Source organism: Canis lupus, chromosome 23 (assembly GCF_003254725.2).
Source record: "Canis lupus dingo isolate Sandy chromosome 23, ASM325472v2, whole genome shotgun sequence".
NCBI lineage: Eukaryota > Metazoa > Chordata > Mammalia > Carnivora > Canidae > Canis > Canis lupus.
This window is the reverse complement of record NC_064265.1, coordinates 4,838,245-4,910,333: the sequence shown is the minus strand read 5'-3', so window position 1 is coordinate 4,910,333 and position 72,089 is coordinate 4,838,245. Positions and strand designations below refer to the sequence as shown.

Genomic DNA, 72,089 nt, shown 5'->3' with positions numbered 1-72,089 from the left:
AATCATATACTTCTCATCTTGACTCTCCAGAGCCTGTGTGTATATTTCAAGAGTTTTTATCTGCACATTAGCAAAAGTAACTTTATTTATAGTATTTTGTAATTATAATCACTACCTCACTTGATATTCTTCTACCCGAATCATTTGATACATGTACAAGTGATCTAATTTCTCAGAATTGAATTGCTGGATTATATGGTATGTGCTTTTTTAAGATTTATTTATTTATTTGAGAGAGAGAGAAAGAGAGAGAGAGAGAGAGAGGGTGTCTGCAGTTAGGCAGGAGAATAGGCAGAGGCAGAGGGAAAGGAAGAGAATCCCAAGCCGACTCCACACTGAGTGTGGAGCCCAACGTGGGGTTTGATCCCACAACCCTACTATCATGACCTGAGCCAAAATCAAGAATCAGACACTCAACTGATTGAGCCACTCAGGCACCCCTGGTATGTTCATTTTTAATTTCAATGGATAATCCCAATAAAATTCCCATAGAGTTACACTAATTTATATACCCAAAAACAGTGTATGGGGATCCCTGCTTCCCTATATCTTACCAACACGTCATCAAACTAAAAAAAAAAAAAAAAAAAAAGAAAAGAAAAAAGATCTTTCTTAACTTGATGGGTAAAAAGGATGTATTCTTAGTTTTTACTTTCATTTCTCATCCTACAACACAAACTGATCAACTTTTTATACATATAAGAGCCATTTCTATCTTCACTTTTGTAACGTGGCATATTTGTTCAAATGCTAGTCTCATTTTCAGTTGGATAGTTGTCCTCTTACTGATTTGTTGAGATGTGAGTTGAACTGCCAATGTTTTCTAATTTGACATTTATCTTCTAACCTTATTTAGAATGTTTTCTTTTTGCAATTTAAGCATTCATTTCTGTATTGATTTCTGATTTCTGAGTCATAGTTAAAAAGGAATTTATACTAAAATTATTTTAAAAATTGCCTGTATTCATATCTCATATGGCTTTATTTTTGTGTTTAAATTTGGGGTTTTTTATTGAAGAATAAAATAAATACATAAATTCATGTAAACCATAAGTATAAATCTGACTGAATTTGCACTAACAGGATATGCCTGTGTAATCAGTACCCATATCCAGAAACAGGACATTAACAAGACACCAGAAGTAGCCCCCACTCTGCCCAGACCTCTCTCAATCACAAACACTCACTCCCCAAGTTCAAACACTGCCTTGGCTTCTGAGACAACACTCACAATTCCTTACAGAACCCATTCCACATTCTCAGAGTGCCTTGAAAATCATTCAATGTTGAATAATTATTTATTGAACAGAACCACTTACAATAATCAAAACAATTACCAATATTGCCAATAGAATTGACTTTGTACAAGCAAAGAAGAGTGTATGGTGGGCATTTATAGATGTATCAGGCATTTATATAAAATGCCTAGAACATTGTAAAGAAAGAAACTAAATCAACTTAAAGATTAAAATAAAATTCTGAATAGAACTGCTTTTTCCATCCTGGCCAGATAATGTTTATTATCAAGAGTGTGCCATTTCTGGACCCTTTCCTTTAATGAATAGCAAGAGAAGATTCTCTCTACCATCACTAATGCCAAAAATGAGCCTAAACCAATAACTGTTTTTTTTTCACATCTCTCTCACATGTACATCAAACTTCAGAATTTAGAGAGGCTTACTGATAATACTTGTAAGAGAAGAATGATTCATATGCCCAAAGAAAGGCAAGAAAACTAATATTGATGAAAAGGGAAGTGAGTCATTGTTGTATAAAGTAAAAGGAACCAAACAATTAGGGATTGCAGATAGATGAAAAGAGTACGAAAGGAGACTAGGATAAGGCCAGAGAAGTTGGCTGGGGCAATTCCAGAGGAGTTGGTATGATTTTTGTCATAAAAAGTAAATGCAAAATAAATTCTGGGAGACAAAAAGGGAAGAATTATAATGGCTTTCACTATCATCGTGATATTAAGAGATTATTTCTCTGAATAGATTGGAAATGTTAAATTTTATAGCCTGGAGATTTAGAAAAATGAGGAAGGTGTAGCTCAAAACCAGAGAAACAGGCAAATGCAACAATCGAACAAATTTCAACAGTAGAAGAAAAATCTACCTTCTTCACCACATTGACAGTTCCATCCCAATTTTGCCTGTAACCTTTCAGTTCCTAAATTTGATTCTTTTCATTTCTCATCTTACTTGGCTTCTCTATAACTTTTGATGCAATTTATCACTGTCTCTTCCTTGAAATTCATCCATGCTTTGGCTTCAGTGAAACCACTTTCCCCTGTTTCTCCTTTCAATTCTCTTATCACTTCTGCTTAATCCCTAAGTTTGGTTCCCCTCAATGGCAGAGCCTGAGCAAGAACTTGTGTCTAGGGCTTACTTAGGAGGGATCCAGGGCAGTCAGTGAAGACAGAGGAGGTAAAGGAAGAAGGAAAAGGCAATAAAGAATATATTATTTCATCCACTGCTGTGGGCATCTGGGTTCAATTCCATTGGGAGCATCTGATTTCTAAGTTCTCACCTGACACTATTTTAACTTGTGCTCTTCCCAAAAGCAGAATCAGAGACAGGATTTGTGGGCAGGTACTTCATTTTACAGTAAATCCAGGATGTAGGGCTGAAGGACCCAAGAGGGAGACAGAGGGAAAGAGAAAACCACCACATAAAGGTGTACTATTGAGGTCACCAGTAAGGATAACTAGGGCTAGCTTCTCTCCTCTAAGATACGTACAGACCACCTCCCAGAATTATCCACCTGAGGACTGGCCAGAAGTGTTTAACCATCAATTCCCATCCCACACCTACTTTTTGAAGGCTGCCCCTGGGGTCATTAACTCTACATTTCCAGACTATGCATGTATGCTTGACCAACTGTTCAAGCATATCTGGTCAACAGTATATCTGAAGTATTAGAGAAACCTGGGACCCAAAGTAGAAAATACATAGCATATGCTGAGGGTCAAATGCTGTCTGTCTACATGTGGTGCATCAAAGACAGCCAGGCACTATCTGCTAGAGGATATCCAAAATTGGAGATGAGGATATGAATTAAGGTCCTCTAGGTGTCTGATGTATCCTTTATATATACTCTCCTTCCTTCACTCATCCATCTGTCAAAGAGATTGGGTCAAGTATTCTATTCTCTCCATGGTCCTGATCCATCTCCACCCCAGAATTATTATTTTGTTGAGCACCTTTATGTTTCCATAATGGGGACACATTATTGATAATACCATAATTTAATTGTTTTCCTGGAATATATTCCAATATCTGTTGATCTTCTGCAAACTGAAGGAGTTGGACTAATTCTTCTTGAGATTAGAAAAGAAAATATTTCTTTCAATTTTATTGTGAAGAGTTGAAAGCCATAAAAAGACACCTATAAGCCCACAGTCTTCTTGCTTTGAAGGATGGATGCTAACGTGGTTGAGACGGCATGTTAGCAGTTAGAAAAATGGAATCTGAAACAATGCATTTGTTTTCATTCTTGAGTGTTGGTCACTGGGGTAATCATTGGCTAAAGTTTTACTGCTTGCTTACTAATCTTCCAGGCTCTTAAACTCTGCTTCCTTTTCCCATCCCCACACAAGTTCTTTCCTTCAGTGGAATAGGTCATTTTGGCATTTTTTCCTGATTTTTTTTATTATGGGTTTTCTCTCACTGTCCCCTGTTTTCCAAAAGAGATGGTAGCATGAAAATTGGTACATGGATTCTGATCTAACTGATGTCTCTTACACATATGTGTGATTCTTTAATTAGGCTCCCAGATGACCTATCAAGTTATAATTAACACAAGGCTTTTGAAAATTTGTCAGTACAACATATTCAGGAAAGTCTAGAAAAAATCAAAAGTTAGGACTATAGAACTCAAGTAATATTTTAAGGAGGGCTTAAAATGCAGAAACCAAAATGCAAAAGATAAGAAAGACCTAATGGGGGGCACCTGTGTGTCTCAGTCTGTTAAGTATCCAACTATTGATTTGGGCTCAGGTCCTGATCTCAGGGTCTTGAGATAGAGGTCCCTCATTGGGCTCCACACTGAGTGTGGAACCTGCTTGGGATTCTCTCTCTCCTTCTGCCCCCTCCCCCATCAACTCAGGCACACTCTCTCTTTTAAAAAATGATAAGAAAGGAAAGGAATTTGAAGCTTAAAGTATCAGCAGTAATTTGTGGAGATTTGAAGTGAGCCACCATAAATAATAATCTAAGACAATATCACCCTGCTATTGGTATTGGTATATTGCTATCTATAAGTGTTATGTCTTCTCTGTACATATAAGGTGTCTTCCTCCATGGAGGTTTTTTCTTTGGCTCTTACTCTCTCAGAATTGACATATACTAGAACAGCTTCCATTCATACTGATTGTTACCTAGGTTTATCAATAAGGACTTATTTCATCTCTTCTTTTTTCTTGTTCTTGTTGATAAAGAACTTTTTCCTTTACCTCTTCCCCAGACTTTTCCATGTGTCCTTTGAAGATGACCCTGTACATAAATTTGGATTAGTCTAAGCAGATACCACCTGGGGAAAGTAGTTATGACCCAGATGAAAGCTAAACAGACCACAACTGACAGACCATCTCCAAGAGTAAGAGTAATGTTCAAAACTATGGCAGAAAAAAAAAAACTATGGCAGAAGAAAAGAGCTGAACATCAAAGCTAGAGAAAATATATATTGCCAATAGCTCCAAGGACTTAATCGTTAGGATAGGCTCCTTAGAAAGCAGAGCCTCATATAAGAACTTGGATTAACAAGGTTTACTGAGGGAGTGTCCCTCAGCACAACCCTTTAAGAAAGCAAGAAAGCAAAGAATTGGAAGGGGAAAGGGCCAAACAAGCTTGTGATCTCACGTAAACTCTTATCCATAAGGGACTCTGGGGCATAAATCAGAAGACAGAATCATCTCACCTTGAAGCAAGTGTGCTTCATTTATGTTCCCCCATATCACTCAGTCATTGCCTACTGGCTGCCCCTATGTTTGGGGGGGGGGGCAGCACAAACCTCCAAAAGTAAGCCAGCTCCCCATAAGCCAAGAACAAGTCACCATAGAAGGAAGGCAGCTGTTAAGTCATTAGCAGTCAATACTCACACAGCTGGAGGACGGACACACCAGCTGTCTTTGGGATCTGGTACTTTCCCAGATGTAGTTCCACATGAGCAGTTGAAATTTCACTCAGAGAACCTCAAAAGTTCCTGACTATACCCTCCTCATTGCAACCCTTAGGTAAATGAAATGACATATAGGACGGTGTTACGCTCTGTACTAGAACTTAGAGTTCTTCCCCTGTGCCTCTATCCACCCTCAGTAGGATATTTACAGGGATTCTTCAAGTTACCCCAAACAATATGCTATCTGTAGCAGAACCCTCCACGCAGTTTCATGTGAGCTACTCGTACTGGAGCCCAGATAGGCATTATCCTTGAAAAATGCAGGTGGTATCTGAAACAGGGTAGGAAAAGTCTTACTACAAAAGAACAGAGAGTGATTCTGAGACAGAATTGCCTAGAATTGGTAATATCTTAGCAGCAAAAGGAGGCTGAAGGGTGAGTGTGGGGCAGAACCCCAATCACAAAGGGATAAAAGACCAGAAGCCAATGAAAGAGAAGGACAACTGTCTAAAACATTCATTAGGAAAGAGTACATTTTAGGTCTTGTACATCTTCAGGGAAGCAGAGGCCCTGCCAAATTTACAGGCTGGTGCAAAGGCAGCCTACTGAAGACAAGGTTTGCAGCACCAGCCTGAGCTTACCTGGCCTCCCTGTCTGCTGGTACTGTACATAGAATGGGAGAGCACAGTCATCACTTCTGCACTGGCCTGCCCAAAGGAGGGTTCATCACCATGGTACTCACAGCCTTCTTGGGGAAAGATGTGAGAAGGAGAAATGAGGTGGCAGTAATAACTCACTTTGATACCTCAAGCAACTGGCTTCCCCACCAAATTTTCCATTTCAAATTATTCTAATTAATTTTAATGACCATTTTGGACTCTCTGGTTACCACTAAGGGAGCCAAGAATAATTTCATGGCAATAGGACCTGATACTTGGTGAACAACTTTAATACCTCTAATGAGAAAGGGATTGATATCCAGCAAAGCAATAATGTACATATTAGCTTTTGGACTAAACAAGTTGCTAGCTTCAGGAAAAAAAACAAAACAAAACACTGATCTCCTATAATACAGCAAATGGGTTCTATGAGAGCTGGAAAGTTATGTTTAACAGCCCTAGCACTCTCTTGTCAACATCTCCCAAACAGCCTGCTACACCCACTGATGGTGGATGTTCCCTGATGATAGCATGTTTGTGGGCTGAGGGCAAGTCTCAATTATTTAAGTAATTATTTACTTGATCTCTCAATACAAAATATTATCCTTCCTGCTAACTTGTGCTTATAACTCAGAACAGAAAGCTATAATGTATGGGGTGGGGGAGCAGAAAGGTCCTTCTCTGACAAACATGCATCTTTTTTTTTCAATAATCACATCTGTGAAAAAAAATCACATCTGTGGATATTGTCTACATCTGAGTGGAACAAGATGGCTCAAGGACCCCATGACTCGAAAGCAATGCACAGGTCACTCATTGAAGGTCACCTTGCAGAAACTGTTCTCACACCACATGGATTAAGAGCTTGCTTTAAAAAAAAAAAGACAATATCTCATTAAAAATTTTTTAAATATCTCAAAAAAGTATATATAGCATGAAGTTAATTTTTTTTTCTGTTTTGGACAGTACTGTGAGTTTTAATAAACAGTAGAGCCATATAATCAGGGTACAGAATAGTTACATCATGGGGATCCCTGGGTGGCTCAGCAGTTTAGCGCCTGCCTTCAGCCAGGGCATAATCCTGGAGTCCCAGGATTGAGTCTCACATCGGGCTCCCTGCATGGAGCCTGCTTCTCCCTCTGCCTGTGTCTCTGCCTCTTTTTCTGTGTCTCTCATGAATAAATAAGTAAAATCTTTAAAAAAAAAAAAAAAAGAACAGCTACATCATAGCAAACAATTCCCTAATGATGCCCATTTGAAATCATGCCTTCCTTCTACCTCAGTCTCTGGAAACCATGGATATTTTTCTCCTCTAGGTCTATCACTTTGCCCTTTCCAGATGCCATATTAATGAAATTCTACAGTGTGTAAAATTTTCCATGTGGCTTCTTTCAGTTATTATTATCCATCTGATATTCAGTTGTATTGTGATGTATATCGATTCTTCTCTTCCTTTTATTGCTGAATACTATTCCATTGTATGGATATACCACAGTTGGTTTAGCCATTCACTCATTGAAGGAAATTTGGGTCATTTCTTGTTTGGGCTGCTACAAAACATACTATTATAAACATTCGTGTATATAACATGAATTTATGTGTATATTTCTGCACAAAACACAAGTTTTTATTTCCCTAAATGCTTAAAAGTGATATTATTGGATTATAAAGTGAGAATATGCTTTATTTTATAAGAACTATAAGAGTTTTTCATTGTGGCTTTCTCATTTTGCCTTCCCACCAGAAATGTAAGAGAGTTACAGTAGCTCAATATCCTCAACAACACTTGGTTTTTTAGGTGGTGGATTTTTTTTTGTTGTTGTTACTTGTTTCTTTCCTTTTTGTCTTTTAAAGAGATGTACAGTGGTATCTCATTGTGGTTTTAATTTTCTTTTTTTAAATTTTATTTATTTATTCATGAGAGACACAGAGACAGAGAGAGAGGCAGAGACACAGGCAGAGGGAGAAGCAGGCTCCACTCAGGTAGCCTGACATGGGACTGGATCCCAGGTCTCCAGGATCATGCCCTGGGCTAAAGGCAGTGCTAAAGCCTGAGCCACCCAGGCTGCCCGGTTTTAATTTTTAATTCTTAATTACTAATGACAGAGAATATCTTTTCATGTATTTATTTGCCATCTTCCTTTTTGTGTTGTTGTTCTTTAGATATGTTAAATGTTTTCCCGTTATTTTCATTAGTTCTATATTTTCTTATAATGGAATTTTGATAGTGTAATTAGTCCCATTTCATACAACTAAATTATAAGTATTCTCTCCGTACCAGTAATTTGTCATTTCATTCCCTTGGCAATGTCTTTCAAAAAGCAAGCATTTTAAATTTTGATGAAATCCAATTTATATTTTTTATCAATTAAAAAAGATAAATTGATAAATTTATTTATCTATTTATCAATTTATTTTTTATAGATTGGTTTTCTTTGATATGAGATCTAAGAACTTTTTGCCTAACTAAAAATCAATTTTTTCTAAAAGTTCTACATATTTAGGATTTGTATTAGTCTATGATCAATTTTGAGCTAATGTTTGTATAAGATGCCAGCTATAAGTCAAGATTAATTTTTTTGTATAGGGGCAGTTAATTACTCCAGCATCATTTGTTGAAAAAATTATCCTTTCTCCATTAAATTACACTTTCACCTTGGTCAAAAAACAATGGACCATATTTGTGTCAGTTGGTTTCTGGACTTAATATCCTGTTCCATTGATCTATGTGCCTAACTTTTGCCAATAACATACTGACTTGCTTATGGTATTATTAAAGTTAGGCCTTACTATCAGGTAATATAAGTGTTCAACTTTGTTCTTTTATAAACTGTTTTTTACTATTCTAGCTCCTTTTACAATCCAGAAAATGTGTTTGAATCGGTTTGTCAATAACTGAAAAAAATCCTGCTGGGATTTTTATTGGGATTGTTTTAAACCTATAGATCAATTTGGGGGAGAATTGACATTTTAATTCACTTAGAAAAGGATTACCAAGATACATGAGGAAAGTTTTGGGAGTGATGTGTATATTTGCTATCTTGATTGTGGTGATGGTGTCATGGATGTATACATGTTAAATCCTACTAAGTCATTCAGTTTAAATATAGGTAACTTATGTGTGTTAACTATACCTCAATAAGACTGTTTTTACAAGCACCATGATTGTTTTAATCAATAAAGTTCATAAGGAGTTAGCTGAGGATCTGGGGAGTGAATCTGGCATGCGGCTCTCTCCCTCTACTGCTATCAGGAGTTCTGACACAGTGATCTAAAGGCAAGGTGAGTGGTTAAAAGCTTGAGCTTGACAGTCAGACAGACACAAATTTCAAATCCAGCTCCACCATTTGTTAGGTTTGTGACTTAAGGGACTCTGTAAATATGAGCTAAGTCATCTGTTCACTGGGCATAATAACAATACCCAAACCACAAACCACTAGCTTAATGGGAGGAGTAACTGACAGGATGCATGTGAAGACTTGCACTATATGCAAACCAGCTATTACATACAGAAATATCACACACACACACACACACACACACACACACACACACACATAAAATCCATTATATTGGACAATGAAAGTAAAAGCAGCTTTGCACTAACTGGTTTTCTTCTTTGATATTTAGATTGAAGATAAAAGCTCTACACACATTGTTGCCACAATCTCATTCTGAGACAAATCTCACAATTATCTCAAAAGGAGATGAAATTCTACCATGAGACTTCACACTTACCCCTAATAGAACTTTTTCTAAACATTGTGGTAAAATACACATAAAATCATCTTAACCATTTTTAAATGTATGGTTCAGTAGTGCTAAGTACATTCACATTATTGTGCAACCAATCTCCAGAACTCTTTATCTTGCAAAACTGAAACTCCAAATCTGTATCTGAAATTTTATGTACAATAAAGAAATGATCCCCATTCTGCCTCCTTCTAGCCTCTGGAAACCACCATTCTACATTCTGTCTCTGAATTTGACTACTGTAGGTACCTCATATAAGCAGAATCACATAGTATTTGTCTTTTAGTGACTCTTTTTCATCTAGCGTAACATCCTCAAGGTTCATCCATTTGTATATGCTGAATTTGTATATGTCTGAATTTCCTTCCTTTATAAGGCTGAACAATATACCATGACAAATATGATATGCACATATTCCATTCTTTCTGGAAATAGATCAGAATCTAACATGTTTAAATGAATTCATATAGTATTTTACATGCATTTGCTTATTTTGGCATACAAAGCTGATGAGAAGGCCAAAATGTAAAGAAATAGCTTTCCTATTTTTATATCTTCTCTTCTTGTGAAGACTTAAATAAACTTCTGTGATATATGAGATGCTAAAGAAATACTTGTTTTTAAAATCTTTCTTTTTTTCATTTTCTTCCTCTCATTTTCCTTTTCCTCCGTGCTCAGTCCCTCTATCCTCTACTCGTTTTCTTTCTCTTGTTTATCATCTTTTGACTTTGACTGAATCACAAAAATAATTTTTAAAGATTTTATTTATTCATGAGAGACAGAGAGAGAGAGAGAGGGAGAGGCAGAGACACAGGCAGCGAGAGAAGCAGGCTCCATGCAGGGACCTCTATTGGGACTCTATCTTGGGACCCCAGGGTCATGCCCTGGGCCAAAGGCAGATGGTTAACCGCTGAACCACCCAGGCATCCCACAAAAACAATTTTTGAGAGGGAACTGATTTGGGGAGAAAGTTCCTTGGAGCCAGATTCATTGATGCCAGAGCCTTTTGACCTCTCCTTATTGGATCTCAGAGACACTCACATGCTTGAGAGTAACCCAGGACAAGCCATCAAGAGAACCATCTTAGTGAGAACCTAGGAAGACTCTCCTATCAGCAGCTTGGTGGTCCTTTACTTCTCAGTTAAAAAGACAGAAATATTGGATCTTGTAAGAGGAGAACTTGGTTATAGTCTATATTGTGTTATGTATTCTTTTATAAGTCTTTAAGCTTATTAACATGTTTTCTGGTCTCTTAATTAAAATAGTTGTGCTAGATGATCTCTTAGTTCCCTAAAAATTCAAGAATTCTTTCACTTGGTAAATTTCATCCCAGAAAGAGATTATCATGCTGAATTTGCCTAAAATTGGGCCTATTGGAAATGATGAGATTATGTACATCATGAAAATTCATATGTGGTATGGCATGCCACACTATTTTAGATGATAATACCACAACAAAAATGTAATTAGAGATGTTAATAGGAAGTTCCTTTAATGTTAATGCATACATACACATCACTTTATCTGTACAAAGTACTTCTTCCAAGCATAAATCTAGCAGCAATACTAGTGTCACCTCGGATTATTCTCCATCATGCTGCCTGGGATCACGGCAGATAACAGATTACAATCTGATCTAACCTAGATCAACATGTGTGTCCTTTTCCATGACAAGTTAAACAAAAGCAGGACTTTGTCTCAGTTTATAGAGGTTTAAGAAGGATCTGTTCCATACCCTGTTCACTTTGTCAATGTGTCATCTCTTCTTTGAGTTAGTTTAACCCTTTCCTTTGCAAGTCCCAGAGAGAAACGCATTGCCTATGATCAAAACTGGAGAATACTTAAATAATAAAGAAGAAGTTGCAAAATAAAAATGCAATTCCATTATACTGCCTAAATATTCCTTGAGCCCCTGTTATTTGCCAGGTTCTATGTTAGGACAAATGGGGGATAAACAGGAGTAAAAACTCTAGCCCTGCCTTCACAGAGCTCATGAACTGGCAAAAGAGACATATACTTTGTGGGAAAGATAGGTTAGCGAATGTGATCAATGGGACTGGGTAGAGAAGTATGCACTTTCAGACCAAATCCATGAAAATCTCCTGTAGAAACTTCCAGCATTTCTCCCTGTTCCATCTGTCAACTGGATGTCAAAGTCTGGGGTGATCCTGGAATCCAGGTGTTAAAGATGGCAAAAGCTCTCTGAACCCAACCCCCTGAATGACTGTGAGGCTAAGTTCCCCTGTGCTAGCACTCCCCCATGCCACCTGTAGTTTATGTGGGCAAGAAATAAACTTTTACTATGTTAAGCCATCAGGATCTTAGAATTTGTCTCTGGAAGCAACTAGTGCTACCTTAAATGTTATAAACTTACATTGAATATTGACCACTCAACTGGCTATAAGTTCAAGATATCATTTGGAAAATAGATGTCTAAAATTTTTTTAAAAAAACTACTAAAAAAGTAGTTTTTGTCCAAAGTACATTGATGGAGAAAGTAAAAGTCAGGATTTCTGCAAATGTCAAATTCTTTGTCAGGGGATTCAAAAGATCCTGATTGCAAGTGAACAGGAAGGGGAAAAAGTTACATTAGCTGTGGGAAAGAATAACAGGTAGGGCAGTGGTCCCCTAGTCATGGAAGTTTTCACACATCACCAAAAAGTATTTATCCTCTGAAGATGAGGACCAAATCTTGTGTGAGACCTGCTGTGAAGTGGACTGAGAAGAAGAGCATGAGCATCTGGGGCAATGGAGAGAGAAGACATGGGAGGTTGCCTTCCAAGAGGCTCAGAGATGAGAGTTCTCAGCAATAATCACCTTCTAAAAGAAAAAAAAAATTCTAGAAGGCAATAGGAGTATCCTTTGGTGGTAGCAGATGGCAAAAATAATTTAGAAAATCAGGACCAGTGGTAGAAGTCCTCTTCAACTAGGTTAGCATCTAAATCCATTAAAGAAAAAAATGAGACAGTCCTTTGGTTAAGAAACTAAGGAAGATGCTATAGTCTTTCCCATTTAGGTAAGATACTTCCATATAATAACTAGGATAGGAGAATACAATGCATTTGAAAATTCAATATTTTTTTTAAGTAAAACATTTTTTTAAGCAAAACATTTATACTATTGAGAGAAATCATCCAAAAATAGCAGTAAAACATCCCTACAGAAAGCTCTTAGCAAAAAGCAGAGAAAAATTATAATTCTATATTCCAACATGAAAAACAACAGACACAAAGCAGAAATATAAACATTTAGGAAGGAGATGACCAGATACAAAAGGTGATGCCCAATCAAGGTAGGAGGTGAAGTGGAAATTAATAATTTAGGAAAGAAACTGAATAATTTAGGAAAGAAATGGAAACAAAATTTTAAAATGAAAACTACATTAAAAAGTAAACATGGGACAAAAGCCAAGTCACCAAGAAAAAGCATATTAAAGGACAAGAATAGAGATGAGAACAGAGCAGAAAATGAAGAAAGAGGAAAATGGCTTAGGGACAGGGTATTGATATGTATGTAAAGTAGTCAAAACACACACTTGGGATTTCTGAGGAAAAATATCAAAACAAGGGTAGAGGAAGAAAATATTTTAAATGTAAATTAAAAAATAAATAAATAAATGTAAATTAAGAAACTTTCCTTAAATAAAGGGAGATTCTAATCTACATGTTTTAATAACAACACTGTATTCTGAAGAAAACTGATGCCCTAAAGTCAGCATGAAAATATAATACAAGCAAATGTATTAAACTCAAAAGATCAGGAAAGGATCCTTTGACCTTCCAAGCATAAAGATCAGCTCGTTCTTAGGGAAATAAAATCGGGTTAACCATCAGATATTAAAAAGATACTACAGCAACACCTCAAGCTAACGGAAAGGAAATGTGAGCCAAGAATTGTATATTTTGCCAAGTCGTAATAGCTATGGGCAATTTTGGTTTTGTAACATCTCAGGAAATACTAACCTATGTGCCTTTTTGAGGAATCTGCTAGATGGTGAGAAAATCTTCAGCAAGGTGACAGGTAAACGATGAATGTATTCATCTACAGAATTAAGAATAAACCAAAGGATTATATGATAAAATGCAAAGTACATTGCTAGATATCAGAAAGAGAGAAAAAATAGATATTGTGAATGACTTAATATATATATATATCACCAAAAAATTTAAATGTAAAATTAAAATGTAAAAAGTGTAAATTAAAGAAAATTCATCTTCAGATTGAATCACCAAAACCAAAATCAACCCACAATTTTACAGGCCATATACAAGAGTTGCATCTAAATCAAGTGATTCGGTCAGGATAAAAATAAAAAGTAGATAAGGTATAAGGTCAATTTCAAATCAAAACAAAACAAAAAACTTAAGACGCAAGATCTTAATATCAAAGAAGTTAACTTTGAATAACACTAAATTCATCAAAGAGGAGGAGGGGCAGGATGGCGGAAGAGTAGGGTCCCCAAGTCCCCTGTCCCCACCAAATTACCTAGATAACCTTCAAACCATCCTGAAAATCTACGAATTCGGCCTGAGATTTAAAGAGAGACCAGCTGGAATGCTACGGTGAGAAGAGTTCGCGCTTCTATCACGGTAGGAAGACGGGGAAAAAGAAAGAAAGCAGCAAAAGGCCTCCAAGGGGGAGGGGCCCCGCGAGGAGTCGGGCTGAGGCCGGGGCGAGTGTCCCCAGGACAGGAGAGCCCCGTCCCGGAGGAGCAGGAGCTGCACCGACCTTCCTGGGCGGAAAGGGGCTCGCGGGGAGTTGGAGCAGGACCCAGGAGGGCGGGGATGCCCTCGGGCTCCCGGGGACACTAACAGACACCTGCGCCCCGGGAGAGTGCGCCGAGCTCCCTAAGGGCTGCAGCGCGCACGGGGGACCCGGAGCAGCTCGGGGGGGGCTCGGGGGCGGCTCCGCGGAGGGGGCTGCGGGGCGGGAGCAGCTCGGGGGGGCTCGGGGGCGGCTCCGCGGAGGGGGCTGCGGGGCGGGAGCAGCTCGGAGGGGCTCGGGCAGGGGAAGAGGCTCCGCGGAGGGGGCTGCGGGGCGGGAGCAGCTCGGGGGGCTCGGGCAGAGGAAGAGGCTCCGCGGAGGGGGCTGCGCGGCCCGGGAGCGGGAATCCAACAGCGCAGGCCCCGGAGCACAGGGCGCCCGGACACAGCCCAGGATCCGGCCTCCCCCGGGACAGGCAGAGGCCGGGAGGGCCCAGGACAGCGAGGACGCTCCTGCCCCGAGCGAGCAGATCAGCGGCCCCGCCCGGAGCCTCCAGGCCCTGCAGACGGAGAGCTCTTGAGCTACTGCGGGGGCTGACTCCAGGGCTCCAGAGCTGGCCCCGCCACTGGGGTTGTTCCTCCTGGGGCCTCACGGGGTAAACAGCCCCCACTGAGCCCTGCACCAGGCAGGGGGCAGAGCAGCTCCCCCAAGTGCTCACACCTGAAAATCAGCACAACAGGCCCCTCCCCCAGAAGATCAGCTAGACGGACAAGATCCAGGGGAAGTCAAGGGACTTAAGTATACAGAATCAGAAGATAGCCCCCGTGGTTTTGTTTTTCTTTTTCTTTTTCTTTTTCTTTTTCTTTTTCTTTTTCTTTTTTTCTTTTTGATTTCTGTTTGCTTCCCCCAGCCTTTTTTTCTCTCTTTCTTTTTCTTTCTCTTTTTATTCTCTTTTTTCTTTTTTTCTTCCTTTATTCTTTTTTCTTCTTCTCTTTTCTTTCCTTCTTTCTCTCCTCTCTTTTTCTCCTTTTCCCAATACAACTTGTTTTTGGCCACTCTGCACTGAGCAAAATGACTAGAAGGAAAACCTTACCTCAAAAGAAAGAATCAGAAACAGTCCTCTCTCCCGCAGAGTTACAAAATCTGGATTACATTCAATGTCAGAAAGCCAATTCAGAAGCACTATTATACAGCTACTGGTGGCTCTAGAAAAAAGCATAAAGGACTCAAGAGACTTCATGACTGCAGAATTTAGATCCAATCAAGCAGAAATTAAAAATCAATTGAATGACATGCAATCCAAAATAGAAGTCCTAACGATGAGGGTTAACAAGGTAGAAGAACAAGTGAGAGACATAGAAGACAAGTTGATGGCAAAGAAGGAAACTGAGGAAAAAAGAGACAATTAAAAGACCATGAAGATAGGCTAAGGGAAATAAATGACAGCCTGAGGAAGAAAAAAACTGCGTTTAATTGGGGTTCCTGAGGGCGCCGAAAGGGACAGAGGGCCAGAATATGTATTTGAACAAATCATAGCTGAAAACTTTCCTAATCTGGGAAGGGAAACAGGCATTCAGATCCAGGAAATAGAGAGATTCCCCCCCTAAAATCAATAAAAACCATTCAACACCTCAACATTTAATAGTGAAGCTTGCAAATTCCAAAGATAAAGAGAAGATCCTTAAAGCAGCAAGAGACAAGAAATCCCTGACTTTTATGGGGAAGAGTATTAGGGTAACAGCAGACCTCTCTACAGAGACCTGGCAGGCCAGAAAGGGCTGGCAGGATATATTCAGGGTCCTAAATGAGAAGAACATGCAACCAAGAATACTTTATCCAGCAAGGCTCTCATTCAAAATGGAAGGAGAGATAAAGAGCTTCCAAGACAAGCAGGAACTGAAAGAATATGTGACCTCCAAACCAGCTCTGCAAGAAATTTTAAGGGGGACTCTTAAAATTCCCCTTTAAGAAGAAGTTCAGTGGAACAATCCACAAAAACAAGGACTGAATAGATATCATGGTGACACTAAACTCATATCTCTCAATAGTAACTCTGAACGTGAACGGGCTTAATGACCCCATCAAATGGCGCAGGGTTTCAGACTGGATAAAAAAGCAGGACCCATCTATTTGCTGTCTACAAGAGACCCATTTTAGACAGAAGGACACCTACAGCCTGAAAATAAAAGGTTGGAGAACCATTTACCATTCAAATGGTCCTTAAAAGAAAGCAGGGGTAGCCATCCTTATATCAGATAAACTAAAATTTACCCCGAAGACTGTAGTGAGAGATGAAGAGGGACACTATATCATACTTAAAGGATCTATCCAACAAGAGGACTTAACAATCCTTAATATATATGCCCCAAATGTGGGAGCTGCCAAATATATCAATCAATTAATAACCAAAGTGAAGAAATACAGATAATAATACACTTATACTTGGTGACTTCAATCTAGCTCTTTCTACCCTCGATAGGTCTTCTAAGCACAACATCTCCAAAGAAACGAGAGCTTTAAATGATACACTGGACCAGATGGATTTCACAGATACCTACAGAACTTTACATCCAAACTCAACTGAATACACATTCTTCTCAAGTGCACATGGAACTTTCTCCAGAATAGACCACATACTGGGTCACAAATCGGGTCTGAACCGATACCAAAAGATTGGGATCGTCCCCTGCGTATCTCAGACCATAATGCCTTGAAATTAGAACTAAATCACAAGAAGTTTGGAAGGACCTCAAACACGTGGAGGTTAAGGACCATCCTGCTAAAAGATGAAAGGGTCAACCAGGAAATTAAGGAAGAATTAAAAAGATTCATGGAAACTGATGAGAATGAAGATACAACCATTCAAAATCTTTGGGATGCAGCAAAAGCAGTCCTAAGGGGGAAATACATCGCAATACAAGCATCCATTCAAAAACTGGAAAGAACTCAAATACAAAAGCTAACTTTACACCTAAAGGAGCTAGAGAAAAAACAGCAGATGGACCCTACAGCCACCAGAAGAAGAGAGTTAATAAAGATTCGAGCAGAACTCAACGAAATGGAGACCAGAAGAACTGTGGAACAGATCAACAAAACCAGGAGTTGGTTCTTTGAAAGAATTAATAAGATCGATAAACCATTAGCCAGCCTTATTAAAAAGAAGAGAGAGAAGACTCAAATTAATAAAATCATGAATGAGAAAGGAGAGATCACTACCAACGCCAAGGAAATACAAACGATTTTAAAAACATATTATGAACAGCTATACGCCAATAAATTAGGCAATCTAGAACAAATGGATGCATTCCTGGAAAGCCACAAACTACCAAAACTGGAACAGGAAGAAATAGAAAACCTGAACAGGCCAATAACCAGGGAGGAAATCGAAGCAGTCATCAAAAACCTCCCAAGACACAAAAGTCCAGGGCCACATGGCTTCCCTGGGGAATTCTATCAAACGTTTAAAGAAGAAACCATACCTATTCTCCTAAAGCTGCTTGGAAAGATAGAAAGAGATGGAGTACTTCCAAATTCGTTCTATGAGGCCAGCATCACCTTAATTCCAAAACCAAACAAAGACCCCACCAAAAAGGAGAATTACAGACCAATATCCCTGATGAACATGGATGCAAAAATTCTCAACAAGATACTAGCCAATAGGATCCAACAGTATATTAAGAAAATTAGGGATCCCTGGTGGCGCAGCGGTTTGGCGCCTGCCTGCCTTTGACCCAGGGCGCAATCCTGGAGACCCGGGATTGAATCCCACATTGGGCTCCCGGTGCATGGAGCCTGCTTCTCCCTCTGCCCGTGTCTCTGCCTCTCTCTCTCTCTCTCTTTCTCTGTGTGACTATCATAAATAAATAAAAATTTTAAAAAAGTTTTTAAAAAATTTTAAAAAAAAGAAAGAAAAAAAAAGAAAATTATTCACCAGGACCAAGTGGGATTTATCCCCAGGATGCAAGGCTGGTTCAACACTTGTAAAGCAATCAACGTGATAGATCACATTCACAAGAGAAAAAACAAGAACCATAGATCCACTCAATAGATGCAGAGAAAGCATGTGACAAAATACAGCATCCATTCCTGATCAAAACTCTTCAGAGTGTAGGGATAGAGGGGACATTCCTCAGCATCTTAAAAGCCATCTACGAAAAGCTCATACCAAATATCATTCTCAATGGGGAAACATGGGGAGCCTTTCCCCTAAGATCAGGAACACGACAGGGATGTCCACTCTCACCACTGCTATTCAACATAGTACTGGAAGTCCTAGCCTCAGCAATCAGACAACAAAAAGACATAAAAGGCATTCAAATTGGCAAAGAAGAAGTCAAACTCTCCTTCTTCACCAATGACATGATACTCTACATAGAAAACCCAAAAGCCTCCACCCCAAGATTGCTAGAACTCATACAACAATTTGGTAGCGTGGCAGGATACAAAATCACTGCCCAGAAGTCAGTGGCATTTCTATACACTGGCAATGAGACTGAAGGAGGAGAAATTAAGGAGTAATCCCATTTACAATTGCACCCAAAAGCATAAGATACCTAGGAATAAACCTAACCAAAGAGGTAAAGGATCTATACCCTAAAAACTATAGAACACTTCTGAAATAAATTGAGGAAGACACAAAGAGATGGAAAAATATTCCGTGCTCATGGATTGGCAGAATTAATATTGTGAAAATGTCAGTGTTACCCAGGGCAATTTACACATTTAATGCAATCCCTATCAAAATACCATGGACTTTCTTCAGAGAGTTAGAACAAATTATTTTAAGATTTGTGTGGAATCAGAAAAGACCCCGAATAGCCAGGGGAATTTTAAAAAAGAAAACCAATGCTGGGGGCATCACAATGCCAGATTTCAGGTTGTACTACAAAGCTGTGGTCATCAAGACAGTGTGGTACTGGCACAAAAACAGACACATAGATCAGTGGAACAGAATAGAGAACCCAGAAGTGGACTCTGAACTTTATGGTCAACTAATATTCGATAAAGGAGGAAAGACTATCCACTTGAAGAAAGACAGTCTCTTCAATAGATGGTGCTGGGAAAATTGGACATCCACATGCAGAAGAATGAAACTAGACCACTCTCTTTCACCATACACAAAGATAAACTCAAAATGGATGAAAGATCTAAATGTGAGACAAGATTCCATCAACATCCTAGAGCAGAACACAGGCAACACCCTTTTTGAACTCAGCCACAGTAACTTCTTGCAAGATACATCCACGAAGGCATAAGAAACAAGAGCAAAAATGAACTATTGGGACTTCATCAAGATAAGAAGCTTTTGCACAGCAAAGAATACAGTCAACAAAACTAAAAGACAACCTACAGAATGGGAGAAGCTATTTGCAAATGATGTATCAGATAAAGGGCTAGTTTCTAAGATCTATAAAGAACTTCTTAAACTCAACAGCAAAGAAACAAACAATCCAATCATGAAATGGGCAAAAGACATGAAGAGAAATCTCACAGAGGAAGACATAGACATGGCCAACAAGCACATGAGAAAATGCTCCGCATCACTGGCCATCAGGGAAATACAAATCAAAACCACAATGAGATCCCACCTCACCCCAGTGAGAATGGGGAAAATTAACAAGGCAGGAAACCACAAATGTTGGAGAGGATGCGGAGAAAAGGGAACCCTCTTACACTGTTGGTGGGAATGTGGACTGGTGCAGTCACTCTGGAAAACTGTGTGGAGGTTCCTCAAAGAGTTAAAAATAGATCTGCCCTACGACCCAGCAATTGCACTGTTGGGGATTTACCCCAAAGATGCAGATGCAATGAAACGCTGGGACACCTGCACCCCGATGTTTCTAGCAGCAATGACCACAATAGCCAAACTGTGGAAGGAGCCTCGGGGTCCATCGAAAGATGTGGTTTATGTATACAATGGAATATTCCTCAGCCATTAGAAACGACAAATACCCACCATTTGCTTCAACGTGGATAGAACTGGAGGGTATTATGTTGAGTGAAGTAAGTCTATCGGACAAGGACAAACATTATATGTTCTCATTCATTTGGGGAATGTAAATAATAGTGAAAGGAAATAGAAGGGAAGGGAGAAGAAATGTGTGGGAAATATCAGAAAGGGAGACAGAATATAAAGACTCCTAACTCTGGGAAACGATCTAGGGGTGGTGGATGGGGAGGAGGGCGGGGGGTGGGGGTGAATGGCTGAAGGGCACTGAGGGGGGCACTTGACGGGATGAGCGCTGGGTGTTATTCTGTATGTTGGTAAATTGAACACCAATAAAAAATAAATTTATTAAAAAAACCATAAAAAAATTAAATTCATCAAAGAGAGGGATTATGTTGGTACAAGGTAAAATATATGGTAGTCTGAATAATAGCATTCCCTCTCCCAAAGATGTCCATGACCTAATCCTGGGAATCTGTGAATATATTACCTTATATATCAAAGACTTTGCAGAAGTGAACAAGTCAAGTATCTCAGCATGGGGAGACTATCCTGAATTTCCTGAGGGGGCCCAAGGTAATCACAAGGGTCCTTATTAGAGAGAGGCAGTTGATATATATTCAGAGGGAAAAAAAAATGTAAGAATGGAGCAGAAGTCAGACAGAAGATTCTCTGAAGAGGCTAAAAGGGGCCATGAGCCAAAGAATACAGGTGGCTTCTAGAAGCTGAAAAGGCAAGGATTCTCCCCTGGAGCTTCCAGAAGGAGCTAACCCTGCTGGCACTTAGATTTACCATGGACTTCTGACCTTCAGACTCTTAAGTGAATGAATTTGTGCTTTTAAAGCCACTAGGTTTGTGGTATTTTGTTACAGTGGGAATAGGAAACACATATGATAGTATTACATAATAAAGAGCCTACGGAAAGGGCTACTAGTAATCATGAACATGGCATTTGTCCAAAATATATTGAAAGGCTTAAAATATACCAGTTGTGAAACAGGGATAGGTTTCTTTTTTTTTTTTTTTTTTTTTTTTTTTTTTTTTTTTAAACATTTTTTTTTAATTTATTTATGATAGTCATACAGAGAGAGAGAGAGAGGCAGAGACATAGGCAGAGGGAGAAGCAGGCTTCATGCACCGGGAGCCTGACGTGGGATTCGATCCCGGGCCTCCAGGATAGCGCCCTGGGCCAAAGGCAGGCACCAAACCGCTGCGCCACCCGGGGATCCCCAGGGATAGGTTTCTGATAAATTTTGGCTTGACTTAATGGTGTCTACTACATAGCCAGCTTACTCTGTGCAACATACAATTATAAATACCTCTCATCACTAACAATAATACTAAAAGGTACATATTATCATCATTTAGAGTAGGGTAAACTAGGATACTGCTCCTCACAAAGGGAAAGTAATTTTGCCCAACAACAAGCCAACAACAAGCTGGAAATAAGTAGAGCTAGATTTTAACCTTTGTTCTGTCTGGCTTCAAAACTCACGCACTTTCCACTTTGGTATATTTTAAGTATTCCTGTTTCTTTTAGTTTGATGCTCATCATGGGTAAGGACAGTGATAAAAAGAAAAGAAAAGGAAAAAAATGATTCATTGAATAGCAAGTCATGTTTTCATTTCTTTCATGTGCAAATAAAGGTATCTATTTCTCTAAATGGGGAAAGCAGTATCCACCAAAGAACTCTGGATTAGGAAGTATGTCATTAATACCTAAGTGACCTAAACTGAGATATCTAACTTGATATCTTGAAAACCCCACTGAAATAAACCTGAAATATTATATGTTGCTCTAGAACTAGTGACAGGCGTTATCCATTTATCTAAAGTTGAAATGAATTTCAGCAGGAAACGCAAAGGGGAATATCCCTACCAGACTACCATTCACTGCCAAAGGGGATAGTACAGTATACACAGAGGGCATAATGGGACCAAGGAGATCTCACCAACACTCCTGGCTCAGCACATTGTGAACACAGGGCACATGTTTGAGGGACAAATCTCAGAATTCTTTGGGGCCTTTACTCTGGGTGCCAAGGTTCATCTGGCACAAAAGCTCAAGAGTATTTATTCACTATCTATGCTGACTATCCGAGCTCTTTATGACATCTCTGCTCTGTATTATCTATGCTCACTGTGTAAGACAGGTCTGCACGTGCAGGGAAGTGGCTGTGCTTTGAATGCAGGTTCTTCCAAGTAGCAGAGGGCATTTGGAAAGGCAGTAGCAGTTCCAGGAAGCTCTATGATGTCAAGCAGACCAGGTGTACAGTTAAACAGGTGAGCTGCCTCCCTCCAAATATAGTATCCTCCTGGTTCTCTAAGTTGGCAACAAAAAATTACATCAAATTGAAACTTCCCATAACTGGATAGTGATTCTCCCTAACAACAAGCTAGGAGTTAGTGGAGCTAGAATTAAAACCTAGCTCTTCCTTCCCCCAAACTTCTTTCCAACATTCTTCATTAAAAAAAATTTTGTGTGTGTGTGTGTATGGCTCTGAAAAGAGCCTTTGGATAGGATGGAAGTGAGGGAACAGCTACCACAGCAGAGGACCAGGCCATCCACTTCACAGAGCTGTACCTCCTAAAGCCCCAACATTCTTCCTGTTAAGTATCCCAATTTCTTCTTGTATTCTGATGCTCCAATTAATCTAGGAGAAGGGAAGAAAAGAATAGAAAGGGAAAGTAAAAAAAAAAAAAAAAAAAAAAAACAGGAGAAGGGAAGGGGAAAGAAGAAGAAGAGAGACATATGCACATCCTGAAAGAAACTGTATCTGATCCTAGTGCATGAGACAACCATCATCAGCCTCTCTCACCCAGGTGGAAAGAATAAAAAGAGGAAAATCACCAAGTATGTGAAAAGACTCAAAAAAAGGGAAAGTGTGAAGAATGAGAATTTTCTCCTCAGGAGTCACCCCTTGATTCCTCTGTTGAAAGGGAGTCTGTGACTTGGGTATAGACCAGGGAGTAATTTATTTATTGAGATACAAGGAAATCATGTGGATGTCGGAGGGAAGGCAGCAGATACGAGTTTGAATCCAAATTCCATATTAATTGACTAGCCTTGGAATACCTGGGTGGCTCAGTGGTTGAGCACTCTCCTTCCGCCCGGGATGTGATCCTGGAGTCCCGGGATCGAGTCCCACATTGGGCTCGCTGCATGGAGCCTGCTTCTCCCTCTGCCTGTGTCTCTGCCTCTCTCTCTGTCTCCCATGAATAAATAAATAAAATCTCTAAAAAAAAAATTACTAGCCTTGGACTAAGGATTTAACTGAGGCTTTGTTTTCTTAAAATAAAAATGAGAATAATAAGCCCTTGATATTATTTTCAGTTCTGACTAATGTAAACTAAAGTGGACACTTGTTAAAGGAAATTAATAATTTACGGGATTAACAAAGGGGCATAGGAAACAAAATAATTCAATGGGCAAGTTAGAAGGAACACTGTAGCCTCATCCAGAATTTCCAGAGAGCAAGTAAATTCTTGCAATTTTCAGTCATTTTATAGCTCCATTGAAGATTTATCTACCCAGTATTAACTATGAATGGCCTGATTCACATTCCCTCCCTGGCTAAGGAGTCTTAATTTATTGCCTACCTGGATACTATAAAATGGGGAAAAAGTAATTTTCTAAAAGGAAGTCAGGCCACTACTGTCAAAAAAAAAAAAAAAAAAAAGTGGAATGGATGTTTGGTGGGCCAAAACAAGTGTCTAAGACATCCTCATACAGTGCTTGCAAAAATTAGATACAAGACTATTGGCAAAGGACCAACAGATAAAAGCTAAAATCAGACAGGGGACATAAAGATCCTATGGTCCCATGAATTAGAGGACTACTTGGCTCTTTAAAACAGAAACCGAGCCCCTGAGGTCTTGTTTTCAGTTAAGCCACTTCTGAGGGATCAGAATCGGTTTAGCCATCTTCCTTTCACGGATCTGAAAAGAATCAACACAATGGGTTTCAGAACACTTCCTCTTTTCTCCTAACCTCTATTTAGCAAGACAAACTTTCTCTCTGGCCCCCCTTTCCTTCCCTTTTAATGTCCCTTGGAAGGGGGGTGGACATTGATTGGTGGATGACAATTCTAATTGTGGCTGTATCCTTGGAAACCACAGAAAATTGGCTATTTTTGGCTAATTTGTTACTGTGATTTTCATTACAACAACCAAGAGTATATTTTAACTACTGTTTTTACTCTAATTCAATTAGAAAATAAAAAATGTTTAAAGCCAAACAGCCCTTAGACTCTAAGTCTCTTTCTGTTTCTTTATATGCCTCAGTGGTGAGTATAATAAAAGCCAGGAGAGGAAGCCAATATGTATGTGACTTGCCTTCCTGGATTTAGCTGCAAGAAAGATGTCTTGATTATTTGTTGAGAGCAAGGTGACTTATGGTCTGTAATGTCTTCAAATCCCATCCAGGCAGTTCATGGCCATAGACCCAGATCCGACCCGACCAGTCACCTTTCTCTGGGAGGTGAGGTTAACTAAAAGGAAAATCATTTCCTATGGAAGTCTAAGTGAATGTCAAGTTCTTCAAGGCAGGAAATATGTAGCTGCTCCCAAAAATAGGCTGAAACCCATCCCCCTGAAGCTCAGATTACAGCATGATCAAGGTTATAGGAGCAAAGACTTCCTATCTTCTCAGGGCTCACACTAATATATTAGCACAAGAAAGAGGGATTCATAACCATCAAACTTAATTAATTTGTATTTGCATTTCTACCTAGCCGGAGGGGAAACCAGGGAAAAAAAGGAAAGGCCTGTTGTTACTTTTTTATTGTCAACATACATTGTTATTGCTTCCCAGCCAATATCGTAAAACAAATTGGAAACAGGGTCCTTCCATCCCCGTTGTAAGTTCCAGATCACCACTCTCTAGCACACACAGCGTAGACATATATCCTAAACTTGGCCTGTCCAGTGCTATCACTTGTGAGTGTGAATCTCTAGGGTAGATGTAAAAAGCACAGGGACAGTTAGAGATTAGTCACTTAGACTACTATGTATGGTTGAACTCAAATGGCAAGGCAGCAATTACCCTTTCCAGCAGAGCTCAGCAGCACATGCTGTGTGTCGCCATACCTCCTGTGGTGCTCCCAGAAATGGTGGCCCATGACTTGCTAAGCAGACTGTTTTTGTATGGGAATGGGAGGAGTACTTTGCTTCTGTTATGTCCTTTCCAATCTTGTTTCACTAGCCTGAAAGACCTGAATAGAAAAGGAATAAGGAGTAAGGAAAGTGAAACAAACACCTAATTTTTGTCAGGTTTTTCATACTATTCGGATGTAAAATTTTTATATCTGTAGGTTTGATAAACTTAACATTTAATTACCAAAAGACTTGGGAGATAGGAACTTCAGAGAAAGTTTATTTTATACAAACTGTCCACTTACTCCTAAATGCATTCTACAAAATCCTACAAAAGAGACCAGAAGAAACTCCCTTTGTCAAGTACTCAAGAAACTAGAGAGGAGAAAACCAGCATTACTACTAAATATTCTTCTAGTTGTTGGTAAGAGATGCTGACTTTGAAATTGACCACCTGGCCTTTAATAAGGTTGGAGGATGCTAGAATGGCATAACCAGTTAGCAAGTTGTAACTGCCTGAGGAAAAATATTTGTACATGGCTGAAAGAAACAGCCATAGGGCAAAGTGATGATCACAATGGCCTGACCCACTGGAATATATGGTTATTGGTAATTGATAATGGTGTTCTATCTGACAGGAAAAGATGGACAGCCCACCAATGTTCTGCTTGAGATTTATAGCCTTCAAATTCTATGCCTCACAAAGGCAATACCAGAGCCATCATGATAGGATCCTTTTACACTTGAGTTACTTCCCAGATGCAGATGTCTTTGAACTGAGAGAAAGCAGAGTATTCTAGAGGAAGGATTCTGCAATAACAAAGAAGTACTTACCATGAATCTTCCTCATAGCCTTCCCAAAAGGGCCTTGGGGCCATTAACCAGGCTAAGTGGGCATTGAGTAAAGAGATTTACCCAGACATTGGGAGGTTGTTGGAAGTTCAATTTAAATCAAAGCTAATCCCTAGGGACCCAGAATGTCATAGGAAATAATGAGGACGTTATAGAGGTCAAGTATTGAATAGACTGTGACTTGAGTATACCTCATAGTAGCCCCATCTGGTTCTTCATCTATATCATGTATATATCCTTGGTTACTCAGTGTATTTTAGACTAGTTAGCCTAGCAACTGGCATAATAATAATTTTGACCTGACTCATGGAATAGGTTTATTTTGGCAGGAAGATGAATGAAGGTTTCTAAAACTCCCTATCTATACCCAAATGCTAAGCCAAAAATATAATGACATCCTTGAGGAAATCACAGAAGAATCTACCATCATTTAAGACTTGAGAGATTTAGAGTGTTGATACTTCTCACCTTGACGTTTAACTTGCCAATTCGGTTAGTAGAGAAGATGGATAAATACTTGAGGATGACAAGTAGTAGACATATATTTAATTAGGTAATGACTCCATTTATAGCCAGTTTGTTAGATATGATCTGCTTACTGGAGGGAATCATAATCTAGAGTGGTCAGTATGCTGCTATTAATATAATCAATTATTTCTCCTTATCTCAAAAAGAGGCAACACCGGAATCTATTGCTTTTCCCTTAGCAGAAAGAGCTAATCAACTTTACCCTTCAGACTTAGCATTATTGCAGTGTTTTATATCTGTTTCACAATTTAATTTGCTGGGACTTTGATCTTCTCATCATCCTAGATATATCATGCTGGTTCATCATGTTACTGAGAGTAGAAAGCTAAAAGTAGTAACTACAGCAAGTGACTTGGAAACCCTTGCATGATAGTGGTGAGGAGATGAATCCTTTACAAATAGAGAATTACAGAATGCTTTTAATTTCTGGGGATCCAGTGATCTGGAGCATTTTGGCATATACTGTCTCAAGTGAAAGCATCCTGAATCTTGCATCCCCTGATACCAAGAAAGAGGCAATGAAATCTTGGGAATTTTACAGGCAACATATACCATACTTGTTGTGCTTTTCCAATCTGTTTACCAGGTTATTATAAACATTTCAGCTTTGAGTGAGTATGAGTAGAGCAAGAGGAAGCTATCCAGCTGGTCCAGGTTGTAATGTAGGCAGCTCTGCCATTTGGCATTTGTAACTCAGCTGATTCCATGACACTTGAAATCTGTGGTAGATGAGGATGCTGTCTAGAGCTTGTGAAAACCCTGGTAGGAAGATCACATTTCTTAGGTTTTTATGGATACAAATCCTGCATATTCTTTACAAAGTAACTATTACTTTGGAAACACTCCTGCCTCTTCTTATACTATGGTTGATGCTTATGCACCTGCCCATTCAAAACTGAGATCAACATCATGGACTGTATTACCTAGCAGCTCCAAGCCATGAAGTCAGACGCACAAAGCAACACTCCTTTATTAAATGGAAAAGGTGTATATGGAACTAGACCTAAACAGTTTCTGAAGCATAAGAAAGTTGCATGAGCAGATGGCTCACACATGCAGCATGTCTTCTCTTGGCACACAATCACCCGTCCATCCAACCCACACTTTTGATCTCATGGGGAGTTTCCTACGATTAGAGCAACTGTAATTTATCATATAAATCTGGACATTTTTGAGCTGAAAAGTAGGCCAGGACAAAAAAGCCTAAAACAAGACTGTCCTACTCAAACAATTATGCATTGTCACCCCACTGCAGTGATTTTCAACTAGGAATAGTCTTACCTCCCTTTCCCAAGAACATTTGGCAATGTCTGGATACATTTTTGGTTGTCACCAGTTGGGGGTATATGATGGGTATCTAGTGGATACAGATCGAAGATACTGCTAAATATCCTAAAATGCAAAGAAAGATCTCCTCTACAACAAAGAGTCATCCAACCTAAAATAACAACGGTGCCTAGATTGAGAAGCTCTTCTATAACTACTTGACTTAGGGGAAAAATAGTATTGTATGGAAAGTTCTGCATGACAGACTAGTACCTGGGAGAGTGGACAGCTCTAGCTTTATAACCACACTCAGGGTGGAGTGGGCAGGAAAGAGTTGAAGAAAGGGAAATATCCCTAGTAAGCAGTAGTTTAAGGGTTATAACAAATTTCCACTTGGACTAGAAGAAGAGATGCTAATGTAATGATCCACCCAGATCTCTGAATGGAGGGTCATGTCCTTGGAAGGAACAAGGTTAGAAAACTTCAAAGAGATCTGAGGAAAATATATATTAATGTGCCACTAGTAAATCAACATTGTAAATGGGCATCAGGATCCCAATGCAGAAGAGGCTCTTAATTAACAAGAGGCATATTTGAGTCTTTCAGTTAACCAAATTCTGTTGAGCAGCCCAGGTTCCCCAGTGAGAGTCTCAAGATGTAGCCATAGTAACAGAGACGGTGACTGTACAAAGGTAAAAAAAAAAGAAAAGAAAAGAAAAAAAAGCAAGATTGTCTTTCTTTCCAAGTTCAACTGGATACCCCCTTTGTTCAGTGCCTGATTTACTCTACTTCACTAATAGTAGTAACCATTCAGCAGCTGTGAATAGGGTACCATACTCTGAGAAGCTCAGCAACTTTCCTGGTGGTGAGGTGATTACATTGAATCCTTTCAATTATAGAAGAGCCAGTAATTTGTTCTCATTCTAAATAATGTGTAGATTGGACCCAAATTTTCTTTACCTGACAAATATGCTTCTGCCAGCATATTCAAAAGTCTTATAGCATTAATATGGTATCATGCAAATGATGCTTTCAATCAAAAAATATAATGAAATGAACGAAACAAAAACAGAAACCTGATGCCTATGGGATTTAATTTTATTTAATGTACCCCATCTTCCAGAAACAGCTTGTGTCAAACAATGTAACCTACTAGAAAGTTAGTCATAACACCAGCTGGGAAATAACACCATGCAAGTTCAGGGCAGAGATCTAGAGGAAATAGCTTATATTCTAAACTAAAGATAAACATATGGTGATTTTTTTTTAAGCCAGATTTTTTTTAAGGTCCATGAATCAGAGAGTTCAGGAGGAAATTACAATTAAAATGTTGCATCTACTATATTGTATATTATCTTTATATCTTGATTTTCCATAAGCCAAGCTAACCTCTTGCTCATAAAATATTTTGTTCTTTCTTATTTACTCACCATATATAATAATGTATCCTATACCATTTTATAAGTGACTTTCTATTAGACACTATATCTTACTTTTCTTTGTTTCCTCAGTACTTAGCAGACAGTGGAGGCACTCAGTAAATATGTATTTAATAAATGCATGAATAAATAAACAGTTAAGTCAATAAATAATAAATAAAGCCGAATCGGATATTTTCATTTTTTTCAAATGACCTCATAGGAAATTTGCCTTCATCTGTGCATGTTCTTACCCAAGCCAGGAATGACTTCATGCTAGAAGCATTATTATGTAAAGGATATAGTCACTTGTTTTCATTGATTTTACTGTCCACTTTTAGAGAAACAAATGAATAATAGAAATGCACTGCTCAGGCTTTTATCACATTACCTATTCACTGTGACTTGCTGTTGGATAAGAATCTAAATTATTTCAGCATAATCAGAATGCCAATGATTATAAAACTAAATAATTCTAAAATGTATCCTACCACCCCTACAGTTATACTGTTTATAACTATCATCTATCTATCTATCTATCTATCTATCTATCTATCTATCACTTCTATCCTCTACCTATCTGTCTGTCTCTTTTAGGGGCAACCAGCACCGAGTAAGCAGGCAATAATCACATAATATCACTTCCAAACACAAAATTCTGTGACACTTGAAACACTGTTTCTTTTATGATCTCTCTGCTTTCAAAAAAACTCTTAATCACTGCAATCAGATGTGATCGATAAATCAAAATAGAGGAAAGATTCTTTGAACTAAACTTTGGCTCAGCAGAGTTATAAATAAACAAACAAATGAGTGAATGGAATGAATGAATGAATAAGAAAAGAGACTAATCTTGGGCATTCCCTTGTTGTAACTTGTTTTCAATGACACACTTTGAGCACATTTGAAGTAAGATGAAATTTTAATGGAAAGATATCTCTGAAAGAATAGAAATCCTTCAGTAATCACAATGAAAGATGGAAGAGGAACCAGATGTAGAGGTAGCAACAAAGCCAAGAGACAATGTGTAGCACCCTGCTAAGTCACTTAACTTTTGAGGCATGGTAAACCACCCCAAAATTCAGTGGCTTAAAAATACAGACCTTTATTTAGCTCACACTTCTGCAGGTCAGCAATTTGGGTCAGATTTATCTGGATGATTTTTCTAGTCTTGGTTAGGCTGTCATGCTTCTGCAATCAGCTGCCAGATTGACTGGTTACCAGTTACCCTAGAATGTCCTCAGCAGGATGCCTTGGGAATTTTGCAGCAGACTATTTCAGACTTGTTCACATAGCAACAAGAAAGCTATCACAAGCATGCAAAGCCTCTTGAGGCCTAGGTTAGCAACTGTCATAGCATCATTTTGCTGCATTATACTGGTAAAAGAAAGTCATGTCAGTTCAGATTCAAGAAGAAGAAAAATAGAGTTCACACTTTGATGAGAGGAACTGCAAAGTCATATTGCAAAGAACATGGTTATAGACAGGGCTGAGGGATGGTGGTCATTTGTTTTTGCAATTTACTGCCCCTCTGTCCAGAGAGCAAGCTGACTGATTTACAGCATGGCTGGCAATTAATGGCTAATATCATAAAGAGTCTCATCTTAATGAATTAATGGATAGAATCTGGACTTCAGAGTAACAAGTAACCCATGCAACAAGATATTTGACTTTGGACAAGTTACTTTTCCTACCTGTAAGAGATAGGCGTTATTATTTTTACCATTAAGACTAAAATTGTCAGTGAGGCATTCTGCTAGAATTTGAAGACAAAAATATGCTAAAACCTGCTATAATACTTGACATATATTCATTGTAATCTAGGTGCATTATGCAGACTGAGGCAAGTCACTTTCGACTTTTGTTTTCTTATGTGTTCAACAGTAACATTCCAACTTGGCCCTCATAAAAGTCAAGTGAGAAGTAACTAATACATGGTAGATCAGATGTTGAGTGATGAGAACTTGCTCCTTTATTTTTTTTTTTTATCTTTTTTTAAAAAGAGTTTATTTATTTATTCATGAGAGACACACAAAGAGAGGCAGAGGCACAGGCAGAGGGAGGAGCAGGCTCCATGCAGGGAGCCTGATGTGGCACTTGATCCCAAGTCTCCAGGATCACACCCTGGGCTGAAGGTGGCACTAAACCACTGAGCCACCGGGACTGCCAGAACTTGCTCCTTTAAACCAACCTGGGTCTGAGGAAGACCTCACAGGAACATAGCCTTTTATAGGATGGCTGTTTGCCACCAAATGAAGAGGTTCACAGGTTTTGAGAACTCTCAGTGATAAAGTGGAGTTTAGTCTGGGTGGACCCTTGCCATTTTAACAAAGGCAGTGCATTAAAATGAGAGAGGTCAGGCTTTAGAGTCTGATGGAGTTGGATTCAAACTCCAAATCTTACACAGTTTTTTTGTTTTGTTTTGTTTTTAGCGTCCCCCGCCACCTTTAAATCTTACACGGCTTTATGGGTGACTCCTGCAAGTTGTTGAAAATCCCAGGTCTTTTATTTCCTCACTTGCAGAATGAATTCTGGGATCCAGGTGTGTTTATTCAGGCTCTCTATCCATTCCCATCTTTCCTTTAAAAAAAAAGATTTTATTTATTTATTCATAAGAGACACAAAGAGAGAGGCAGAGACATAGGCAGAGGGAGAAGCAGGCTCCATCCCAGGACTCCGGGATCACTACATAAGCCAAAGGCAGACGCTCAACCACTGAGCCACCCAGATGACAACGCCATTCCCACCTTTCCTAATGTAAATGACCCTAGCTTCCTCAGTAGGTCCTGTGCCTGACATCTACCTCAGCTCTCAATCAGCAGTTTGAACTCCTGGAGAAAGAAAATGGCACGGAGATCTACTGAATATAGTCACCCAGGCACATGACACATATTTTTGTGCTTCGTAAGAGAGAAGACAGATGCTGGTGCTGACATGACTGAAGCCCTATGAAAATATTAATTATGGAATACCATTAGCTGTCCACCCAACCTAAGCTACCTTCCAGTGAGCCAGTCTCAAGGGCCATTTTCTGTTAACTTATGATTTAATCAAATGTTCCATCACTTTCAGATTTTATTGTCTCCAATCCATTCAAATCCTACTTCTCATGGCTCCTACAACACAAAAGCCTATGACTCTACTTTCCTAATAAGCTTAAAAGTCATAAGAGACACCAAATGGATCTAACGGTCCTATACAACCCATAATATGCCTTATTACTTTTCCCTAAATTACTGTCAGCGTCAGCTGACCTAGGCCTGGAGGAGAACCAGCCTTGTTATGAGTATCCCTCCAAATATGTCTTCCACAGCATAAAATATTGCTTCAGAGTTTTGGTGTTATTATTTTCTGCACAAGGCTGGGGTTTCAAAAAAATAGGTTCCATATCAAATTCAACCGTATTTGGAAAAGCTGGCTATATATGATGACATTACACAATTATTTACCTTTGCTTACAGGGCTTTGATCCTAATAAAGATAAGGTTTTCTGAATAATGAAGACACAACTGAAATTCCAATGGGATAGATATGGGGCAAACCCTGTATGTGCAGTGTTAAGAAGCAGCAATAAATTCAGTCATATCTAATTATCATTATCTCTTTAGTAGAACATTCATGCCCAATCTCCTTTGCACAAGCTCTTGATTCCTTACTCCTAACTGTCCACAGTTTGCTTTTCTCAATAATTATATTAAGTTAGATAAATTAGAGTCTAACCAAAACTAATTTTGCATAATATCCGAGTCCATTTGTGCAGAGTCTCTAAAAACCTCTGAGCTATTTCTCCAGGCAGTAGGATAGCTAATTATTTACCTCCTAGCAGCCTCTAAGGCACTTCTGATCCTATGTTTAGAACAGAGAATGATTCCATTCGATTAGGAGAAAAAAATGCCCACAGCTTTCCTAAGATAACATGAAAATTCCATCTATCCAAAGGGACTAAGTAATTTACTCTCTGCAGATTCCTTTGGATCCTGAAATAATGTGCAGTGATGCACAGGCACATGGTCATTATGCCCCAGATTTCCTCGTTTAGGAAATCAATTCTTAAACATTGGGGATATGCAAATTCAATTATTCTTGAACTGCAGAATGATAATCATGCACTGAAATCTGTATTAGCATATCCATGTGGAGCAGGCTTCTCCTCCCCCAGGGTTCTCTGCCACCTGTTGAATTAATTTGGTCTCATCCCTTGACATCCATCAGGTTCTGCATATGACAGGGGCAGCAGGCTAACTTAACCTGTTGTCAGAGGAAACTGCAAAGTTACATGAGAGAGTCACATCTCAGCAGAATACTACAGAGAAGAAGCAAAAACTGGAACAAAATGTTTAGCCAATCCATCACCAGCTATCCCCGAACAATATACCTTGGCAAACAAGGACCATTGAAATCTAATTAAGAAGTTTCTCTTCTGGCCCACTGGGGATCTGCACAATGACACAAGAACAGTGCTTAACTGGCATGGTGCTTGCTAAGCAAGCACCTGGGAGTTAAATTCTGTCTTATTGTTCTTTTTAAATATTTCTGAACTACAGGGAAATTCTATTGTCATGATTCTAGAGAGGCAGAAACAAATTTCATTCTCAATCTGATTTTAATCTACACGCAGAGAAAGAAAAATCTTGCATTGTATTCATCACTCCCCCACTGACTCAAAATCTTCCAAAGGCTTAGGATATTTGTTATATATGGAAATTTGTTATGTGTGGATATATATATATGTGTGTGTGTGTGTGTGTTATACATGGATATATGTTATATATGGATTATATATATTTATATACACGGATATATATACAGCACATAACACTTCCTGTCCCAAGGAACACTTGCTGGCCAGCTATGTTGCAGGGCTGTTTGTGAAACTGTAAGTTTCTATGTCTTATTCAATTGTGATATCCCACAGATCTATCACATACAAAGTGCTCAATAAATGGACAATATTTCTGGCACAAATGGATTAAGGAAGCTAACTTTTCAATTGGTAAGAATAAAAAAATACATTGCCCTCAACCTTACTCATGTTAGCGGCTTTAGATATACATAGGACAAAATTATATTACAGCACTATAATGTCTTCTGGTATAATTATGATAGCATCAATCTTTGACATATCAGAAAAAATACACCTTTATTTAGATCGATTATGAAAAAGAAGTGAGGTTTCTGGTCTCTTCCAACATTTTCCTCGGTTTTTCCATCTTACAACCACACTAGTTTCCCTATTCCAATATTGAACTATTATTTTACTTTTTCTACTCCTCCCAGCACTATGTTCCCACCTTCCTTCCAACACAGCCACGGTTCCTCCAGCTACAGCCTCCAATGCCACCACGAGGCTTCTCACTACTGAGCTAATTCAATAGTCCACCACACCCTCTTGTCTGTGCTGCCAGGTTTTCAAACACTCCAGATAACTTCCTTGCTGAAGAATTCAGGCATTATACAATTGCTGGGGATCTCTGTGTAATGAAGATTGGGCTTTTTAAAATATATCAATGAGCTTATTTTTCTTTAAAATTTTTGTGTACATTGTCTCTTACCTGAGTAAGAGGCAGCCTGCAAAAGAGCTGGAGATAAAAAGATAGAGTTAAGATTACTGTTTGCCATCTAAAACAAGCATAAAAGCAACAAAAGGACAGTGTAAAGCTAGGATGTACTGCAAGAAAGAAAAAATTCTCAGTTATTTTATCTCGCTTATAAACATATCCAGAGAGCATCTGGATGCAAAGGCCATAGAGACTGTTCTTCTGTGCCTGGGGAGGGATGCAGAGATCATATGAGAGAGAAGCAAGAAGTCCTAAGGCTGGCCTTTCTAGCTCAAAGAATTATTTGAGGGGTGGACAGTGGAGTGAGAGGAAGGGAGCGGATCATTGACTTAGATATAAATGCTAAAATTGTAAAACTTCTACAAATAAATAGAGTATCTTCTTAATCCTGAAGTTGACAAAGATTTCTGAGATAGAATTCAAATAGGACTAACTAGAAAATTAAAAATGAGAAATTAAGTGGTCATTAAAAACATAAAGAAACAAATTTTTGTTGGATCCTTGGACTTCCCTTGGCTTCCATGTGGTTTGGAGGCCCCAAGAAGTCCCTGTGAGGCCCTTCATAAAGTAGACAGTAGTGTGGCCCAGCCAGTGAGCTCCTCCATGGTGAGGGACAGGTTGAGGTTACCAGACAACAGAGGTGGCGGTTAGGTGGCAGATACTGCTACAATCAGAGGCTGTTCCAACACAGAAGAGGGCTGTGCTGGTGGGCCTATCTAAAAGAACTGCCAATCTCTTACTGATCTGAGGAAGGCAAGCCTCCAGCTACATCAAACAAAGGCTTCAGCAGCAAAATCCAGTAGAACACTCATGAATGGAACCAGTTTTAAAAGCCACAAGTCCAAGGAGTAGCCTACACTAGGCTCTTCAGAGCAAAACTCAGGAAGACAACCACAGGGGCCGAGTTGACTCTGAGTTGAAGGCAATCAAGACCCTATGGGCTCACCAGAAACTTTTGCCCCTCCCTTACCTACATAGACGAATCGAAGATCTAAAATATAAAGAAATTAAATGTTTTCAGGGTCTGACCAGCTAGAAGGACAGAAGTGCCATTTCCTGAAATGAGGAAAGTGGTGGTTTCAGAGGAGGGAAAAGGAGGGTTAAGTTTTGGACAAGTTAAGTATATGGAGCTTGCTGGACATCCACATAGAAATGTCAAGTCAGCAGTGGACAATAGGAGCCTGGAATTCAAGTGAAGACAGGGCTGGCAATATAAGTTTGGGAGTTAATTTTCAAAACCATAGGAATGGGCTAGGGAGTAAGGGTAAACAAAAAAAAAAGTAGTCTAATGCCTGGATCCTGGGGCACTCCAGCATAGATAGATCAGGAAGGGAGCGATTCTCCTGGTTCAGAAAGTAAAAGTGTCGATGATATAGTTCTTGGCTCAGCAATAATTGATTTCATGAAAAATTGTCCATGTAATTGTACTAAGAGAAAGGAAGAAGGAAGAATAGGTATGTGTGGAGTTATCAAAGTGACACATGATCCACTTCCAAAGTAAGAATATAATAAATTACTCAAAATTATGAATAAATAGCTTTATAAAGATGATATATGGAAACAGGAAGGTTTATACCATGAGGAATAACTGAAGAGTAGAAAACAGCTTCTTTGGTGTGGGAGGCAGAGGGATTGGAGGATGGGGAATGAAAGAATGGAGCAAGAGATTACTCTTCATTTAAACTTCATACAGTTGACCTTGAACGACAGGAGGATTAGGGGATTAGGCCACCACCTGACTCCATGCACAGTGGAAAATCTGTATACAACTTTTGACTCCCTGAAAATTTAACTACTAAGAGCTTGCCCTTGACCAGAAGTCTTACTGATAACGTAAATGGTTGATGAACACAACTTCGTATGTTATGTGTATTATACACTATATACTTAAAATAAAGAATAGAGAAGAGAAAAAAATGGAGGCGTTTTTCCAGAATAAAAGTTATTAGCAGAGATAAATTATGTCTGAGTGACCCATCTCTGTGGCTGGGCAAATATCTAATTCTTAAACATCTGCTCCCTTTCTTGTTGCCCTATGAACTGCATTCCTTTCCTCCAATGTCTCAGACTCCTATAACCTTCTCACTAGTTCAGGAGGACACATATGCCTTATTTTGCCTGTCTTTGGAATTTCTGTGTCTGTGTGAAGTCCCTGTATGTACCTATTAAATTTTATTTTCTCCTGTTAATCTGCATTGTGTCCATTTGATTCTTAGTCTAGCTAGAAGGACCTTTGAGGGGATGGAAATTCTTGCATTCTGATAGGCCTCTTCCAATTCTTCATAGCAGTAGGTGATTATATTAACCAATTTCTTCATAAATGTAAAGTTTATTTTTATGAGATTCGGGATTAAACTCAGGGTACTTGTGTTGTTAACCTGTGACATCCATCAAGCTAGGCAGCCACTATTATCCAGCAAGCAAAGTATAAATGTGACAATAAAATGCCCCAATAAGGGTTCCCAGGAGGGTAAATGGATCCTCTAATCTCTACTTGCAACAGCATTTGCACATAATATATTTTACTACATTTCTGCCAGCCCATTGGACAATAACTTTCTTGAGAATGGGAGAACTCCTTATTCTTTGAATATTTACACTATGTAGAAGCATATAGGATAATCCATTATGTAAAATGATGAAATTTACCTTTAGCTCTAAATCTCCAGACAGGGCACGTGGGTGGCTCAGTGGTTGAGCTTCTCTCTTCTGCTCAGGGTGTGATCCCAGGGTCCTGAGACCGAGTCCTGCATCAGGATCCCCTTGGGGAGCCTGGTTCTCTCTCTGCCTCTCTCATGAATAAATAAATAAAATCTTAAAAAATAATAAATAAATAAACTTCTAGACAATTAGAGGAATTAGATTTTTAAGAGTCTATTGAAGAGACCGTACAGTAACCAAGTGTTCAAGATTTTTTTTTTCAAATGTTCAAGATTTGAGGGAGTCAAGATATCTGCCAAAAGAAGGAACTACATTGATATAAACCTGAAATTAGTTTTTGTGTTTCCCCTAGATATGTTCAATTTGGTGATAGAACAAGAATTGAAGAAGTCCAAAAGAAAATCACAGTGAAATGACTGAGATATCATGGACAGTCTGTACAGTTTTCAACAATCTCAAAATACTGAGGATGTAACAAATGAAGTTCCAGGTCTGGTAAGAAGGAGCAGCTTCTCTATATTCCCCAGGCTTTTAGCCACTGTATTTAACATTCTATGGCACAAGAATAAAAGCAAACAGAGAGACCAGCATTTACTAAGAATAAAACTTGACTTGAAAGTAGTTCTTATTAAAAGACTTATTAAAACTTCTTAGCAGACTAGCAATACCAGAGAAAGGATTTCCTTAATATGATAGAAGGTATCCTAAATACATATATAGTAATAAATATAAATTATAAATATATAATAATATATAAATATTATAAATATATAATAATATAAATATATAAATAATAATGGGTAAATATTTTATATAAATACATATATAATATATACATATATCTTAATGGTTAAATATCTAAAGATTTCCTTCTGATCTAGAATGAGACAAAAATGCCCTCTCTTACTACTCTTTTTCTTACCACTCTTTTTTTCTTTACTGGAGATCCTATAGTCAGTATTATAAGACAAAACATGCATATTTATACATTCACATATTAGTTATATATGTGTATATATGTGAGTATGTGTGAATAAAAGGAATAAATAAAACTGTTAATTTTATAGAACATGGTTATATATATAAAACATGCCTAAATATATATAGACAAATATGGAAATATGAGAGTTCATTTAGCAAAATCATTTTTTAGAAATCAACATAAAATGTATATTTATATAATTAGCAATAGACAAAATACTATTTTCAATGACATCAAAACATCAAATACCTATGTTCGCTTCAGCAGCACATATACTAAAACTGGAATGATACAGAGAAGACTAGCATGGCCCCTGCACAAGGATAACACGCAAATTCATGAAGCACTCTATATTTTGGGGAAATCTCCATAATTTTCAACTTACAAATTTTTTAAGGCATTTCTGCATTTTTACATGTGTGTGACTTGATTGGTGTTATTAATGTTTTTGTAAATATTTGCTATTTTTTTATTTCACTTAATTCTAACAATTTTTTACTTTAATAAAATGTTCTAAACATTGAAAAAAATTAAATACCTGCAATTCAATCTACAAAATGCTTTCAACATTTCCATATAAATAAATTAGAAGAACTTTTACAATAAATTAAACATTTTTTAATAGAGGGCTATGCCATGTTCATGGATAAAAGGTAAAATATTTAAAAATATAAAAACACTAAATTGGGGTAGCCCAGGTGGCTCAGCAGTTTAGTGCTGCCTTCAGCCCAGGGCCTGATCCTGGGGACCGGGGATCGAGTCCCATGTCGGGCTCCCTGCATGGAGCCTGCTTCTCCCTCTACCTGTGTCTCTGCCTCTCTCTCTCTCTGTCTCTCTCTGTCTCTCTCTCTCTTTGTGTCTCTCATGAATAAATAAATAAAATCTTTAAAAAAAAACACTAAATTTACCTATACATTCCATGGAATCCCAGCATATATGTGGGTGTGCATAAATTTATATACTGATTCTAAAATTTGTATGGAAATCCAAAAGACCAAAAACACCAAGACAATCTTGGAGTGGACGGACAAATTTAGAACACTTACACTAGCAGACATCAAGTCTTATTATAAAGTTCCAAAACTTGAGATTGAAAGGTATTGGCATATTGTTAAGCAGTAAGCTGAAAAGAACAAAATGGAGTGCAGAACCAGACCACATACACAGTCACCTGACTTATACAATGAGGGAAATACAAATACCATAAGCTACAAACCTAGGTAGAATAGTAACTACAAATCATGACACAAAAGGTAAAAACTGAGGAGGCCACTTTTAGGCAACACACTTGAGCAATGGAAACTTGATCAAGGCAAAAGGGCCCACACCACTGAGATGAATGCAAATAGGCTCTTTAAGTGACCCACCTCAAAATAGCCATAGATTCTAACCAATCAGAGGGCTATACTTACAACCAGTCACAGTCACCAAAAAAGGGAAAATTTGATAGTTCTCATACCTCTTCACTCCACTCTATAACTATGGCCCCTCAACCCCACAGCAGACAGCCTCTCCTTTGCTGTCCTACCTGCTGCTCCTTTGCAGCATATTCAGTAAACTTCATTCTATTTTGTTCTGCCTTGGCTGAATTCTTTCATTGCCTATGACACTAGCTCCCACCCAACAGGGAGACCCCATAACAATTACAATAAAAAATTGGAAAAAGTCTTAGACATTTCACAAATAATGGAGTGTTCAAGTGTTCAATAAGTACATACATGTAAAAGTATTCAACTCTTTTAGTCGCGTCAAAGAAAAATGACACCAAAAGGAATTAAACAGGCAAGGGACTCCTTATTCAAGACTAATAGGGGTCAAGATAATTGCAGTAGGGGAGAGAGATTGAACTCAACTTGCTAAAACAAGAAGCAGGGAAGTTTTTGAGCATAGGCTGAGCCAGCAGGTCCTCTTGGAGGACCTTAGGAGGGAGGTTGGTCAAGGCAAGAGTAGGCCATCTGTGTTTGCTAATAGGTGCTTATCAAGAGACTTGGAGAAGATTTACATTTCAAAGGACCAGACATACTCTAATGGGAGATAAAGGGCCTGTATATTAGCTAGGATGCACCAGGGAAGCTACTCTCCAAATGGGTTGAAAGCTCTCAGCAGAAGTGAGGAAGGGGGAAGAGAAAAAGCCCCAAAGGAATGCTTTGCTCTGCAGAACCAGCAGTTCTAGCCAGAGAGATGCCCAACTAGATGTTTTACCTGATATCCCTGTACTGGGCATTCCTGGCCCCTTAGGTGAGCTATTTTGAGCTGGAATGGAGCTGAGAATCTGCATAGAAGCCCTGTTAGTTGTTCTGAAGTTACCTCTGGCTCATTATAATACTAAGATCTCCTCTTATGGAAGTTTTCTGCCATTTTTTTTAACATACAATGTATGCACTAGCATGTTGACATGTTGAACATGTGCAACTGAACCAAAGTGCTCGTGCAACCTGCCTGCTCCCACCCCTAGCACACTGAATAAAGAGATTTCCTATACTAATACCACCAGGAGACATTTGTCTCCTTACTTGAAAAAGTAATAAAAAGTTCTTTGCTTTCAATACTATTTCTGGGGTTGTGTTCAATTTGATGTTCCCCAACTGTGGTTCATAAATGGGATATCTCTTGATTGGATGAAAGACCCCAAATATGGGGCAACCATCATGTAGAAGCTGGTGGCACTGGCAGTGAAAGTATTCACTGAGGCAGAACAAAGGAGTCAGAAGTTTATTGAATAAACCCACCACAAGGAAGGGTTGGGGTCAGGACAGCAGAGGAGAGACTGCAACAAAGCAGTGGGTGGTGGCCATTTTTAAAGGGGGAAGATGAGGAGGTAAGGTCATGTATAGAATCTTCCATTTTTGGGGAATTGTGCCTACATCTAAGTAGCCCATTGGTAAGGTAGGGTCTATGGATATTTTGAGGTGGGTGGCTCAATGGACCTGTCTTCAGCCAGGTGGTTACTGTGACCCTTTCTCTATTCCATTGTTCAAGCATGTTCACCTAAAAGCAGCCTCTATACCAACCAGTGCACTCTTTTAGTTCCATTAGTCATAGTTAGACAGAAATCTATGTGAAGCTTAGCCAAGCTGAGGGGAACTTGAAGGCTATCTTGATCATTTTCAAAATGATCACTAATCTTTCATTTATTGCTATAATTTTTTCACTTTAAAACTGCTGATGAAGTTCTGAAGCTGCCGGTAAAACTCTAAATGAAATAACACAAATCAAAGTGCCCAACACAGGGGCATCTGGCTGGCTCAGTTAGTAGAGCATGATCTCAGAGGCACAAGTTTGTGTTCAAGGCACATCTTGAGCGTAGAGTCTACTTAAAAAAAAAAAAAAGTGCCAATACAGGACCTGGTCAGTACAGGCATATGGGTTGAATAAAATGAACAAATGATCGCATAATAATCATAAAATTGGTAAATTGGTGCTCACAAGTTATTAGCGGATTTGAGCTTAGATGAGTAAAATACCATAAATATGTTGATTAACCTTCCTAAATGTTCACTAAATGTAAAATGATGCTACCTCAGGCCTTAAGAATACATCTTCATTTAGATAATAAATATAATGGGGGTGATGAAAGGCACACACACAAAGACATCCAGAAATTGACAGCTGGTCTTTAAAAGATTAAAAAAATTCTGTCACTTTCTTGCTCTCCCAAATCACACCGTCACTTCTAAGATATAGATGGGGTCATGACCATGAATGTTAAACTATAAAATTATTTTTAAACTCATATCAGCCTTGGAAAGAGATAGTTTTATCCAGATATTAGCAAAGAAACCATTAACCAAAATGTTATTATGACCAAAAATCATGTGACAAAATTAAAGATGTGGAGTTTGAACCCATAATTGTCAGACTCCAAGCTGATGTTCTTTCTTTGCAGGTAGTAAAAAACATTCCAGTGCTGATATGCTAGGGGCATTTGCAAGGAAAATTAGGAAGTGCTCAATACCCACGGTAATGTTATCGCTTAAAATAAGCAAAGTGGGAAAATTCAATAAACCCTAAGCTCCAGCAAGTTATTTACCTCTAATTTTAGAATGCCTACAATAAAACCACTACAGTAACAACAAAAGTGACTGCTGTCATCACCTTCCCTGTTGGAGTGACGGCTGCACATTTGTAAAACAAGGAAATGTGATGATTATTCAAGAACTATACACAAATGACCTGCCTGCCTGTGATAAAAATGAGCTGACAGCCTTTGGCTGTTTTCACATAAATTTGGGTCCAGAATGTCCCTAGTTAACAACAGGCCTCCCTCCATTTAGCCCCCTGTGCATTTTTTTCCAATGTAGGAATAAGAATTCTTTAAGACTCAGCAACTTCTACCAATCTTTCAGGGCTCTTTTAGTTCTCAAGCTTTATTTTTGTGCTATCACATATACACAGAAATATGCACAAATCATAAGAGTAAATACTTGCAAATTGTAAACACTTCTGCCAGTTATAAATATCAGCCAGTCAGCCCAAGAATAGAATATTAGAGGCAACCCAAAGCCTTCTCTTAGACTTACTCCCATCATGACCACTCAGCCTCCTTAAAGCCAGCCACTGTCCTGACTTCTCTCCATGGATTAGTTCTGTTTGTGAACTTCATACACATGCAGTCATACAGTGTATATTCTCTGTTTTGCTTTATTGCATTCAACATTATGTCTGCATAATTCATTTATTTACATACTATATTATAGGAATATAACACCATTTCTTTCTCCTTTTCTCCTATTGTTAAATACATGGGTTCTTTCAAGTATCCAGCTCTTTACCTTGCCCACAGCTGCCTGAAAAAATTTTAGATAGAGGACCTGCTCCAAGAAGAGAGACATTACCATCGATAACCACATTACCCTATGAACTAGCTAGAGTAGACCAGAAAGAACCTAGCAAGGGCTATTTGATCAAATTCCTCTATGTCCCATTGTTTCTGAGTGACCCAGCAAACATTTGTTCATTAAACATTTACCCTTTTTTATCTTCCTATAAATTACATTTCTTCTCTTTGTAGTCCCAGGACCCTACTCCTTTCTCATTAGTTCAGAATGGCAAATGTACTTCATTTTGCCTGACTGTCTTTGGAATTTCTATGTCTGTGTGGATTCCCTGTATATATGAAATTAAATTTAATTTTCTCTTGTTAATCCATCTCATGTCAATTTGATTCTTAGTCCAGTTAGAAATACCTTGAAGGAAAAAGGAAAGACCTTGAAGGGAAAAGGAAAAGTCTTCCAATCCATCACAGACATCTTCACACAGTTAAAACAAAACAAAATGAAATGAAAATTCACAGAAGAGAAATTGGAAATCTTTGCCGAAACTACATATTTATTATCTACTCTTTTACCTTTATCCTACTTTTGGAAATTTAACCTTGAAGTTTCATCTCTAAAATAAGAAATAATATATGCAATATTATTTATGGCAATAGTGAAATATTGGAAATGCAAAACTAAAAACAAAACAAAAACCCTACCAAAAAACCAGAATGATTGAATTTCAAATAAACAATGGTGTACCCACACCGTAGAGAACTTTGCTATCCATATGAATAAAAAAGATCTTTATACAGTGATATGGACTTGTACTGACAGTCTATTTTTAAGTAAAAAAATTGAGGTATAACAGAGTATATGTACTTTGCTACATTTTGTGTAAGAAAAATGACCTCAGAAATATGTATATTCTAAAGTATATAGGTGATTTTATATTTATATGAATTATTTTCATAAAAAAGCAATATATATGATATTTTTGTGTATTTGTATATATGCATGTATGTGTATGTATTCTCATTTTTACAAAAGTAAATACAAGAAGGATAAACAGAAATTTGATGATGAAACACGGGTACCTATGGGGTGTATGGGAATAGGGTTGGAAAAATGGGTCTAGCTATGTGACTACTCTAAATTTTGTGTGCTGTATACTTTAATTTTTATAAATAAAATTTATAAAAGATGAAAAGGGGGCAGCCCAGGTGGCTCAGCAGTTTAGCACCACCTTTGGTCCAGGGCATGATCCTGGAGACCCGGGATCGAGTCCCATATCAGGCTCCCTATGTGGAGCCTTCTTCTCCCTCTGCCTGTGTCTCTGCCTCTCTCTCTCTCTCTCTCTCTCTCTCACGAATAAATAAATAAAATCTTAAAAAAAAATGAAAAAGAAACACCCTAAAATCAAATACAAACAGAAACCAATGAACTTAGTACACATCACATTGATCAAATAAGCACAAATAAGCACATAGGAGACAAAGAATTAATTGAATAACTTTCGAACATAGTACCTTGCCTATACAGTCCTAGTTGTATATATTCTAAAAACAACAAAAACACCACACAAAGAAATCTTGAACTTGAATTAGTAGATTTGTTTAATAGTGGTATTGATAGAGTATTTCTGAAGCTACTTGGTATGCATAAGAATGAGCAAATAAGTAATATATTATTTTTATTGGAAACCTGTTTCTCATTGGAGAAAGGAGTTACCAATGTGTAATAGGGGAAAGTGAGGAAAGATTTGTGATACTGGAATTGAATTTGAGATATTAATATAAGTTTGATATTATCCACAAATTATTTTTCCTAGCTGTATATACTGATAAAGCCTAGAACAAGAATTGAAAAACTTTTTCTTTTTTTTTTTCTATAAAGAGGCATATAGTAAATACTTTAGGGTTTAAAAACAGTATGGGATCTCTTTCATATAATCTTTCTTAAAAAGTATTTCTTTGTGTGTTTGTTTTTGTTTTGTTTTTAGTTTGGTTTGGTTTGGTTTTGCAACTCTTTAAAAACTTTAAAATCATTCTCTGCTCAGAAGCTATACAAAAATAGGCCACAAGTGGGACATGGCCCATTGGCCATAGTTTACTGACTCCTGGGCTTAGAAACAAAGATACTATACCTAAGACCCCAATCCTGGCTCCTAAAAACAATTCACATGTAAAGGGATCCAGGCTTCCTTGGGGAAGCAAATGACTTCAGGTACAGGACAAGGAAAGTGCGCGATAATCCTAAAACATCTCATACTAGAAAGTACTGGGAAAAAAAGGAGGCAACAGTAATGCTTCCATGGGCAACTTCAGTATAATTTGAACATAGCGATGCATTATAACACATCGGGGAGACAAAATTAAAAGGATCCTTGAGTGGTGCCAAAGAAGAACAGAATTATAAAGTCACCATTTTGATGCCAGAATGTGATTATTAATTCAGGCAGTGATCATCGACAGAAAACAAAACAAGTGGGTAAAAGTTTTTGAAGAATAAGATAGGCATACAGCTTCAAAGAATCACAAATTACTTACCCATTACAAAGGATAAAAACTATAGTGACTCCTGAACATCACAGAAGTAAAGGGTGCTGACCCCCACAGAGGCGAAAACTTACAGGTAACTTAACTACTAGTAGCCTACTGTGGACCAGAAGCCTTATCAATAAAATTAGCATATTTTTTGTATTCTTATAATAAAATTAACTAGACAAAAGAAAATACTATTAAGAAAATCATAAGATGGGCAGCCCGGGTGGCTCAGTGGTTTAGTGCTGCCTTCAGCCCAGGACCTGATCCTGGAGACCCTGGATCGAGTCCCATGTCAGGCTCCTTACATGGAGCCTGCTCCTCCAGAAAATACATTTACAGGACTGCACTATAAAATATATTCACATATAAGTAGACCCGTGCAGTACAAACTTGTGTTGTTCAAGCATCAAGTACTGTGGATCTGGGGGAAACATTCTTAACCAAGTGATCCTCTGAGCATCACCAGTAGTCCAACAAACTGAAATCCCAATGCCTCCCAATGGGATGCAATGAGAAGTACACAATATCAGCTACACAAAAACAGAAGTTTAACCTGAATCTAATCATGGAGGAGACAAATTCAGACTGGAAGATTCTATGAAATAACTGACCAAAACATTTCAAACAAGTTAATATCACAACAGCAGCAACATGAAATCTCAAAAAAGACTAGATGAAGAAACATGCCAATCAAATGCAGTGGGTGACATTTGCCTGGATCAGTCATAATAATATCTATAAAATCATTTTTGAAAAAATTGATGAAATTTGAATATGAGCTCTATACCAGGTAATATAATATTGATAAGTTTGTTTTAAATCTCTTGGGCATGTCAATGGTATGGTTACATAGAGGAGTAGCTTAGTCCTTTAGAGATACATGGTGAAATATTTGAGGGTGACACATCATGATGTATTCAACTTACACTCAAATGTTCTTCATTTGAGAAAGAGAAAGCAAAAGTGGTGAAGTATTTACCATTAGTAACTCTAGATAAAGAAAATCTGGGGATTCATGATGCTTTTCATTGAACTTTGTTGTACCTTTGAACATTTCTAAATAAAAAATTAGCATCAAAAGGAAGTATGTTTTTTACCTAACTTACAAAATTATTTAAATTGTATGTTTAAGGATATTTTAATAACAAACAAAAACAAAGCCTTTAAAAACTTCATGTACATTAATAGAAAAGTCATTAAACAAATTATGCCTTATCCATGTGATATATAGACATCAAAATATGAAGCAGATCTATATATATATATGTGTATATATATATATATACATACAATGGTATATATGTATATATACACACACATGCACATACAAACATGATATACAGATCTTCCTTGACTTACAGTGAGGTTACTTCCTGATAAACCCATTATAACTTAAAAATATTGTTAGGTAAAAAATGCATTTACTACACCTAACCTCCCAAACATCAGAGCTTAGCCTATTCTACCTTAAATGTGCCCAGAACACTTACATTCACCTACAGTGAATATACAATTTCCACATAAAGGGATCCTGTCTACAGTTGGGCAAAATTATCTAACATAAAACCTATTTCATAATAAAATGTTGAATATCTCACGTAACTTACTGAATACTGTGTAAAGGTGATAGAATGGTTGTTTAAGTACATGATGGTTTTCAGACTACGTATTGTTTACCCTCGTGATAATATGATCATATGGCTTCCACTGGCCTGCATCAGCAGAGACAATCATACATATTGCTATCCTAGAAAGGGATAAAAATTCAGAATTCACAATGTGGTTTCTACTAACCACATAATTGCTTTCACACCATCATAAAATCAAGGAATCATTGAATTGAACCATCGTAAGTCAGGGACCATCGGTACATATTTTAAGGGGGGAAAGTTAAGGTGAAGAAGAGTGTGAATATTGCTCATTTCTGTTACAATAGACAGTTTCTGGAGGGATATACAAGAATGCATTTACAGTGGTTTCCCACAGAGAACGAGATGGGACTCACAGAAAGGATTTTAATTTTCACATTACTCACATCATTACTACAATAATTTGTTTACTATGAGCATGTTATCACTTCTTTAATAAAAAACAGGCATCTATCTCCTTCCCGCTAAAAAGAACAAGATCTTAATACACTATAAAACTCTTAAGATAATAAACCAAAGCCATAACTATTACTTAACTAACAGTTTTGCTCTGTTGATGAATTAGGCAGTCTTTGATGTTTAGCCAAAGACAGTCTTGGTATAGGGTGAAGGCCACAGCTACAGGGACAGCTGGCACGTGTTGGTCTAAGTGGACGCACATAAATTAGATGCCATCCCTTCTGCCTGCCTGGGTTAAATTCCATGAACACATCCAACGTCTAGATTCCGAATGGTCCTAAAATTCAGAAGGGAAGTGACCAATTTTAGCCTCATCAAGTATTGTAAGGACCTGGTAAACTGTAAGTCAGAGAACTCATGTGTACTATTCTCATTTCCTTGAAACTTCAGTTATGACCTTGCAGTCAGAGCAATTAATATGATCTCTATTGTTTTCAAATTGGGGACATGAGCTCAGAAAAATGAAGGGACTTGCCCAGATTGTGTTGGTGATGATGATATCAACTTTCTCCACAATATTCTTGGCTACCACTAACAACTGGTTAATATCAGCAAATAAAAATGTTAGATATATTTTCACCAGGGAAGCCTGAGCCCAAGAAATATGGGGGAGGTATGCCCCCATCTTGATTTAAATGGGATTATATGTACCCTTTCAAGATGGCTTTCTTATTTATTTGGACATTCACAGTAATAGCCTTGGATGAAGCAACCAACTTGCAACATTTTACAGGAGTCTATAAGACAATCTCAGAGACCTGTAAAGCAATTAACTTCTACAGCCATTCTCAACATTTTATCTCTATGCAATTTACATGAGAAGTTAAACATGACAAGGATTACAAACACAGATCTGATGATACCTTTTGTTCATTTGTGGATAAAGCCCAGTGGATAGGGAAAGTTTAGGCAAACAAAATAAGGAGGCCGAGATCATTCATACCATGAGCACGATTTAATAGCATTAGTTAAGCCAAAGGCAGCTAGACATCTCAAAGCAAGAACTTCCAGGACCATAATCAATACATTACCTCTGACATTTACAAACACCCCTTAGAAGCAAAATACTATTTTAAAACCTTTTAATGTCATTTTATGAAGTTGGCTTGCCCTTTAAATGTCTTTTCATTCCTCCTAAGAATTAAATCAGTTTCAGGGAGGACCCCTTTTTGATTATTTGAACAGCAGCTGGGGATATGAAACTTAAAAAAAGAAGACTCTTGACCTGCTTGTAATAGCCTACTCTCATTGTTACTGCCAACCTTTCAACTCTTCTACTTTCTTAATGATTCATGAAAGGCAGTGACAGTTTCTTTCTCTTACAGAAGCCTCTGCTTGAGAACCAAATGGGACTGAAGAGACATGCAGATAAGGCTCTTTTAAGTATGGCTTTAGAGAGCCATGGTCTTGCTTGGTTTTACCAGTTTCTGGCACACAGGAGATATCCATTATCTGAGTGCATTGAAAAGAGTCTGCAAAAGTGAGGATTCCTCTGGTGAACATGGGCAGGTATGAGGCCCTGCATAAGAACCAATGGAACTGGGCAGAAGCCAGAAATGAGTGAAACAAGGGCTAGGTATGCTGGCTATGTGGCTTGTGACTAAGACAAACACAGGCACAAACGGAATTGAAGGTGTCTCAAAAAGTTGTGTGAGGCCCCAGGTAAGTGCATACATGATGCTATTCCATAATGGTTCTGAAAACTCTTCCATCTCAGAAGAACCCAAAATAGTTTATGTCCAGCCTCCTGAGAATGAAGCCAAGAAGAGCGAGACAAAGTAGTTGAATTGCTTTAACAAAATGAAACAGGATACTAGGTATGCATATGGTTCAAAACAAGATCCATAGCTCTCCCTTTTAAACATACAGCCAGCACTAAATCCTTCAGAACAGGATATCTGAGGAGTCACCAGATTAATGGAAGCAGATGTTCTGTGCAGGAAATTTGATACAGAAGCTAGAGCTAAGCCAATCAACAAGTGGTATTTAATAACTCAAAGTTTCCCCCAGAACACTCTAGATTGGAGTCCTCAGTAAGTAATAAAGGCCAGACCCTTGGGGCTCAAGTTGTTCTAGTTAGGAATATTACAGTAATATCTTCCCTTTGGAAGTCATGACCATGGAGAAATATAGATGGTATAAGAAAAGTGACTAGGCTACTGATGGAATAGACAGATCTCTACTCAGTAAAAATGCCAATGCCCTTAAACTAAAGCATCTGTCTAGGAATCATTGAAACCGTCTATCTGAGGACTGTCTGTGTGTGCATCTGCCCTTCCCACTGATCCTACTGTTATCACTGATGAAAATCAAACCTTAATTGGAATCCAGCCTGGGTCTCAGCATAACCCATAACAATTACTGCAGCTGGTACATTGGGCCAAGATGCATATCCAAATGTCAAAACTTATAAGGATCATAGCCTTAAAGCTTTTTATCAGTAATCCTGTCAATTAAGTAAGCTACCATTTGCCTCCCTCTGCTTAGATTTTGAACTAGAGAAAGTTACAATTCATTGATTCTATCCTCATATTATAGATAAGGACATTAAAGGTGACCCAGGGACAGAAGGATTTGCCCAAATGTTCATAGTCAATTTTAGTCAGAAGATAGTAAAGTATTCCTGATTTCATAATTCTCTACCAGTACCATAGTGTTATATTAGTCAACTAACACAACCCAAATTTCTGAATTTCAGCTGCCCAGAAGGCCAGATACATGCAGCCCATCCTCTGTAAATAAATAGGGAGCAACCTAAATATTAGTCTGAGACCTCTGATATCAAAGATCTTGTTTTGTTATCCCTGTGATTTCTATTCTATGAGTGCCCTTTGGTTCTATATGGATTCTTTCAAAATATGGCTACCTTTCCATGTGAGGGTTTCCTCAACTGCCCTCGTGGCTCTGAGTAAAATGATGACATAACAGAGCACAAGACTAGGAATAAGAAGAAATGAGTCTAAGTCTAGACTCTGGTGCTTTATGTCTGTTGGACCAGGAAAGTCACAGGTCAGTTGCAATTTCATCATCTAAAATATAATGAATTCTTAAAGATGATAGACCCAAAACATGCATGTGTACCCATTACATGGTCTATTTGAATATATATATATATATATATATATATATATATATATATATATAATGCTGGAAAACAGGAAAGGATGCCAATAATGGACCAGAAAAAATGGAGGAAGTTCTAGGGGACAGAAAACAAATAAAAGGTGTTGACAGGACAGATGTAAAAGAGAAAAATTCACAACTTAAAGCATGACAAGTAAGGGATAGCATTCGAAATGGAGCCTCAGAGAAGCTTCAGATACAATCAACTTATACCAAAGTGGGCATACACTCTGGATTAATCATCATGGTAATACGTTAGCTGCTTGGCCGGAAAAGCTATATATAGTTTTCCTTACAATCTCCTAACCCATGTTTAAAGAGTCCACACAGCAAACAGTAGTTTACAATGCCAGGGTAAACTTTCCTCTAACGAAAGTAGGCATGACTACTAGAGCCTGTGAGAGGAGCAGGGCAAGACAAAGACTACTCTGGACTTACTCTTCAGACAGTACAATCAGGAGAAGGAAAAAGGTAAAATAACTCCTTCCACAGTCAAAAGCACCAATGTGCCCTACCTCCAGTGTAAAGGGCTCTTCATGTGAGCTACTATGGTAGACCAGCCAGATTGCATTTTCTATCTAGCACCCTTTAGGGAAGCTGCTTGTCAAAACATCTCATAGCAAACACAGAACTCAGTCAGTCCTCCCATCCAAGGAAGAGGTTATTTACACAGCTCCAAAGAAAAGCCCAGCATCCTAGGAATACTAATTACCTCATCTTTGTTTGGGTCCCCACCAAGTCTAACTTAAGACAAGAACCATGAGCGCAGTTAGTTTATTTGGGAGGTGATTTCAGGAAACAGGTGTGAAGATAGCAAGAATAAATCAGGAATGAAGAAATTCAATAAAGAATGTATAACTTAAGGATTGATGTTAGAGGTAAGTAAGGATCTATACTGTGAGGAACATCTAAGGAACCATGTGACAAAGAATTGTGTCTTTGAAGAACATATGACTAATGCATTTATCCACTAATCTCTACTACAGAAGGTAGGGGTGGCTTAGAAGCATTATCCAATCCATATTTCCATGTGGTCCTGGCATGGACTATGTGAGCACCAGCAGTTTTTGAAACCACTAAGGCAGAACTGTAGAGAGATGTGGCAGGAAGTTGGGGTAGATTATTGGCAATGTGAGGGACCTGTCCACCAGAGCAGCAACTGAAATTTAAAGGGGACCAAGGGAAATGGTATGGTCTCACAAAAGGTATGTTAGATTCATTCATAAAAATGAACCAATAGCTAAATATCCTAGGATATTTAAGGAAAGCTAGTCACACACAAAAAAATAAAATCCAAAATGGAAAAAGTAATATTTGACCTCAAAGAAGTTAGAATGGATCAAAGAAGAAAACTTTGAAATGATACTAGTATCTTCAGGTAGAACAAAACTGTTTCTTTCAAAGACAAAAATAGGCCTCCAGGGAAAGGAAGTAAACAGAAAAAAGAAAACTTCAGAAAGGTAAACATGTTATAAAAAAAATTAGTAATTGGACTGGATAATAGAATAGATAGGGCTAACTACCAAGACCAAGCTAAGAAAAAGTACCCTTGAACTGAAAAAAAAAAAAATCATTTCAAATTGATTCAAATGGCTACCAAAATCAGTGGTGGGAGGTGGGGTGAATCTGCACCTTGAGACAATTTAGGGAATCTCAGAAGTCCTAGAACAAAGAAAAAATTATTAAAGCTTCCATAGTTGGAGAAAGAATCAAAGTAACATCAAATCTCTCATCTGCAGCAATGGATACTGAAAGAGAGTACACTTTTTTTTCAAATTTCTGATTTTTAAACCCTGAAATATATACCCAATCAAGCCATTAAACAAATATTGGACAAAATGATTTTTAGATATGCCAAAACTCCTAAAACATAAGAGTCATATAATACAAATTAAAACAGAAACCTTTCAGAGGTACTCCAGGAGAAAAAAATGTAAAAGGAAACAGATAATGTGGATTTAAGAAATAGCAGCACTGAGTAGTCCCTAGAAAATATGAAGAAAACTGGAGAGAGGGAAGCAGAATCGCTTGGGTCTTGACACTTGCGTATCTTGAGGGTAGAGGAAGTAGGACTTAAAGATATAGAACTAAAAATTCTCCTTTATGCAACTTGTTTCAAAATGAGTAATAATCATATAATTACGACGCTGTAAATATTGTTTAGGAAATTTTTAATTTTGAAAGTCAATCTGTATACCAAATGCAGAAAGTAATATTACAGGCATCAGAGAACAATATAAGTGCTATAAACCTTGAAAATATAAAAGGTTTTTTTTTTTAAGTTGGTAAGGGAGAGAGGAAGGAAAAACAATTATAGATGCACCAATTTATTCTCCCTTCAAAAGTATCCTCTAAAGTTGACAAATCAAGCAATGCGATTGTCAGCATTGATTTTTACAGTTATAAAGGTCAATATTAGAAGAACTAAAATAATAATGTAATTGACAAAACTGAAGTACGGAAGCAAGAAGAAAAGGAACAGGATAGTAAAAAATGCTCCTAAATTCTTGATCTTTCATTGCCTAGAGTAGATCAGTGCTGCCTAAAGTTGATAACTGAAATAATAGAAGCAGAAATAAAAACATATAAAAATTTAATGGGAACTGTCGAGTGAATGAAAAAAGAAACTGGTTAAAAGATACTTACCTCTAGAGTGTAGCACAGGGTGTGGGGGAGGAAGGGGGAGAGACAATACTTTTATACTCCATTTTAGACAGTTTTCAAAAACTAGATTTTTTCATGTTCAGACGTTGCTTTTAAAAAGAATACTATCATAGAGAGTCAAAACTCAATAGTTTTCCATCCTCAAATGAAGGTTCCCAGCCTCAGCTGTGTAGTCACTGGGATTAATAACAACCTAACCAAGTGCCCAGGATTTTGGAGAATAAATAACCTTGTCATTTCCAAACCCCAAGCTGTGGCTTCATTTTATATAGCCATGTTAATTCCACTTGTAATCCCCATGAAGTGCAGGGACTTCTGTTATTTCTTATCTTTAAGCCTCTTTTATCTCTTCCGAACTCAAAAGGATCACTTTTTAAAAGAGCTGATGGGTCTGGGAAGAAAAAACAATAAGAAAAGACTGCGTATTGGGAGATGAAAAGGAATGACAGTGATTAGGCTGAAATAATTAGATATTTATTCTTGCCTGCATAACTCAACGGGATCAACATTTCTCTTGTGATAATGAGAATTTCATATATCTCTAAATTACTTTAAGAAAGCCTTGTTTTCACTGAAAGCACATCAAATCCTGAAGTATTAAATGATGTATCAAATTTTAAAATATGAATTCAGCTTCTTCAGAGAGAAGACCCCATGTTTAACCTTCTATACACCAGTGGACTGAGAGGACAAGAATTCAGAGAATGTTGAAATGAATTGGTGAGTCTCTGAATTGAAGCAGAATCCAGTTGGTTCTACTGGTTGGTACTTGGGTGTGCCCAAATGTCTCCAAAATCTGGTCAGCCCCCACTGGTTCTAAAATAGAAGGGAGTTTGTTGAATATGATCACCAAATCTCAATTTTCTTCATTAATAAAAATCACTTGACTTCTGAATTATCTGGGCTTCTACTCAGAATTTAGGAATATACGTATGTACCATTTGGGGAGGGAGGGAGAAAGAGTAAAAGTGATGTTGAGTATGTAGCTGGCAGCTAGTCTCCACTTTGTTCTTGAAAAACTGGGAACTAAATATGTGAATGATCTTCAATTTCACCCTGTTTTTAACCTTATACTTACCATGCCTATCTCTTTCCTGTCAAACACACACATCTTAAACAAATCTCCACCCCTACTCTTTGTGGACAGAAGCACATTGGCCTTAAAAGCTTGAAGGCAACTCTCTCTCTCTCTGTCTCATTAATAAATACAAAATCTAAAAAAAAAAAAAAAAAAAAAAGCTTGAAGGCAAAACAGCAACCAGGAAACTTAAGCTCTGGTACCTAGAATATTCACATTCTTTTTTTTATTAAGATTTTATTTATTCATTCATGAGAGACACACAGAGAGAGAGAGGCAGAGACATAGGCAGAAGGAGAAGCAGGCTCCATGCAGGGAACTCGATGTTGGACTCGATCCCAAATTAGGAGTTCTGGGATCATGCCCTGAGCCAAAGGCAGACACTCAACTGCTGAGCCACTTAAGCATCCCGAATATTCACATTCTTAGAGACAGAAAGTAGAATAGTGTTTACCAGGGTAGGCAGGTGGGGGGGGGGAGTGGGGAGATATTACATAATTAACCTTTAATAGGTATAGAATTTCAGTTTGGAAAGATGAAAAAGTTCTGAAGATGTGGTGATGGTTGTACAAGGTTAATGTATTTCAAATATCTTAATCTTTCATTTGTAAACTATATGTCAATAAAGCTAAAATAAGAGGAGGAGGGGCAGGATGGCAGAAGAGTAGGGTCCCCAAGTCACCTGTCCCCACCAAATTACCTAGATAACCTTCAACTCATCCTGAAAATCTACGAATTCGGCCTGAGATTTAAAGAGAGACCAGCTGGAATGCTACAGTGAGAAGAGTTCGCGCTTCTATCAAGGTAGGAAGACGGGGAAAAAGAAATAAAGAAACAAAAGGCCTCCAAGGGGGAGGGGCCCGCGAGGAGCCGGGCTGAGGCCGGGGCGAGTGTCCCCAGGACAGGAGAGCCCCGTCCCGGAGGAGCAGGAGCTGCACCGACCTTCCCGGGCGGAAAGGGGCTCGCGGGGAGTTGGAGCAGGACCCAGGAGGGCGGGGATGCCCTCGGGCTCCCGGGGACACTAACAGACACCTGCGCCCCGGGAGAGTGCGCCGAGCTCCCTAAGGGCTGCAGCGCGCACGGCGGGACCCGGAGCAGCTCAGGGGGGCTCGGGGGCGGCTCCGCGGAGGGGGCTGCGGGGCGGGAGCAGCTCGGGGGGGCTCGGGCAGAGGAAGAGGCTCCACGGAGAGGGCTGCGGGGCGGGAGCGAATCCAACAGCGCAGGCCCCGGAGCACAGGGCGCCGAGACACAGCCCAGGATCCGGCCTCCTCGGGACAGGCAGAGGCCGGGAGGGCCCAGGACAGCGAGGACGCTCCTGCCCCAGCTGAGCAGATCAGCGGCCCCACCCGGAGCCTCCAGGCCCTGCAGACGGAGAGCTCCGGAGTTACTGTGGGAGCTGACTCCAGGGCTGCAGAGCTGGCCCCGCCACTGCGGTTGTTCCTCCTGGGGCCTCACGGGGTAAACAACCCCCACTGAGCCTCACAGTGGCTTCACCAGATAAACAGCTTAAATATCTTTCACTGAGCCCTGCACCAGGCAGGGGGCAGAGCAGCTCCCCCAAGAGCTGACACCTGAAAATCAGCACAGCAGGCCCCTCCCCCAGAAGACCAGCTAGAAGGACCAGTTCCAGGGGAAGTCAAGGGACTTACAGTATACTGAATCAGAGGATACTCCCCCGTGTTTTCTTTTCTTTTCTTTTTTTTGTTTTTTTTTTGTTTGTTTCTTTGTTTTTTTGCTTTTTGATTTGTTTGCTTACCCCACCCCTTTTTTTCCTTTCTTTCTTTTTTTCTTTTTTCCTTGCTTTTTTCTTGTTTCTTTTTCTCTTTTCTTTCCTTCCTTCTCTTCTCTCTTTTTCTCCTTTTCCCAATACAACTTATTTTGGCCACACTGCACGAGCAAAATGACTAGAAGGAAAGCCTCACCTCAAAAGAAAGAATCAGACACAGTCCTCTCTCCCACAGACTTACAAAATTTGGATTACAATTTAAAGTCAGAAAGCCATTTCAGAAACACTATTATACAGCTACTGGTGGCTCTAGAAAAAAGCATAAAGGACTCAGGAGACTTCATGACTGCAGAATTTAGATCCAATCAGGCAGAAATTAAAAATCAATTAAATGAGATGCAATCCAAACTAGAGGTCCTAACGACAAGGGTTAACGAGGAGGAAGAACGAGTGACTGACATAGAAGACAAGTTGATGGGAAAGAGGGAAACTGAGGAAAAAAGAGACAAACAATTAAAAGACCATGAGGATAGATTAAGGGAAATAAATGACACCCTGAGGAAGAAAAACCTACGTTTAATTGGGGTTCCCGAGAGCGCCGAAAGGGCCAGAGGGCCAGAATATGTATTTGAACAAAACATAGCTGAAAACGTTCCTAATCTGGGAAGGGAAACAGGCATTCAGATCCAGGAAATAGAGAGATTCCCCCCCCTAAAATCAATAAAAACCATTCAACACCTCGACATTTAATAGTTAAGCTCGCAAATTCCAAAGACAAAGAGAAGATCCTTAAAGCAGCAAGAGACAAGAAATCCCTGACTTTTTGAGGAGGAGTATTAGGGTAACAGCAGACCTCTCCACAGAGACCTGGCAGGCCAGAAAGGGCTGGCAGGATATATTCAGGGTCCTAAATGAGAAGAACATGCAACCAAGAATACTCTATCCAGCAAGGCTCTCATTCAGAATGGAAGGAGAGATAAAGAGCTTCTAAGACAGGCAGAAACTGAAAGAATATGGGATCATCCCCTGCATATTCTCAGACCATAATGCCTTGAAATTAGAACTAAATCACAACAAGATGTTTGGAAGGACTTCAAACACGTGAAGGTTAAGGACCATCCTGCTAAAAGATGAAAGGGTCAACTGGGAAATTAAGGAAAAATTAAAAAGATTCATGGACAGGCCAATAACGAGGGAGGAAATCGAAGCAGTCATCAAAAACCTCCCAAGACACAAAAGTCCAGGGCCAGATGGCTTCCCAGGGGAATTCTATCAAACATTTAAAGAAGAAACTATAACTATTCTACTAAATCTGTTTGGAAAGACAGAAAGACATGGTGTACTTCCAAATTCGTTCTATGAGACCAGCATCACCTTAATTCCAAAACCAAAGACCCCACCAAAAAGGAGAATTATAGACCAATATCCCTGATGAACGTGGATGCGAAAATTCTCAACAAGATACTAGCCAATAGGATCCAACAATACATTAAGAAAATTATTCACCATGACCAAGTAGGATTTATCCCCGGGATGCAAGGCTGGTTCAACACCCATAAAACAATCAATGTGATTCATCATATGAGCAAGAGAAAAACCAAGAACCATATGATCCTCTCATTAGATGCAGAGAAAGCGTTTGACAAAATACAGCATCCATTCCTGATCAAAACTCTTCAGAGTGTAGGGATAGAGGGAACATTCCTCGACATCTTAAAAGCCATCTATGAAAAGCCCACAGCAAATATCATTCTCAGTGTTGAAGCACTGGGAGCCTTTCCCCTAAGATCAGGAACAAGACAGGGATGTCCACTCTCACCACTGCTGTTCAACATAGTACTGGAAGTCCTAGCCTCAGCAATCAGACAACAAAAAGACATTAAAGGCATTCGAATTGGCAAAGAAGAAGTCAAACTCTCCCTCTTCGCTGATGACATGATACTCTACATAGAAAACCCAAAAGCCTCCACCCCAAGATTGCTAGAACTCATACAGCAATTTGGCAGCGTGGCAGGATACAAAATCAATGCCCAGAAATCAGTGGCATTTCTATACACAAACAATGAGACTGAAGAAAGAAATTAAGGAGTCAATCCCATTTACAATTGCACCCAAAAGCATAAGATACCTAGGAATAAACCTCACCAAAGAGGTAAAGGACCTATACCCTAAAAACTATAGAACACTTCTGAAAGAAATTGAGGAAGACACAGAGAGATGGAAAAATACTCCATGCTCATGGATTGGAAGAATTAATATTGTGAAAATGTCAATGTTACCCAGGGCAATTTACACATTTAATGCAATCCCTATCAAAATACCATGGACTTTCTTCAGAGAGTTAGAGCAAATTATTTTAAGATTTGTGTGGGGTCAGAAAAGACCCCAAATAGCCAGGGGAATTTTAAAAAAGAAAACCATATCTGGGGGCATCACAATGCCAGATTTCAGGTTGTACTACAAGCCTGTGGTCATCAAGACAGTGTGGTACTGGCACAAAAACAGACACATAGATCAATGGAACAGAATAGAGAATCCAGAAGTCGACCCTCAACTTTATGGTCAACTAATATTCGATATAGGAGGAAAGACTATCCACTGGAAGAAAGACAGTCTCTTCAATAAATGGTGCTGGGAAAATTGGACATCCACATGCAGAAGAATGAAACTCGACCACTCTCTTTCACCATACACAAAGATAAACTCAAAACGGATGAAAGATCTAAATGTGAGACAAGATTCCATCAAAATCCTAGAGGAGAGCACAGGCAACACCCTTTTTGAACTCGGCCACAGTAACTTCTTGCAAGATACATCCATGAAGGCAAAAGAAACAAAAGCAAAAATGAACTACTGGGACTTTATCAAGATAAGAAGCTTTTGCACAGCAAAGGATACAGTCAACAAAACTAAAAGACAACCTACAGAATGGGAGAAGATATTTGCAAATGACATATCAGATAAAGGGCTAGTTTCCAAGATCTATAAAGAACTTATTAAACTCAACAGCAAAGAAACAAACAATCCAATCATGAAATGGGCAAAAGACATGAACAGAAATCTCACAGAGGAAGACATAGACATGGCCAACAAGCACATGAGAAAATGCTCTGCATCACTTGCCATCAGGGAAATACAAATCCAAACCACAATGAGATCCCACCTCACACCAGTGAGAATGGGGAAAATTAACAAGGCAGGAAACCACAAATGTTGGAGAGGATGCGGAGAAAAGGGAACCCTCTTACACTGTTGGTGGGAATGTGAACTGGTGCAGCCACTCTGGAAAACGGTGTGGAGGTTCCTCAAAGAGTTAAAAATAGACCTGCCCTACGACCCAGCAATTGCACTGCTGGGGATTTACCCCAAAGATGCAGATGCAATGAAACGCCGGGACACCTGCACCCCGATGTTTCTAGCAGCAATGACCACAATAGCCAAACTGTGGAAGGAGCCTCGGTGTCCATCTAGAGATGAATGGATCAAGAAGATGTGGTCTATGTATGCAATGGAATATTACTCAGCATTAGAAATGACAAATACCCACCATTTGCTTCAACGTGGATGGAACTGGAGGGTATTATGCTGAGCGAAATAAGTCAGTCGGAGAAGGACAAACATTATATGTTCTCATTCATTTGGAGAATATAAATAATAGTGAAAGGGAATAGAAGGGAAGGGAGGAGAAGGGGGTAGGAAATATCAGGAAGGGAGACAGAACATGAAGACTCCTATCTCTGGGAAACGAACTAGGGGTGGTGGAAGGGGAGGAGGGCGGGGGGTGGGTGTGAATGGGTGATGGGCACTGAGGGGGGCATTTGATGGGATGAGCACTGGGTGTTATTCTGTATGTTGGTAAATTGAACACCAATAAAAAATAAATTTATTATTAAAACAATAAATAAATAAAGCTAAAAAAAACCCATACTCATCCTAAGTAAACACACACACAACAATGTGAATGTACTTAAAGCCACTAAACATAAAAAAATGGTTGAAATGGGAAGTTTTATGTTATGTATAATTTATCACAACAACAGCAAAGCTTGGTGACTTGGAACTGGTTTATGGTGATGCAAAATGTTCTACAAGCCTCACTAAAGATTGCATACACCACATTGCAGTTCTATAATTTAAAGAGGGTTTAATTGTTTAGTGGAGCAGGACAAGTACAATATATGTATTCAACTATTTTGTCAAATTAAATTATTTTCTATTTAAGACTTTTTCCAATTTCTATTGGAAATTGAAGATGCATATTACATATGGCTGGAAAATTCACAGTTGGGTGTGTGTGTGTATGCGTGTGTGTGTACAGAGCCAGGGAGAGAGAGAGAGAGAGAGGTAGAAACAAATAACGTAGATCCAAGGCAGAAAACTATTGTCATAATCAGGAGTCCTAGAAAGAACAATGGAATTAAGTGATTGTATTTTTATTCCTTTTCCCCTCCCTGCCTTATCATATGCTCTTAGGTAAGCCATATGCCTTTCTTAACAGTATGTTTTCTTATCTTTAAAGTAAAATCTCGTAAAACATATGGGTTATTATAAAGATTCAATACATGTAAATATTCAACACAAGTGCTAAGCACTTCACACATGATAAAATGTAACCTCTGCTGTTCTTGCCATTTTGTGGTACAGCGGTCCTCCTCCTCCTTTATCCACATAGGATATATGCCAAGAGCCCCAGTGGACGTCTAAAACCATGGATAGTACTAAACCCCATGTGTAGTATTTTCCCCCCACACATACCTATGATAAAGTTTAATTTAAAATTAAGATAAGATATTGACAACAATAAATAATTTATAAATAGAACAATAATAACAATATACTGTAATGAAAGTCATATGAATGTGGTCTCTCAAAAAAACCTCTCCTGTACTCACTCACCTTTCTCCTTGTGATGATGTAAGATGATAAAATGCCCACGTGATGAGATGAAGTGAGAATGGGCATTGTGATGTAGTGTTAGGCTACAAATGACCTTATGATAATACATCAGAAGGTGGATCATCTTCTTCCACACCACAGTTGATCACAGGTAACTGAAACCAAAGGAAGCAAAACTCCAGATAAGGGAAAACTACTGTAATTCTTAACGTCATTCTCTTCTTGTCCTAGCTAGCCACTACATCACAAAACACAGCTTGTTAAGAAAGACTGGAATGCTGGTAAACTCCTCTCAATGAAATTTGATCCATCCCAAAAATCAAATCTCCATCAGCTTTGAAGCAGAGTTTCTATAGTCTGCATTCCCCAGGACTCAGCTCACCTTCCAAAGGAGTGAAGATTCAGAGCAAGTGGTCAGATAAAAAAAGGAAAGGCTCAGATGGAAGGGCAAGAGCAGAGTCTGGCATGACTTATGGCAGCAGGCTTCCTTTCTCAGCATGAGCTGCAATGTGGCTGAACCCTCTGCTGGCCACCAGACATCTGGAGCTGTTCAAGGAAAGGGAAAATTAGGACCTAGACAGTTGAAAATATTGTATATGCCTCCAAGTACCAAAGAGAAAAGGTAGAGAAAGAGAATGACTTTAGTGAAAGTATTCCCTGGTCTTGAGATCTGGAAATTTGATTCAAGTGACAACACTGTTTACCGTCATGTTGGTCAATACAGTAGTCATTAGACACACATGACTATTGATATTTAAATTGAAATTAATTATTGCTAAACTGAACTTAAAAATCAGTTCCTCAATCATAGTAGCCCATTTAAAATGTTTAATAGCCACATGCAGCTTGTGGCTACTTTGACAGGACAGCAAAAGAAAATGAACATTTCCATCACTGCCGAAAGTTTTATTGGACATTGATCTGTAGGGGAAAGACAAAAGAAAATCGATTGAAAACATCTAGCCACACAGATTTTCTTGGCTTCTTCTGCAAGGATCTTGATTCGCATGTGGTCTGGAAACTATAAGAAACCCACAGGGGAATTCAATTAGAACTTTTGACCAACTAGCTTCTGCCTTGTGACAAAAATCCTCATTCCTTAGTAAAGACACCACAAAGAAGGACTGTGGACTCTCAGATAAAGGATTCAAGTGTCATTTGCTAAGGCAGTATCTTTCAGTGGATTCTTTAACCTACAAGGGCTCTCCAGAGGTCACTGATGATTTGCCATTTTCCTGGATACATTTACATTTTGCTTGACAGGGGGACTCTTTCCTAGGTTTCAGTCCTCTTGGTGGAAAGAATGCAAAGCTCTCCACAGTGTCAGTTCAAACTCTGACTTCCCTTCTCTGGACATTCTTCCCCAAGCAAATTAACATCAAAATGACAATATTTAAAGACACATTTATAATTATGCTTCAGTCTAGAAGAAGGATTCAGGATCTTGGCATGTAATCTACCAGCAAGTAGGTTGAAGGTGGCCAACCTTCAAAGACCCTTGGGTCAGTGAATAAAAGATATGCAACTGAGTCATAGGAATGGGTTTTAATCAGCCAAATCCAGAAGTTGGAACATTCCAGAAGAAAACTGGCCTGGACTCTTTAAAAAAAGAATCAATGTCATGGGAAAATTGGGACAACTGTTTCAGATAAAAGAACCAAAGAGATATAACTGAATGTAATATTTATACCTTGATCAGATGCTGCTTCAAAGATTAAAGAAATGCAACTATAAAAGATATTTTAGAGCAATTGAGAAATGTTTATCATGAATTGGATATTAAGTGATGCATGGCATTAAAATTAATATTCTCAGAAGTGATAATATCATTAGGTTGATGCAGGAAAACTTCTGTATTAGAAAAATGCATGCTAAATGAAATACTTAGGGAGAGGTCTCATAGTGTCTCCAACTTTAAAATGTTTAGGAAAAAAAGGGTAAATATAGAGAAGTTAAGCAAATATGGCAAAACATTAGTTAATTGTTGGATCTAGATGGTATATAGATAGTTATTATTTTATTTTGCAACTTTTCTCCATGTTTGAAAATATTCAATGTAGAAGTTTGGGTTGTGGAAGAATATGAATGAATTTGAGAAGAACTAAGCTTTAAGAAAGAAAAAGTCCTTAACTCCATTTCATTCAAAAAAGACCAAAAATCTAAAGAGATGAAATGCAGGGAGTACTATATGCCATAACTCGTGCCCACAAAGAAGCCAAGTCCAATTGCATTATTAGATTGAATACTTTTGGGTGTTACCATGTGCCAAGAACCAAACTCGGCACTGTATATACATAATTTAATGCATTCTTCACGATGCCCCTGAAACTAGAATCATTATCCTAATATCAGTTGGTCACATTTGAATCATTTGGTCGAGCTTACATAGCTATGAAGCAGCAGAGCTAGAATGCAACCCCAAATCTAGTCGCCTCTTGTTATTTTAGCATCAATAGTAATTCTTCCCCATTAGATTTGATAGTGAAAGAGAAGAGGTCTTAATTCTAAATAAATAAATAAATAAATAAATAAATCCTTTTTTTTTTTTTAAATGAGGGAAAAATAATGAGAGAGAGGTGGGGAGTTGGGGAGAGAATTCACTCTGGCTACTGGGACTTTAGCAAATCTTTTAGATTCTAGTCCTCAGGATTATATGGGGAAAGTTATAGGTTCCCAAATCATACTGCAGCTCTAGTATCCTTTATCAAGCACAAGGGTACTGAATGGATTGAGACTGTCTATGGTATCTTGTAGGCCTAAATGGATTGTCAAAATCAGCTTTCTCTCATCACCCTAGGAATGAGTTAGGTCATTGCCTCTATGCCAGCTACAAGTTCCATTTTACTCATAGCTAGCTCTTGAGATATTTTTCTCTTTCTCTAACAAGCTAGAAATTTCTTGAGATATGTTACTGAATTTTTTGTCTTTCATTTGTTCATGAGGTAAACTTTTAGTGAGATAATTCAGCCAAGAATCTCTTAAATTCTGAACATTCTCATTGAGCCTCCACCATGAAATATTTTATGTATTGCTTATTTCCTATAACTATAATAAGGCACAATCCTATAATCTCCTACTTAGCACTTCTTGCCAACTTGTATTCTAGGCATACAGAATAAAAAAGATGATAATTGAGACCATTCATATACCAACAGCTCCCAATGTTATTAGAGTATAAACATTTTGGGATTTCTGAGATGCTGTCATCAATGAAAAAGCCTACCTTAAGTGATACTTGGGTTTCCATTAGTAAATAGCTTCCAGTACACATAGCCTTGTACTAGGTACACAGAAAACACTGAGATGATACACACTGTGTAGAGTGTAATTTCTTGGTGGCAAACCACACCCTTATTAATGCACCTGCTTAATTTTGCATGAGCTCCATCGCTGCAATTGTTACTGCAACATAACTTGCAGGCCGATATCTTTCCCCACTTAATGTGAGTTTTAGGAGTGCAAAGACAAAGACTTTTTGGTTTCTTTGCCACCCTAATAGTAAAGTGCCAAGCACATATTCCACTTCAGCTGAATGAATAAATGGGTTCATGCAAGTTTTATTGGGAAAGTTGGGATACATTATGACACATGAAAAACAAACAGACCATCCAGAGCAAGTTGTCAAATCCTAGTTTTCTATGGTTGATATTTCAATGACCCCTGTCCGAGGCCAAGGCACCAAGATCTTTTTTGTCTGGATTGCTGAAACAGGCTAGAATAGTACAACTGCCTCTACCTCTGCCACCCTACTATTACAAATCCATACAAATTCTCTGCAAGCAGCCATGAGAGACAGGAATCTCTGAAAAGACAGTGACATCACCATAATGATGACATAGGTTGTTCCTGATTTTGTCCCCTCACAAGAACAACTAGCAATTATTTATAAACACGAGAGTCTAGAGAGAGTTTTAGAACACAGGAAGAGGCTGAAGCATCCCGTGCACCACAAGGACCAAGAAAAATGCCTACACATTGACTTCATTGCTCCTCTCCCAGGCCAGCACAACACCAGGTGAAGAGATCTCCCCTGAGTCTCTGGTTCCTCCACTGGGAAAAGAGAGCCCAGGGGGAACAACCAACAACTGCATCATTATGTTTTTTTTCATGAGGATATCTCTGGCTTTAACCTACAGGTGTTGTAGGAGAATCTGCAGGACTCAACCACTGGGAATCTGACCACAATGGGGAAGGAGAGAAGTTGGCAACAACCAACATATGGATCTTGCAGACAAGTTCATACCTGCAGTGCCCAAATAATAATCCCAACCAGCAGCTTTGCTCATCTGCAGAACAAAGTCAGCAGTAACTTTGGCCAGGGAATTCATTGCAGTGCAGATCTACCTGATTCAGATCCTTAAATGATAAATTTTTCTGGCCCTACAGCCTGGTTTGCCTACACTCAGGTAAGGAGCTGAGTCATAGCCACATCAACTCAAGAGAGTGTCTACTGGCCATATTTGTAGCAATGTTTGAGCAGAGGGCAGGTGGAGCTGACTGCTCCTATACCAAAGCCACTATTGGGTATTCAGGATTCCCCTGCTATCCATAGGCAGGGGTATTAATTCATAGCTGAGGCTGAGGTTAGCTTTGTGTCCCTCACAACTGAAAAACTTTTTTGAGAAAAATTGAGAGACACTTGAAGTGGGGCCCCTTCACATCCCACCCAGGCAAGGAAACAGACATAGTCCAACCCCCTGTGGAGAGTGTCTCCTCGTCTCTTCCAACCAAAAAGGCTGGTAAGAACACCTGGAAGCTTTGTATGTCAGCAATACTTGAGCCGAGAGACAAGCAGGTAGAGGTAATAGTCTGAAGATGAAAGCCACAGCCTGTTTCTGCCAGGGAACTTGGGGCATTGATGACTTAATACAACAAAAAGTTTTATTGGCTTTAGAGCTGCTTCTTCCACTGCACCTGGTAGGGAAACTAATTCATAGCCCTTCTCAGTGCTGAACACAGCCTTCAACCTGCTCGACTGTGGAACCTAACTAAAGCATATGAGAAGCTATGTAGCTCATCTGAGAGCCCTGACAACAGTAGCACTTGAACAGTGGCACTGTTGGAAAGCCATAGTCTGTAAGCACAGAGCAAAATCAGTGGCCTTACCAGTGCATACTCTTGCATGATTTGAGTCCCCAAACAATAAGCCACACAGGTTTCTGGGGTGCAGTAAAAGCAGTTCTAACAGGGGAAATTCATAGCAATAAACACCTACACTGAGAAGCTATAAAGCCTAAATAAATAACCTCAATCTATGCCTTAAGGAACTATAAAAAGAAGAACAAACTGAGCTCAAAGTTAGCAGACAGAAGGAGATAATAAAGATTAGGGCATAAACAAATGAAATAGAGAACAGAAAACAATAGAAGAGATTAACCAAAGAATTGGTTCTTTGAGAAGATGAATAAAATTAACAAACCCTTAGCTAGACTAACCAAGAGGGAGGAACCAAATTAATAAAATTATAAATGAAAAGGGAGACATTATAACTGATACCACAGAAATACAAAAGATTATAAGAGGCTACTGTGAACCAACACAATGAACACCTAGAGGAGATGAAAAACTTTTTAGAAATATATATCCTATCAAGAAAGAAATAGAAAATATGAACATACAAATTACTAGTAAGGGTTTTGAATCAATGGTCAAAATCTGCCAACGAAGAAAGCTCAGGACCAGTTGGATTCAGTGGTTAATTTAACCAAACATTTAAAGAAAAACAAACACAAACCCTTCTTAGACTCTTGCAAAAAATTGGAGAGAATACTATCAAATTCATTTTATGGCATTTATTAGCATTACCCTGATACCAAACTAGATAAGGACACTAATAGAAAACTACAGCCCAATATCCCTGATATATATACATCCAATCACATGGTGAAAGGTTAAGAAATTTTCCTCTAAGATCAGAAACAAGACAAGGATGCCCACTCTCACCTCTATTCAATATAGTACTGGAAGTCCTACCTAGAGCAATCAGGCAAGAAAAATAAATAAAAGGCATCAGAATTGGAGTGGAAGAAGTAAAATTGTTTCTATTTGCAGATGACATGATTTTATGTATAGAAAATTCTAAAGACTCAAACCAAAAACTGTTAGAACAAATCAATAAATTTAAAGTTGCAGGACACAAAATTAACAGACAAAAATTAATAGCATTTATGTGTACTAACAATGGATTTTCTAAAAAAGAAAGAAATCGGCCCCATTTACAATAGCATCAAAGAAATAAAGTACTTTGGAATAAATTCAGCCAAGGAGTTGAAAGACCTCTACTTTGAAAATGGCAGGACATTGAGGAAGGAAATAAAAGATGCCAATACATGGCAAGGTATCCTGTGTTCTTGAATTGAAAGAATTAATATTGTTAAAATGTCAATATACTAAAAGCCATCCATAGATTCAGTACAATCCTATCAAGATTCCAATGGCATTTTTATAGAACTAGAAAAACACACACCTAAAAATGTATATGGAACCACAAAAGACTCCAAATAGCCGAAAACAAAATAAAACAAAAAATCCTGAGAAAGAAGAACAAAGCAGCAGACATCACACTTCTTGTTTTTAAGCTATACTGAAAAGTCATAGTAATTAAAATAGTATGGTATTGGTATATAAACAGACAAATGGACAAGTGGAACTGAATTAAGGATACAAAAATAAACCCCAACATATGCAGTCAATTATTGTTTGACAAAAGAGCCTAGAATACTCAGTGTAGAAAAGAGAGTTTCTTTAATAAATGGTACTGGAATAACTGGATATTCACACGTAAAAGAATGAAATTTCACCCTTTCCTTAACGCCACTCATAAAAAATTGACTTGAAGCAGATCAAAGACTTAAATGTAAGATCTGAAACCATTAAGCTCTTAGAAGAAAACATAGGAGAAAAGCTCCTTGACATAGGTCTGGGTAATGATTTTTTGGAAATCCCACCACAAGTAATGAATCAAAAATAAATACGTGTGAAACATGAAACTAAAAAGCTGCACAGCAAAAGAAATCACTGAATAAATTAAAAGATAACCCGGAGAATGGGAAAAATAGTTATAAAGCATACAGCTGATAGAAGATTACTATCCAAAATATACGAAGAACTCATACAACTTAATAGCAAAGAAACAATCCAATCAAAAAATGGGTAAAGGACCTGAATAAACATTTTCCAAAGAAGATATACAGATGGACAACAGACACATGAAAAGATGTTCAACATCACTAATCATCAGGGAAATGAAAATTAAAACCACAATGAGATATCACCTCACACCTGTAGGAATGGCCATTATTACAAGATAACAAAGGGTGGCAAAGATTTAGAGAAAAAAGAACTCTTGTGCACTGTTGGTGGGATTGTACACCATGGAAAACAGATTGGAGATTCCTCAAAAACATTAAAAATAGAACTACCATATATATGATCTAGCAATTCTACTTCTGGGAATATATCCATAGGAAAAAAAAATGGTAACCTGAAAAGACATCTACATTTCCATGTTTATAGCAGAAGTATTTACAATAGCCATCACATGGAAACAATCTAAATGTTCATCAATCAATGAACAGATAAATACACATGTATACACAATGGAGTGTTATTTGACCATTTAAAAAAAAGAAAAATTCTACTGTTTATGACAGTATGGATGGACTATGAAGGCATTATGCTAAGTGAAATAAGTCAGACAGAGAAAAACAAATACTGTTGAACTCACTTACATGGAATCTAATAATTAAGCAACAACAGCAAACTTCTAGAGAAAGAGATCAGATTTGAGCTATCTCTGGCCAGGGGAAGGAAAATTGGAGGAAGGCAGTCAAAAGGTACAAATTTCTGGGAGTGTCTGCATGACTCAGTCAGTTAAGCATCTGACTCTTGATTTTGGCTCAGATTATGATCTCAGGATTATGAGATCAAGCCCTGCATGGGGCTCCATGCTGAGAGTGGAACCTGCTTTGGACTCTCTCTCTCTCTCCCTCTGCCCTTCATCCCCTCCCCCTGCCACTCATTCATTCTCTCTCTCTCTCTCTCTCTCTCTAAAAAAAAAAAAAAAAGGTACAAACTGAAAGTGTTAGGAATGTAATGTATGACATCATGACTATAGTAAACTCTGCTGTATGATACATAGGAAAGTTGCTAAAAGAGTAGATCTTTTAAATGATAATCATTTCACAATATATGTAAATCCAACCATTATCCAACCATTACCTTTTAAACTTGTACAGTGATGTATGCCAATTATTCTCAATAAAACTGAGAAGACTAAAAAGAGTCTCATTTTAAAAATGTAAATCATATAGTATGACACTATATTTGAAATGTTTAATGTCTTCATATTGGACTTGAATTCAAGGTACTATCTCCTTGTCCTACAGTTTTATTGGTATTGTACCTGAAAACTGAACCCCATTTCTGACTGTTCTCTCCCAAATTTGCTCTCCTCTACCCACTCCAGTTTCTTTCCCACTGTCAGAAACATGGTTCCCTCCATAGCTTCAAATGGCTTATTCCTCTTCTATCAAGTCTCACATTAAATATCACTATCTCAGGGAGGCTGTTACTATCCTAAGTAACAGCACTCACAAAGTTAATATATTTATTTTCTATTGCTGCACCTTGTTCCTTTTATTCATAGCACTAATCCAAAAGCCTTAATTATTTATTTTGTTCTTCCTTTTTTGTTCATTTTCTGTTTCTATCACCATATAGTTGGCTTTGTGAGAGCAAGCACTATATCTGTACTTAGCATGTGGTTCAAAGCTAGTAAATATGTATGGACTTTGAAGATCACTAAAGAGGTCTAGCAGGCTGTGTATGTCACATTTTTATACATCAGGGGCTTGACCAAGGCAGAGGAAAACAAAAGAGGCCTTGACAAAACAGGATGAGGTTTGGGAATACGTAATCATCTGTAGAAGCTGGAGCCCACCCTCCCTCTACCAGGGTAGACTATGCCCCAAATAAATAATGGGGTTGGCAAAATCATGCTAGGAAGTGACATATTCCCTTTCTAGCAGCTTCTCCTTTCTCTCCAAAAAACTTCATGTCCCTCGACCCTTCTACTTTTTGTCAAACTTTAAGGTTTGTGATGGCAGAAATTGCTCTATTTCTGTTAGGTTAAAGCCTAAATTAAGGCCTTATCCAGAGTAGGTGCTAAGAACATGTTTGTCAAACTGAACAAAATATAAAGTTACTACTTCCAAAGAGTCCTATTCCAAAGGATGCTACGGAGGTCAAGAGGAATCTAGGAATCAGCAGATCAAAACAATTAGAAAGAGAAAGAGGTGCCTGGGTGGCTCAGTCGGTTAAGGATCTGCATTTGGCAGATCAGGTCAAGATCTCAGGGCCCAGGGATAGAGCCCTGAGCTGGGCACCCTGCTCAGTGGGGAGTCTGGTTCTCCTTCTCTCTCTGCCGCTCCCCCAGCTTGTGCTCTCTCTTACTTTCAAAAACATAAATATTTAAAAAAAATTAGAGAGGGAAGATGAAACTGTGTACCTAGCAAGTCTTAAACTTTTTAGATCAATAAATGAAAATTCAGATTTCTTTTAATAACTCATCTGAAAGATTTTAACCTGTCTAAAATATTTTCATATTCTCAGAGCAAATAATAATTGAAACAACCTGCTTTTCTGACATCAAGGGGGCCATATTAGCTTTACAAATAAGTCTATTCCAGTTCATGCTAGAAAAAGCAATCCCACTGTGGCAAGGAAATGGAGCCCTGTGAATCTCAGGAATGTCAGGATCCAACCAGTGCATTGAATAGAAACCTGATTGAAAAGACTAAAAAAAAAATCCCGGTTGATTTAATCCTTGTGTATGACAGAAGTTGGGGTTTTTAGCCCAATTGTGCTCTATGGGTATCTGACAAGTCTAAACTGCCAGCTTAAAGGCATTCAATAAATTTCAAGTTGTTTTTATGTCAAGGGTTGAATTTAGACAGACTGTGTTGACTTGAAATTGGACAGCTGGAATTTGTATTTTCAGTTGGAAATTTCAGTGTAGTTTGACAAGTATTGATGATTCTTTATTGACATGAAGCATTCGTGCAAATCATGGTATTCTATAAAGTACCATTCTTTTCATTTTTCATTTGATGTTTTCTGCTCTTGAGAAAGCCCATTTTTCTAAAAATTTTAAATATTCTGAATAATCTTCAAAATAGAGAATGTAATAAATTGGTAAGAAAGTCAAGGTTCTGTGTAGCTTAGAATAAGCTAAACTTGTAATGAGACTGTTATTAATGTTAACTTGCACAGTAGCTGTTTTCCGGGTACCTCACAAATTGCATAATTTGTCTTGTGTTCCTAAGTTCAATTTGCAGGTGCCACAGTGTCAGTAGTGAGGTGGGAGCTGTGATTACAAACAACATTGCTATATTTTGACTATGGCACAGGTCAGTGCTACTTTTAGAAAGCCAGAGAGAGTGGGGATAGAAGTCTCCCCTCCATAACATCTACACATTAAGCAAGGCTTGTTTGCTCCTGTTGAATAGGCTCCCAGACATAAATGCTTGCTTTGGGGAGTCCTTTTCTACCTCTTCCTGAAACATGACTCTCTGAGGAAGGCTGAGATTAATAGTGCATCAGGTTATGCTTAATCTTCTCTCAATATTTCATTTTGCTTTAATCCTATAAC

At 38.4% G+C, this 72,089-nt stretch overlaps 1 long non-coding RNA gene and 1 other non-coding gene across 3 annotated transcripts; one reads left to right on the top strand and one right to left on the bottom strand.

The window, feature by feature from the left end:
- Positions 1 to 23,150: 23,150 nt before the first annotated feature.
- LOC125753409 (uncharacterized) lies at positions 23,151 to 62,749 on the bottom strand. Of its 2 annotated transcripts, XR_007405165.1 has the most exons (5): positions 37,547 to 38,259; positions 34,892 to 34,918; positions 31,798 to 31,919; positions 25,270 to 25,394; positions 23,151 to 24,120 (listed from the first exon to the last, which is right to left on the bottom strand). It is a non-coding gene; the product is annotated as an uncharacterized LOC125753409 (long non-coding RNA). The 2 variants fall into 2 exon arrangements; XR_007405166.1 differs by lacking the exons at positions 31,798 to 31,919; positions 34,892 to 34,918; positions 37,547 to 38,259 and adding exons at positions 61,439 to 61,593; positions 61,821 to 62,749.
- Positions 38,794 to 38,898, top strand: LOC112668931 (U6 spliceosomal RNA). Its single transcript, XR_003141954.1, has one exon. It is a non-coding gene; the product is annotated as a U6 spliceosomal RNA (small nuclear RNA).
- Positions 62,750 to 72,089: the final 9,340 nt, after the last annotated feature.